Here is a 72,089-nt window from a genome sequence, read left to right on the forward strand (position 1 = left end):
ACAAAAGGAATTAGTTCCTCCCCGTCTATATCGCATGCAGAGTGACTCAGAACCAAGGTAACATGTTTTTAGAGATGGTTCTCGGTTTTGATGACTTAGGCGAACATGCCAGTCACTGTGTATCAGGTTTTGAATGCAGCCAAGATTGACCTTTATGATTGAAAATCATTTCTGTTAGAGAAAAACAAAGCACATCAAAGCGCAATCATTTTTCAAATTGTACACTCACTTCTAGAGATGTAGCGTCTTTGGCCTTGACTTGAAAGCTGTGGTGTTGAGTCTTTTAGGAGGTGGAAGGTAATGGCTGTAGACAGCAGAAATAAACGAGAACCTCAGGAATCCTTCTGGTTTGGCTGATGGAATCCAGTGGCAAGTACACTGTATATATCTGAAAATGAATAATAGCCTCATGAAAATGTAAGCAGAATTTCATAGTGTGTCCTCTCCTGATCCCCTGATTTTACCTGCTCTTAACCACAATGCCTGTGACCTTCTCTCTACCCCACCTTCACTCTGTCTTATATTGTCCTTAATCCTTAAGATACTGTGTACTGTGGTTTCTCTTTGGTTTTGACCAGATTTCCAGCTTTTGTATTGCTGGTGATTTCCTTTCTAAATTAGGAAATTGTGGGTTTTTTTTTTTTTTTTTTAAGAAAGAAAAAGAAAACAAAACCCCATTTCTCTCTCTCTCTTTAGTCAATTATAATAGCATTAGAAGGGCTATTCTAAACAGTCAAGTTTGAGAGTATATATTTCAGCGTAAATCTGCACATATAAGCCTTTATGCAACTTTTATTCTTAAAAAAGGCTCTTAAAGGATCTCAATATCCATAGTTAGTGGCTCACATGGAAAACTGTATTGGGATTGTCTGTTGTATTATCATGTTTTTGTATTTCCTAAAGTTTTCATCCTTCTAACATTCTCTAGAAACTAAACCATGCTCATTTACAGCTCTTACTATTTAAAAATAAATACCATTTACACCTAAAATAAAAGATTGTGTATAAATACCTTGAAGGAACAAAACTTTCATTCTTCTCAATTCTTTTCATTTAGCTATATGGAAAATATTCCACTTAGCTCATTCAGAAAATGTGCAAACTTGGCTTTGGGCACAAGACTGATTTTCTAAAATGAACGGGCCAGAGCTGCTTTCCATAGATTTCTTGCAATCAGTTGCATGTGGCTGGAAGTAAAACTAACAGGGATTTATAGCAATTGTCTGTCATCAGTCTATGCCATTTTCACCTGCATAATCCATCGCTTGTCCTGACAATGCCCAGGCTCCTAACCTACCTGAGATTATTTGATTCTCATGTGAGGAAATGCATACCATGTGCTAATGTTCCAAGAATGAAGCACTGGCCCCAGCCCCTGATGCTCCAACTTCTATAGCACCGAGGTAGAAAGTCACAGACATGTTGACTCATATCTCATTGGAAGGTGAGAAGTACTCCCCTGAGAATGTGTATCACGCAGACAGCATGAGACAGGAGGGATCCGCTAAAGCAGTGTTTTTCAACCTCAACACTACTGCCATTTTGGATGGGGTAACTCTGTCATTAGGGGGGCAGCTATCCTGTGCATTGCAGCATCCCTTGATTCTATCCACTAGAAGCCAGTAACATCTCCCCTCCCTAGATTGACAATCAAAGAGATCTCCCACCATTGCCAAATATCCTATAGGGAGCAAAATTTCCCCCAGATGAGAATCACTATACTCAGGAAAAAGTAAAATTAAGCTTTCACAATTGGCAGCATTGCATACTGAGTGCAAGAAGTGTATTCTTGCAATCTATAGGATGAAAGAGATTAAGATGGAATTAACGTTACCAACCCACAAACCTTAAAATAGGACTATTAATCTGGATTCATGGCGTAATCTATAGGATGAAAGAGATTAAGACAAATACTTATTAAACATACTTAAAAATAATGCACACACACAGCATACATTGACCCTTTTAGAAAACTTTTCATTGGGGGTGGGGAGAGGCAAAAATAAACCTTCACAGTTATGGTACTTCTGAAGCAACTGTGTTTGGAAGAAAAGTTAGAGTGTAGAGATTTTTTTCTACACCGGTGCTTATTTTGCCCACGTCATTGGTTTTAAATCTAACCTCCTGGTTATATAAAGTTATCGTAATTTTTCCTCCCCATGGCTAGCCTGTCAACTATTTGAAAATATGTGCTATGTTGTACTAAAGTCCCTTTCCAACTTTTTTCATCATACAAAATAGAACATAGTTTTAAGTTCCTCCATCTTTCCCATTTTTTTTTACCCTCATGGAGTTTCAGGCTGCTGTTATAACTCCTAAATTAGGATTCCCAGGATCAAAATGAGAACCTGAATCAAGTAGAAATGTTTTTGTCTTCAAGAAAGAGAAAATAAAGTAATGACTTAAAAGAAAGTTCCCACTGAACAAGAATTTCAGAGGTGGTTGACTGTTGGCATTTGTTGAGCTGCTCAAGGACCCAGGCTCTAGCTGACCATCTGCCTCACCCCTTTAATATGGCCCCAGCAAGAAGGGTGGAATGAGTGTTAGCATTAGCGATGTCTGCAACATGCAGAAGAAGAAGCGGATCACTGATAGAATTCTGGCAATGTGCTTCAAGAGTTTGGCTCCTTCCTTCGTGACTATATTACATGAACGACACCATTTTTAACTATAATATAGAAATGATTCTACGGCAATATGATTCCTTTGTCACCTACATATGCATCTCCCTGGCTTTAGGACCTTGAATCCTGGAACTGTGTGTTGCTATCATATTCCAATATTATTACAGACCATACTACATAAGTGATCAGTACATATGTTTTTAAAAATTATCAATGTGTACAAAATATGCTCTAAACCTAAGAGCAAACTTTTCTCTTGCAAATTGTTTATTAGAAAATTGTCATTTAGGGACACTTGGGTGGCTCAGTTGGTTAAGTGTCTGCCTTCAACTCAGGTAATGATCCCAGGGTCCAAGGATCAAACCCTCCCTGCTTAGTGGGGAGCCTGCTTCTCTGTCTCCCTCTGCTGTTCCCCCTGCTTCTGCTCTCTCTCTGTCAAATAAATAAATAAATAAAGAAATAAAGAAATACAATTTTTTAAAAAGAAAATCGTCATTTAGAACATATTTACTTTTCTTTCTGTTACATTGGAATTGCTTGTTTAGCTCTTGAAAGTCCACGAATTTTCTAGAAATTATACATAATATTTTGCGTGCATGTGCATTTATTAAGTGAACCACAGATTTAATCAGGTTCTTAAAGTGCTATTTGGTTCAAGAAATTTAAACTTCTTATACAATGTAGATTTGTCCAAAAAGAGGATAAATGGAAGATCAAAGGAAAAGTACTTTGAGAGGAGGATTATTTTCAGGAAAATAGGACAACCAGAATGGAGCCTTTATTGGAGATTTCGTTTCTTTCTATAATTCTAAAGTTAAAAAACAAACAAATAAACAAAGACACTTTCAGTAACAGGCCTGGATTTCTTTTTTTTTTTTCTGTTTTTTTTTTTTAATTTATTTTTTATTGGTGTTCAATTTACCAACATACAGAATAACCCCCAGTGCCCGTCACCCATTCACCCCCACCCCCCGCCCTCCTCCCCTTCTACCACCCCTAGTTCGTTTCCCAGAGTTAGCAGTCTTTACGTTCTGTCTCCCTTTCTGATATTTCCCACACATTTCTTCTCCCTTCCCTTATATTCCCTTTCACTATTATTTATATAAATAACAGGCCTGGATTTCATGTCAGATTATGTCACTGGGTTCACATATTGGAGACTAATCAATGCTAAAATTTAAAAAAAAAAGTTTTGGATATCTATCTTTATTGGATTATAGGAGCAAAATAATGGGTTCCAGAAACACTCTACTCTAATATTAAAATGGTTTTGTTCTTTCGGTGGGAGAAAGATGCAATATACAAGAGTCCTTTCTAAAAGCTCCTGGCCCATTTTCAGCAGTACACACCTTTTCAAATCTGTGTTGATGGATTTATATATTGATTCATGCATAATCAGACTGGCCGCCAGTAGGACCAATGGCAGAACTGGTAGGATTAGTAGCAAGGCCCATCACTTTAAAGGAATTGGAACTTGATCATTACATTAAATAGAGTTTTATTAGGTTTTGTATCTCTTAAATGATACATTATCTGAGCCCTCATCCTTTTAATGTAGAGTGGTTTTACTTGTTCGTGAAATGACTTGCAGGTGATTGAATAACTTATTATGCTATTGTATACATCTGGCTTAATATGTTTTGGAAAATAAGGATTTATTATGTATTCAACTCCACGTGGATGATAGATACCCAAACCTGTCTTTACAACATTAAGTTTGGGGCCTTCTTAAGTCAAGCACTTGTGGTCCACAAAATGGCAACAACTTTTTAGACATGTTGAAATGTTATTTTAGGGAGAGGCATGCAGAGTGGGAAAACAAAATCAAACAAAACAAAAAACAATAAATATCAACTCATCTTTCCCATCCAACCAGGGAAATTCCCCAGAGTCAGGGCTGGTACACCAAGTTAATTACAAGACTGTGTAACTGGGACGCCTGGGTGGCTCAATGGTTGAGTGCCTGCCTTTGGCTCAGGTCATGATTCTAGGGTCCTGGGATTGAATTCCACATGGGGCTCCCTGCAGGGAGCCTGCTTCTCCCTCTGCCTATATTTTTGCCTCTCTCTGTGTCTCTCATAAATAAATAAACAAACAAACAAATAAATAAAATCTTTAAAAAAAAGACTACGTAACTTATTGCCTGTAGTTTGCTTGTTTTATGCAAAAATAAATATAAAGCGTAATGATTTCCACTTAATTGTTAACTATTAGGCCTTTACAATTCTAAGCAGTGTTGTTTCTGAAATGAAAACGTCCATTTTTATGTGTGCAGAAATGACATGTTAGCAAGAAAAATTAACTTCAAAAGGTTGATTAACCAAACTACAAAAAACGGCATATTGCATAATACCAACTTTTGGAAGAATCAAGAAAAGATCTTTGAAGGTCACCAGTTCACACATGGTGAAATTTTCAATTAGTTGTGTTAAAACGGAATGTTCTGCGACTTCCAAGCCTCAGCCATGAAAGGCCCTGTAGATTCCATTTGGTTCTCCGGAAATACCTACTCTTGGAAAAGGCCTGAGATCACATAAAAAAGGAAGGGTGGGCTGACACGGACCTGACTATCCCTGCCAAGACCCAAGGCATGTGAGTGAGCCTACCTTGGTCACTCCAATCCAGCCACCACATGCATCTCACCAAATGACCCTAGTTGATCTGTGGGGCAGACACCTTGTTCAACTGGGCCCTGACTCAGAACTATGAAGTTCAATAAACCGTTGTCTAAGCCACTAAGTTTTGGATGGCTTGTGAATAGCAATATATAATCAAAACATCCTTGTTAAATTTTTAACTTACTTGATGAAGACCTCTCTTCATTTATGTATTGCAACAAAGGATTTGGTAGCCGCATTTTGGAAAACATTGTTGCAGGCAATGGATTTCCCCATCCATTGACTCCTACTCCTTTTCAGACTGTTTTTGCTTGTTCTTATCACTGTGATTCTCATTTCACACCAAGCTTTTAACTAATCCTGTCCTCAAGTCAAGGTGTATATATATGGATCTGTTGTCTAGCAGCCAAGTGACTCCATATCAAAATTAGCTTAAATGTGGAGTCTCATCCCATGCCTTGTGCCAGTTCTAGTAACTCAGGTTCGGTGTTTGTCTTGTGTTGCCTTCTTGTGCTGTAGCCCCAATAACTGGGTCTTACCCTTGCTCATTCTGCTTAAGGGTCTAACCTAATAGCCTTTATGATATTCCATTCTAGATTGGGATCCTTCCTTGTTTTGACCTACATTTTCATTTTCTGTAGGTATCATAAAAATTGCCACACATTTAGCAGCTTAAAATAACACCAGTTTCTCATCTCCCAGTTTTATAGATGTCAAGCCTCAGCATGGCTCTGGTGATTACCAGGTTGTAATCAAGGCATCACAAGGATGTACCCCTTTCTGGGGGCTCTGAAGATGAATCTGATTGCAAGCTTCTTCATGTTGTTGCTCAAATCCTGTGTCTTGCCATTGTAGAACTGAGGTCCCTGTGTCCTTGATGGCTGTCAGGTAGGGTTCGTTCTCAGCTTCTAGACTCTGCAATTCCTTGACTGGTTGATACCTTTCCCTATATTCAAAGCTAGCATTGACACATGGAATCTTTCGCATCCTTGAAACTTCTCTGACTTCCCCTTTTCCCTTTCTCTTCTGCTTTTAAGAATTCAAGTGATTATATCAGGCCCCCCAGTGAATCCAGATTAATAGTCCTATTTTAAGGTTTGTGGGTTGGTAACGTTATTCCATCTATAAAATACTTTCACATTAGTACCTGGGTTAGTGTTTGATTGAATAAACAAGGGATGGGAATTATGGAGGAATATCTTTAGTATTCTTCCTTCTACAACCTATCATATTAGGAATTAAAGATCTGTCTTGAAATCAAGGAGCTTAGTTTTTGCTACCACCCATCTACCCTGGCTTCCCTTCATCCCCGGCCTAACCTTGGCTTGCCTTTTGTCTATCAGGTCAGTGTAACTTGAATAAAATATTTCCATTACCATATTTTGCCCACTGACTTAGATTCCACTGAAAGTTTCCTGCATCCCCCAATGATGATAATTTGCCTGGATTGCCATCTATTCATTCATCCATTCTTCATTCATCCATTCAACAAATACTTATTGAATACTTATTATATGCCAGGCATCTGGTGATCTGGCAGTGAAAAGATCACAGACTTCTCTCAAAGCACGTACACATATACTCATATGTTTGTGTGTATAATAATACTGGGCATATGCAATGATTACATATTGCAATTTCAAGTGTTGATAAATGCCATGAGAAGAAATGAAGGAGGAATGGTCCTATTTGATTTACGGTGGTCAGAGATGGCCTCTCTAAGTGATAACATTTAAGCAGAGACTTGAAGGGAGAGAAGAAACAAGTATCTATCTGGGGTAGAATGTTCTAGGCAAAGGGTTCTGGTTGGGGGTCATGCTTGCTACAGTGAGGAATGGCAGCTGGAGTAGTGCACCAGGGTTGAGGGAACTGGGAGAGAAAGTCAGGTGGAAGGTAGGAACTGGATCCCTGGAGACTTTGAAGGCCATGCAAAGGATACTGCTTTTTTTTTTTTTCTAAAGAGTTTATTTATTCATAATAGACAGAGAGAGAGGGAGAGAGAGAGAGAGAGAGAGAGAGAGAGAGAGAGAGAGGCAGAGACACAGGCAGAGAGAGAAGCAGACTCCATCCAGGGAGCCTGACGCGGTACTCGATCCCCGGACTCCAGGATCACGCCCTGGGTCAAAGGCAGGCGCTGAACCGCTGAGCCACCCGGGGATCCCCAGGATACTGCTTTTTACTTTGGATAAGATAAGAAGGTGTTGGAGAATTTTTAGCAAAGAAGCTAACTGATCTGACTTAATGTTTTCTGTGATCAGTTTGGCTGAAGCAGGAAGCATCGGTAGGAGGCATTTGCTGTTGTTCAGGGTAGAAAAGTTTGGTGGCTTGGACTAGGGTGATAGCAGTGGATCAGCTGAGAAGGAGCTGTTGTTAGCATAACCTGGAGGGAAGGTACCTTCATTTCTTGCTCCCGCACACTAATATCCTGTCTGGCATGTCCACAGTGGTCACTGCTCCAGGAACCTCCTCAGAATCCCACCTGCACAGACGCTTGTGTTGAATCATCTGCCCAGTTTTACCCAGCTCTGAAGTCGGAGCTCCCATCTTGAAACTGCCTAAAACAATACAACTAAGATCCAAGGAGCAAAAGAAAACAAACACCTCTGAAGAGGCAAAGAGATAGTAAAGGGGCTTAAAAGTAAAGAAACCATCTAGCAACATTCTTTGCAATGCCTGGTGGGTATCAGACTTATCTGGAAGATGAGTAGGTTAGCAGCTCCCAACGCTTTTGTAGATGAAGAATTTGTTTAACCTAAAACTAGCTCAGCCACTGTTTTTGGAATGAGCCTACTTACAAGTGATTAAGAAATCTATTTTCTGCTCCCCAAGACTGAGAAGCTTTCACTAATAAGTAACCACAGCAAAAAGTTTGTAACTCCCGTTCAAGGCAAACCCTGATGAATGTTGAAAGAGGGAGACAAAATGCTGTGGGCATCTAGAAGTGAAAAGAGAAATCAGTATTACAGCAAAATTTATGAATTCATGTTAGATGAGGTCCTGGGGCTGCTTCGTATCTCTCTTCATGTCTAGGAAGAGCCCCGATGGTTGATCATTCAGAGATTTGATTCTCTTCACCTATATGAGGGACATGGTGGGGGGCAGAGAAAGAGAAGCTACACCTCTTTGCTTGTGTCTGCATTTGGACATGTAATCATTCATTCTGTGGGAAAACACGAGTTTAATTGAACAGCTAAACCAATGATACACCAAGAAAGACACCCACAGAATCTAGGAATTACAGATGATTTGAACTTTTCCAGTGTCTGTAGTGTCATTTCTAACCACTTTGGTCACTCCACTTCTAATCTCCAAGCTCCCCTCAGGACCATTTTTATGCCTTGACCTTGTCTGAACCAGCTCATTATTAGCCGTGAAGGAGTTTGCAAAGTTAAACACTGTTTTTTTTTTTTTTTAATTCTTCACAGCAATTTACTAGTTTTCTAAATCAAATTCTCTCTCCTCTCTCCTTAAACAACAGTTCTTTGTATACTCTGATCACTTGCTTCTGTTCTCACTGCTTGTCTGATTCTCATAGTTTCCTTGCTGTTTTCATTGGAATTTCAGGACTGCTCTTGCACTTACCCAGGGGGCACAACACACATTGGTACATCTAAACACTTCCTGCGTTTCTCCAATCTCACAAAATCCTCTAAATCCCCGCACAGTCTCTCTCTCAGACTCACAGTTGATGCAGGTTTAAGACTTTCAGTGCTTCAAGATGAGATGAGCACTGGGTGTTATATATACTATATGTTGGCAAACTGAATTTAAATAAAATTTAAAAAATTAAAAAAAAAAAGATTCTCAGTGCTTAAAGAAGCTGAAAATTGATAATAAATACCTAAAGTGCTTATCACAGTCCCTGACACTGGGTAACACCATTACCCATTAACAGTTACATTACAGGTTACAGGTGACCATTAACAGTTACAACAACATGATCATCATCTGTAATATTGGAATCTTAAGACCAATCTCACATGGGTCATGGGGAAAGCATGTAGGGGAAAGTTTGTGAGATGTTTAGCATAGGGCCTGACCCAAAGACATGTTCAACCGATCTTAGCAATATTATGATTGAGTTTCTACACCATCTTTTAAAAGTTTAGGTGTTTATAATTACTTGTTTAAAATCTCCATTATCTTACGAAGAAGGGAATTTCAAGCACAAGAATTCTGAAATATTATTTGATATGAGGAAGAAATTCAATGTTTGCAATGTACACTAAATAGTAATGATTTCAGGTTTATTTTTTTAAAGATTTATTTATTTATTTATTTATTTATTTATTTATTTATTTATTCATGATAGACAAGAGAGAGAGAGAGAGAGAGTCAGAGACACAGGCAGAGGGAGAAGCAGGCTCCATGCTGGGAGCCCGACGCAGGACTCGATCCTGGGACTCCAGGATCGTACCCTGGGCCAAAGGCAGGCGCCAAACCACTGAGCCACCCAGGGATCCCTGATTTCAGGTTTAGAAGGAATCAATGTGAAAAAAATAAATAAATAAAAACTAAAAAAAATAAAAATAAAAAAAGAAGGAATCAATGTCCTTAGAAGCCTTAATTCATTTGTTAGCAAATGAATAAGATTTTGCTAGTGAATGAATGTCATTTTTTTTGAATTTCCATGTGTGCATTAGTATTAACTCTTTGATTTTTCTATATAGCAGAAGTTTATCTTTAAAAAAGTACAAATGAAGCAGGTAGATTATGCTGCTTGCTGTTACCAGTTTAACACCAGAATTTCAACACTACATAGACTTTAGAGGATGACAGTCTGTTAAGATGAACTTAAAGCAATATTCCAAAGTCCCATAACTAACATAGAAGATGTATGAATGATCTATGGTGAGGAAGAAGAATGGCAGAAATTAGAGAGCCTGGGCTTTCTTAAGACCTGGCTTGGTCCTACTGTTGTTATGAGAAAACTAAAAATAAATGGACAATAGTTTCCAACTCTAAAACATATTATATGCAGTACATACTTTACCCTAGTTTACAATTAACATTTATTAAGCCCACTGAAACCACAAAGCCAATGTTTAATTTTACAGTTTAAAGTCACACACAGGGAAATGCTTTACAAAATAGGATATTGTTCCTCAATGAAAAATATTACAGTATAGGTCCCAAACGAGTCAGTTCACGTGGTTTACCTGAATAACAGAGCTGTCGTGGAATGCAGGCTACAAGACACAGTAATGCTTTCAATAGTTGATTCAGGTTCAAAATTTGCCAAAGCTGAAGAGACATTTTAAACAAGACCCGTCTTAGTTCTCCAAGATTTTTGGTTTTTTAACTGCATCACATTTACTGAAAAATGCTATCACTTCTGGAAAACTGAAGATAGTAAGCAGCTTACGTTTGACTGCTTATATACAACACCCTCAATATTTCACTCTACTCTGAAAGCATCTCTCAAGATTTAAAAATCTCAGTTATACCCACTTAACACTTATCATGTCTTTGCTCACAGACTCTAATACAGGACTCAAATATTTGTGCCACTGGTTTCATAAAATTCAATACATTTCTGCAATCTGTTCAGTTACCTGCAGTCTATCTATAAAGCATGTGCATGATTTCTTTTCCTACAACATAACTAAAATGTAAGCAGTATTTGTCAACTCCTACGTTTACGTCATGCCTGAGCGTGTAATGCAAACACCATCCAGAGACAATGTATGTTTCTTAATGAAAAGTCTAGTCTCACAAAGTCATACACAACATGATCTCCTATTCTAATTATGTTCGCAGTCTGGGCTGAAGTGCTTCTAATATGCTGTGACTGTCAAAGAAAAGACCAAGAAGTAGTAGCCAAGTATTCGCCATGGACATAAAATATTGTAATGCTAAAAACAGGCTAAATACACATACAAGTTTGTGTAAGGAAACAAACAAGTTCATTTGAAAGGCATGTTTGAAAGGAACATTGATGATTTAGTAAGTGATGAAACATGAGTCCTCTGAAAGTCCGTTCTAGCCTGATACCCTTCGAGTTCTGATGCCACCTTAAACATCCTTGATGTACCTATGGCTTATGTCACTGAGCCCTGATCAGACTGACCACTAGGAGCAATTTCCCAAACACTGAGTATCAAGTTGTGTCCTGCCTTCACCAAAACTTAAGAGTTCTCTTTTGCAAATTGAAAACTCATGTAGAATAAGATAGCAACTCAGAAATACCACATTTGACAGTTCTCACTGAAGATGTTAGCACCTTGATTAAAAATGACAATTGTTCATTGGATGTGCTAAAAGAAAACAAACAAACAAAAAGAATGCTGCTTTATTTACAAATCACAGTTTTCCTCACAGTGTTAGACTTTGGATCACTCTGATGTGGCCATGCCTTAAGATGGGATGGGCTGTTTGGTTTTTCATTGATCTCTGGCAGTCCACATGGGCCAGCTGGTGGAGCTCCAGGATAAGAACCACAGGTAGCCAACTTACTGCTAAAGTGCTACTATATTAGGAAGGTGCAATTAACTGGGTTAACTAATATGTACATTTCAATCTTAGTCTCTTTTAAAACCAACAACTTCTAACAACATATTCTTTTATTTTTTTCCCACAAAATCTGGATTGAGAATTATGGTATCATCACACTGGCATTTGGCAGATTGAATACTTTTGTGATCTGAACATCATGTATATTTCCATTTTTGTCTCACTAATGGAATGGGTTCTTATTTCAACATGTTCCCATATGTTGATGGACTAGAAGATAATTATGCAGTATAGATTGATGTGTTTCGTGATCATATAACTTGAGAAGTATTTCTCTAGTTGTTAGCGGGGAGACTATTGGGAAGATTGTTTTTTTTTTTTTTTTTTTTTTCCAGTGGATTAATTAGCTAAATTGTTCTAATTTTTTGGCAGTTTAAAACTACAGGTTGTTGGCAAGTGAGAAAAATGATAGAGAAAATATACGAGTTCATTTTTTTGTGTGTCTGATAGATCACCTTGACCTTGATTCTATGATAGCTTTGGATGACCATTTCTGTACTCATAGTTATTCATTTATCAAGCTTGAAATCTTAAAAAATATAAGGTATTTTATTGCCTTAAGCTTAATTATAAATAGATTAATAATATTCACCAATCCTCAGTCATAAACTATTAGCAAAATTTAGCCATTATTAAAATTCAATCTTATTTCACAAAAAAGTGAACTCTAAGCCATACACAAGTCCTAGACTTCATTGAATCTGCTTGCTGTGTTCACCTAAACCATTGAAATGACCTTTACTAAGGAAGGGGTCAATGGGGGAAACATCAGAACCAGAGATTGGTCTGGTCAATTGTATATCCAAGGGTGCTTTGCCTTATTGCTGTGACCAGACTGAAATCCTAGTCAGAGGCAAGCTGATGTGATCAAAGGTGTCCCTGCTTGTCCCAAGTCCTATTTTCACTCCATAAGATTCATTAGTAGTAGTACAAAGTCACACTCAATCAATGGAGACCCCATATTTGTGGAAACACCCATGACTACTAATATTTGAATCACTTAAATGCAATTTGTTTATTCTCACTATAGAATCCTACCAATACTAGAGACTAACTGATATTAATTTTTAAGGAGTGTTCTTAAAGCAGCAAATGACAATATTTGGTTTTATTAACATCAATGTCTATCATATATTGTGTGTACACAAACTTCATATAAAACATCAACAGCTCCTTGTCCGAGTTTATCAGTGAAGTGAATAGACCTGATTCTCAACTATTTCTTAGCTTCTATGGGAAGATTCCAGACTATTTATATATCAAGTTTAGAACTTAGACCTTAGTTGCTTTATTGTTTTTCTTATCTGTGACTTGAAAAAATTAGTATTAATGAAACCCAAAGACCTATTAATGTAACTACAAGTAGTGAACACTACTGGTCAAGACAGATTAAATTGAAAACTTTCTTAGAAAGGAAAACTATAATATCAGAATAAGGATATGTGAGGAATATATACATATATGCCTGTATCACGCAGAAAGCCTTCTGTAAAAAAATACAAAAGCAACCAGTGCTGTAATTATGTAAACTCACAAAGTGTACTTTATACACAAACATGAAGCATAAATTAAAAGTAGGACAACAGCAAAACATTTTAAATATAGAATTTGCACATATTTTTGTTAAATAAGAATAAATACTTTTATCACACAAATTCACATACCAGTCGCAAAAACAATAAATTACTTTTTTTTCAGTGCTGCAACTTTATTTTTGTTTGTGATTAATCCCTTAATTTTTAGTTTAATGGGATAAAACTGTTTCCACAGGAAGGCAAAGGAAGTTGAATTTACTGAATAGATTAAAACAACGCCCTTAAACCTTCAAACAACAAGGCAGGGCTTAATTTGGACTTTCCTATTCCAGAAGAAAGAAATGCTATTTTCTTCTGGGCTCCCTTTATTCAGTGAAACTTAATCTGGAGTGTTTAGTTCTGTGGGATTAGATTCTTACTAACCTGAGCATTTACAGACAAACCTTTTTTTTCCCCCCCCCAAGGAAGGAGCCTCAGCATCGTGAATTCCAGACTCTATTCACGATGCAAGTCTGAAAAGGTGACGTGCATTGTCCAACATCCAACTGGACTAAATTAGATTTTGTTATGGAGGATTTTCCCTTTATTCCCTACATCTACTGAACACTCCATTTCTCTGAATTTCAGTTTCCAGTCTCTATTATTTTTCTCAAGAGTTGAGATAGATATACATTCCTCAGTCAATCTACTGATATTTGTATGAAAACACTAAAGAAAACTCCTTAAAAGCATGGAATAGTGGTTTATTCCTTTTAAGCTCTCTAGGATTGTTTCAATGAGAAGTATAAAACTTCATTATTTTGGGGAAAAATAAATGATAAATCATACTAAAAAAAATCTATGAATACAGTATAGAGAAGCAGAATAGGAGACAAGCATTTGTGCCCTTCAGTTATTTCTTAATATTGCTGTGACTGTAACTATAAAAGATAAAAATAAACTTTGTCAGAATTATGTTAATTGATTAAAATTATTTCAAAAATTGGGAAAATGTAATGTCAGCCTCGCTATTAGTTCTCTTGGAATAGTCAAATAGTGTGATTTGACTTTTTTCTGACTGATTTGAAAAGCGTTGTTCCCTCTCCCTGGTATCTGGTGACCTCCATCAAATGTATGGAGGCCAAATGTTCTATATGGCCAAATGTTGGGCTTCACTTCTCTAATCAATAATTTATTAAGAGTAAATGACCATGTCTAAAGCAATGATAGTCTATGAAAAGCCAAAGGATGATCATTAGTTTTGTAAAACAATTATTTTGCTTTACCAAATAATTTCTTAAGGAAATATTTAAAACAGTGAGACATCTTCACCCCCTGAAATGAATGTGATATAGCTAGATCAATTACATAATTCTTTTATATTAAAAATATCTTCTAATAAAAATAAACTCTTGTGAGCTTAAGGGAACTCAAACAATGGTCCCTTAACATCTTTATATGCAAATCTTTAACAGTAGGCACATTTGGTATGGTTATTATAAAATTTTATAACAAACAATTGTCTTTGTAATATTTCATAAAGAAAAAGAAATCCCAATGAAACTGAACATCTTGGATTTTCTGAGCTATGGGGTGGAGAGGTGCAGTTTACTGTTTAAAAAAAAAAAAAGACTTTTATGCATATGATTGTAAAACTTTTCCATCTCTAACATCCAAACTTATAACCTACCAAGACAGACTACAGAAATAGAAGCAACAAACTTCTCAAAAATCATCACATTTCATCACCCAAACACTTACTGGTACAACCAAATGCTTTCCAATTGGGAAAAATCTTAAGTACAGTATCAGTATACTTGGATTTAAAAAGAAAATGCAAGAAATTATTGCCTGTACGGTGTGGAAACAGTCTTATTAGTATTAACCACTATTTTCTTTTTTTTGCATGAGCCACATTAATGATAACCACTTCTAGATGTGGCTAACTACAGAGTGATCTTTAATACTCCTATTATACTAAGTCAACAAGAAGTACAAAACATTGCAGGTCTTACAGAACCCTTGAACAAACATACAAGCGAAAACAAACACATTTTAAAGGCTTGCTGGTAAGAGGTATACCAGTGTTGAAGGTGTTGGATGTGAACAGAAAACTCTCTGCTGTGTGTTTTGAATGAATATTACACTATGTAAGATATCGGATGAAAGCTTCTGAACGGGAAAGTGGTGTGAAAGTATAAATCAAGACTATGGTGAAGTATGCCTTTTTTTTTTTCCTTTTAAATTCTAACACAAGGAAACTAGTTTTTAGGGTAGAAACTAGTTTTTAGACTCTTGAATACTCATAACATACACACACGCGAACACTACTTCTGCATCCTAATTATGCGTCAATTTGGCTGGGTGCCTGAAACTTCCAGGCAGTCAAAAGTTTAAGGAAATGGACCCGTGCATGTATTTAAATGACTAGATACACTGAGATCCTTTTTCTTTTTAGAATTTCTCAGAAGATGCTTGCTGTCAAAATGGTTTTTGACTAAAATTTGATCTCCTGTAGTCTGAAAGTATGCAAAATCTTATTAAAACAGCAGCAAGTTCTTAATTTCCAGTAAAACATCCACAGCTCTTTCTGGAAACTAGAAGGAGTTGAAATAGCTGCAGACCTACTTTGGTCAAACATTTTTTTATAGAAATATATATATGTATATATATGTGCATATATATATATACATATTTTTAATAGAACCAAGTGATATAAAGTGACATACCAAGGGAGAACGTATTTACAAACAGTAAAAATAAGCTACTGTGTATTGTGGATGATAATGATTATGATGCCTTCGAAGACATTCTATAAGAGGTAGGTGACAAGGGGGAGACCGTTGTTCTTCCATCTTCAAAAGTCCCCTGATTCTACATTTATCAGTGTTTTTTCATTCTTGTAGCCCAGGGTATGTTCAGAACTCCCAAATTTTTCTATATTCCAAGGTCACCACTGTCACATGAAATGGTGCACATCTTCGTTTGGTCACCGAGAGCAGATTCTGCCCATAATTAGACTCCTGTTGACAATGCCATTGAAGTGTGACTTTCTGTGCTTTAGGGAGACCTCTTGTTCACCACGATTGATCACCACCATTGGCCATGACTGCTCCGTGATGAAACATCTAGTTATCTCTGCATAAGATCACAACCACAGGCTAACATTTCTTCAGCAAACATTGCTTAAATGCGGAAGGCCTCTGAGAGAGAAGACATCCCTTTGCTAACTTGCGGTTTGCGTCCTGGCACTGCACCGTCCTGGTGTGCCAGCCCGTGTCACAGGTCCTAGAACATGCAAGCCATGGGCCTGTCACCCACTGCAGCTGTGGAGTGTGCGACCCCACTTTATTGCTGGCATGGCTGGTGACTGAGTTGACTTTTTGGGTGGACTTCTTGGGAACAAAAAAACTGTAACGGACATCTAATGCTTTCGTTGGATCTGTTGCAAGAATCTGCACTATTAGAATTTCCTTTGTGGCTGAGTAGCCCATGCCATGCAAGAAGTCATCCCTGTGGCTCCAGCCGCTGTAGTTCATGACTGTTCCGTTGATGTCGATGATGGTTTCTGAGGTGGAGATCATGTACTTCCCATTGATGAGGTACTCACCGTTTTTCTTCTTCAGGGCTAAGTAGGCAGTGAATCGAGTCTGGTCTTTGGCTTTGAACTGCCGGACTTTGATGTGGGTTGCCCCTTCGGGGATCCTCACCACGTCAGTGTAACCCTTACTGGAAGCAAGAAGGTCCACAGAGGAGAGAGGGGGAGAGAAAGAAAGAAAAAACACACACACACACACACACACAGAGAGAAAGAATAAATAAACTCTTAATACATGAAGAACCAAATAAAAGTTCTCTAAAAGTCCCCCCTTATCTTCATACAGTTTTAATGTAATTAAGAGATTAGTTTAAAATTGGCTTCAGATTTTGGGGCAAGATGGTGGAGGAGTAGGGTCCCCAAGTCACCTGTCCCCACCAACTTTCAAATCATCCTAAAGATAACTTTCAAATAGATAACTAGATAACTTTCAAATCATCCTAAAATTGGCTTCAAGAATTAGTTTTCTTGTAACAAAATAAAATTGTAATCAGACTATGATGTACGCATTTTTATTATGATGTTCAAAATTAGGATGATGTTAGCAATCCGCCTTTGTTTTAAAATCCGCCTTTGTTTCTGCCAACTTTGTTCAAAGATTTATAAAAACATTACACATCCTTATCAAATCCTATCATTCTGGCACAAAATAAGATATATGTAAAGACAAACTAAAATCTGCCCTCAATCTCATTAGAAAGCTTTAAATTCATGTGTCTCCAAACTGTTTGCATATTAAAATCACATGGAGGTCTTTCAAAAATCTAAATCCCCAGACCCAAGATCAATTAAATCCCATCTGTCAGGATGGGGCAGTGGCAGCAGGACTTTGGGAATTGTTCCAAATGTGCAGAGTAGTTGGGAAACCACGGATTTAACTGTTGAACTAGAGACGGATTAGAAGCTCTGCTTCTATTTCCTCTAGAACTCTGGATTTCTTGAGCAGAACACAAATGAAATATAAAATTCTGTAAGTGGGTAACCATAGTCTACCAGTATCATCAAAAGAAAAAAAATAAGAATCTTTAATGCCATAGTAAATTTCCTTGGGTACTTCATGTCCATAAACATGATAGATTGAGTGAGGCTATATGATGGGCCAAATCATCATATGACAAATAAAGTCAGTCTCTAATAACTCATTATCTGCTCAGGAAAATGGGCAAAGGCATCAATATTTCCCATATGCAGAGCTTTTGAAAATGCTAGGACAGAAATATTAATTAAGCACCAGGGGGCTTACCAAGAAGGAGTCATTTGAGAAAATCTTTGTCTCCATAAGTAATTTTATAATAAGGCCTCTATATGTTTTGTTTTAAATATATTGTCTGTGAAGTTTGATGTGTGTGAAATTTAGTCATCTGCTGCTAAACTCTTATCCAGGTTTAGAGGTGATGGGGCAACTGATTCATACTCTGAAAATCCAAGTATATTTTCCCTGCCCAGCCATTCCCTCCTTCCCAGGGAAGCCCGCTGTCCATTGGGCATCTGACGGACAGGGACTGCCACACAGGTTTCATAGCTTCCTACTGTGTTGGGAGACAGAAGACACACTACTGATAATGGCTTATCCATCCAACGTGACTCATTATTTTCGTTTTGTAATACATTTTAGATTAGAATTTGTTACAGAACTTTTTTTTAAGTATCTAATGCCAAGAGATCATATGCAAACAAAACCAGTAGGGATGTTGGAGAGAATATCTCATCTTATATAGAAAGCATATAAAGTGGAGGTGTTTTAAAGTATTTGAACAAGTGCACTCCAGAGCTGGTGGCAAGTGCTAGGCTCAAAAGCCATGGCTTCTTACTCCTAGTTTCCTCTTTTCACAATATCATCATGCATGAAAGTCCTTACGTCTGCCAGCCATACTTTCTACCAGTTATATGAAAATACATTCTGGTTATATTCAGAGTTTAAATGATACCTGTCAGGGTGTAAAGAAAATAAAGAATGAAGGGTAAGGGAATCAGGCAGGAGAGTTTTTTCTTCTTCTTTTTTTTAAATCCTTATTCCTTAGAGTCTGTCTCAGATTTATGAGGATTGGTTGGTATTTTCAGCTTCACAAGGCAATGGTTAGTAGGAGGACTGGTGTCTTGATTTCTTATTGCCTCAGTAAAAGATGATTCTCTTATTCTCCTGGTACTGAGCAATAGAAAGACTGAGTTGCTATTTACTGAGACGAAAGACATTGAGAAGGGTGAATTAAGGTTAGAGTCATATTTGTGAGGAGGTTTGAGCTTGATGAAATATTTTAATATGCATGTATGCATGATCTCAATGGATCCTCACAGCAATATTAACTAACAAGATAATTGCTATTAATTCCATTCTGCTCTCAAGAATTAATAGAAAAAAAAATAAAGAAAAAGAGAAAAATGAAGTGACTCTTGGGACAGCACACAGTCTTTGTAAATTACTGAGCCAGAGCTTGACTACAAAGATTTCGGTCCCAAGTTCAATGTCCTTTTTTATACATCACACTAGGCCAAGGTAATTTATTTGGATAAACAGATCATTTGTACCACATAATGTAATCTTGGCCAAATCGATTTGCAAGCTGTCAGGCTGCCCACTACTTGTCGCTATCATGAATTTCTTCATCTTTCCATGTGACAACAAATGTGTGGATGTTGGTTGCCAATCCAAAAAACAAAATGCCAAGTTTAGTATTTAAAAAAGTGGCTAATTTCATGTAAAAAGAATACATAGCATGTGGTACATAAGGTATTTCCTTTTGATTCCTGAATTTCTTCCTCTTCCTTCCTTCCTTCTTTCTTTTTTTTTTTTTTTTTTTTTTTTTATCTTATGACCTAAGATATAACCTTCGCTTTGGAATTCATCAACCATGCAAAATTAGATAAGCTTTAAACTTTCAGAGTCCCAGTTCCTCATTTGTAAAACAAAAAGGTAAACTTCATCATGTGTAAGGTGTATTGTACCTTTGCAATATAAAAATGCAGTATATGATTGACACGCAGGGTATTTTACAAAGATGGCTCAATACAATTGGATGAATAATTACTAAGTCACTAGCGAATAGGATTAGTAATGCGTATTTAAACTCAGAATAAAAAAAAGAATAAAAAAAATAAACTCAGAATAAACTCTTCAGCCATGCCATTTTTAAAATTTTATCAAAGATAATTTCCAGTTTTCCACAATAACATGGCATGAGATTGTTTTAATGAATCCTTATTGTTAATTTGGTTTGCATATTACCCTCCAGATACAGATGATACACCACACACACCAGGAATACAAGTGCACTGGACCAATACCACTTAGCATCAAGAGTGGTTTGGTGAAGAAGAAAAACAATCCTGCATTCCAGCAGACTTTTTAGCCAGCTCCCTCATCCTAGCTGATAACATAATATTTAATGCCTGGAGCGCCTGGGCGGCTCAGTCAGTTAAGCGACCCAGTCTTGGTTTTGGCTCAGGTCATGATCTCATGGGTCATGGGGTTGACCCCCATGTAGAGTCCTGGACCAGTGGGGGGAGTCTGCTTGAAGCTTCTTTCCTTCTGCCCTTCCTACTCTTACACGTGTGCCTGCTTTTGCTTTACCTAAAATAAATAAATAAATCTTAAAAATTTTTAATTCCAGAAATTGGTACTTTCTAAACTTACATATTTAAAATGAAAGCATAATCAAGGATCATAGAGGAAGCAGACATTACCGTATATGTTTCTTTACAGAGTAGATCTAAACCAGGAGAGTTCACTACAAAATGATATTGTTGTCTCCATCACTGCAATTAACTTCCATTTTGCAATGAGAGAGGTCTTTTCAAGAAAACATACAGCCTAATGAAAATTTGTTTGTAAAACAAAATAATTATGATGGAAACTGGCCATCCTTCCCTAAAACTATGTTCAGAAATAAGAGGTCTGCAAGAGACTGCTAGCGGGGATGTCCCAGAGTTTTTCTTTGCAGGTTCGCACTCTGCAAGATCTTGACCTCAGAGCCACTGTCATTTATCTGCTTCCAGAGGCCCCAGGAGTTGGCACTCTGCAACCAGAACTTTTTCATCTCCTCTTCCATCTCCTTGGTTCTCACATGTATAATGTGTTACAAGAGCCATGCTAGACCTCCCCCCACAAATAGCTTGTGAGGTAACACAGGTCCCCCTTTTTCAGGTTTTCGAGTCTAAAGCACATAAGGGCAACTATTCAATCCCCTTACCTTTTTTTATTGAAAGTGCCAACCACCTTCGTGCAGCTGGAGTTGTCTCCCCCACACACTGCACACTTGTCATACTGCAGCTTCGAACCAATGATGCCATCACAGCCAGTTCGTACACACTTCCCCCGGACACAGACAGAGTTACTGTACGGTCTGCACTCTGTCCCATCCGTCACCTGAATAACAAGGATCATGTCAGCGTCAGGAAATACTTGTGCACAGGTCCCTGGTTCCCAAGGCAAAATAGCAAGTTCTGATTTGAGTTTTGCGTTTCACTGGGATAGCGCATCAAAAAATAACCAACCAACCAAACGCCACAGGGCCCCAGAGTACCTCACTGACAAATCCTTGATGTATCGGCAGAAAGAAGATCTGGAATAAATCTGGGTTATGCCCTTTCTCTCTGGAGCTTAATTCTAAAATATGCTTGGAGACCCAAGGTACTCATCTCCCTTTCTGCATGTAGAGCACGATCCCACGGTACATGGTCTTGCCTTTCTACGTCGACAACGATAATCATTTGGCTTAGCCTGTGCAACTTGTCACTTGTGTGGACAGCAGAAAATGAGCAAGCTCAAGATCGCTGAGATCCTTCCTTGTGGCATACTTGATATTATAGTAATATGCTGGAAAATCTAAACTGGTGTGCAAAGCCTTGTTACGGTTGAAAAACATTCCCTATCTCGTGCTGAATTCTCAAATGCTGAAATAGAGACACAGTAGTGTAGGAAGAGTCTGGGAAAGTCGGGAAAGTACTGGGAGACACTGAATATATTTTGAGCAAAGGAATCAGTATATATCTAAAAAGCTAGTTATAAAATAGTACATAATATGGACTTTGCGGTTTTATATATGCATGTGAGCATATATAAAGAACATATGTAGTCTCATGTAAATAAACAGAAGTACTTCATATTTGTGTATATATAACTCTTTCCACATGTGTGTGAGTATGCAACTGTGTAAATTGAAGTAGGGAATACTGCAAAAGGCTCACAGCTCCCCAGATGGTGGCATTTCCAGGTGATATTTTTCCTCTTATTCTTTGTCATGTTTTTTAAAGGAAAATGTATTATCTTGCAATAAAAAGATAAAACACTTTTTAAATTACTTGAGTTGGGCATTAATTTATTTTCAGTAATTTTTCATACAAACCTGAAGGCCAATTTCAGAGGTGATTTTTTAAATGCAGCACCTGTTTACAAATTAGATAAACAGTATTTTAAGTTGCTGCAGAACACTGATTGTGAGAAATAACTGTTAGTAACTTAGAAAATGTTCACCTGTGACAAATAAGGGATAATTTTACTTGCGTATATTATAACGTGTATAACTACAGGGACATTGATTCATATTAAGAGTGCAAGACGTTGAAAGGTCTGGGTCAGAGATGATGATCTTGAAACCTCTCAAATCACCAAAGGAATTCTTAATTAAATGATAGAAAAGTAGAAAGCTTTCTTGCTTTCAGTTCCCTGTACAAACTTACCTAGGAAATTCTAGTTGTTTTCAAGACTATTTGGAAGTTAAGATCACATCTCACTTTCCTTTTTTTTTTTTTTTTTTTAAGATTTTATTTATTCATTCATGAGAGACACAGAGAGAGAGAGAGGCAGAGACACAGGCAGACAGGCAGAGGGAGAAGCAGGCTCCATGCAGGGAGCCCGACCTGGGACTTGATCCCGGGACTCCAGGATCACACCCTGGGCTAAAGGCAGCGCTAAACTGCTAGCCACCGGGCTGCCCAACACATCTCACTTTCCTTGACGGAGAGTTTTCAAAAATACCTTTTCACACGTTTTACTTATTCTGTTTACAGAATAATTTTTGTTCTTTATATAGGGTTTGGAAATATAGAGATGAAAATAAAGGGGCATCTGGGTGCCTCAGTGAGTTAAGCATCTCCCTTCGGCTCGGGTTATGATCTCAGGGTCCTGAGATCAAGCCCCCATCGGGCTCCCTGCTCAGCGGGGAGTCTGCTTCTCTCTCTCTCTCCCTCTGCTTCTCCCCTAGCTGGTGCTCTTTCTTTCTCTCTCTCAAATGAATAAATAAAATCTTAAAAATACAATAAAATAAAATAAATCCCTCCAAAATCTAGTTACCTCCCAAATAATAACTGTTTGTATTTGGTATCTCTAGGCTTTATTCTACCAAATAATTTCCAGCAGAGACGTCTACTGTTTTTGGATAGTTAGTGTGCAGTTACCTTTGGAGAAAACACCACGTAGTAACCAGTGCCCTTAGCTCTGCAGGTCAGTTTGCACACATCTCCCAGCAGGACGCCTGCATATTTGGGAACCCATTCCACAAATGTCTTGACTCCTTTTGCGTCAGACTGATACCCATTTTTGGCCTCACACTGCTCGTGACGAAAAGATTTACCTAAAAAACAAACATGTCACGTTATCCCTTTGTCTATTCTGAAACTTAGATATAGTCTTTGTGCATTTAAGTAATTTTAATGAAAAGATGCAAACTCGTTGGATTTTATCCATACACGGGAGTTGAAAGCAACGATTATTTTCTTCCTAACTCTCTAAACACTTAGTTGTTTGTAATAATAGCTTTAAAAAAAATCACTCATGTATTTGTTATTGATTTGCACACTGGTGGAACCGTGAAGTGCAAGATTAATAGGTTATTTCCTCCAGCCTCCTTCATTTATTACTGCTAGAATACAAATTACATGTGGCACACGGTGGTTGCTGACACTTGGGAGCAGCGTACCGTTAGGTGGGCAGGGCGTGACGTTGCAGGAGCGGTAGATGGCCCTCTTCCCTGTGCAGTAGCGACCATTGTTTCTGGGTGCGGGGTTATTGCAGTGGCGATAGGCAAACTGTACTCCTCCCCCACATGAGCGGGAACACTGGCCCCAGGACCCCCAGGATCCCCAGTTGCCATGACTTGATGTCTAAAATGGAAAATGGAAGATATTTTAACTCAGAAAGGAGAAAAATATTCAAAATGTACATTTGGAAATGACTTGCATTCAATGCCATGGTGGAAACCCCATCATAGGTATAAACTTTCGCTGCATTGAACATGGCCACAGATCTTGGACATTCTGGAATTACAGTGCAATTCCAATCCTAAGCGAGTCACCTGTTCTGCTCCCTGCCACTCCCTGGCACTAGGATCTGAATGTCTCACTGGCAGTACTGAGCACAGCAAGAATCACTCCTGGTTTCTCTGGGCCTTCTGATCCCGTACGTTTCTGTTAATAACCACCTGAACCATAGCTAAGTTCTTGGCAGCTCTGATCCTGCATCTTTAACAAAATATATGATGATAAAGATTTTGCATGATGCCTGGCATAGTTGGTTGTATTTACACTTGTCTCCCTCTTTAGCACTGAAGTTCTGCATCCCTTTGTTGACATCACACATCCCACCTGAGCCAGACCCTCCGTCACATGCATAAATGTATCTGACCTGAATTTGGCTTAATGTCTCATTAGACTGGAGTCCTCTGTAGAGAGGGAATGTGACAGATACTGAAGTGCACCCACACCCTATGCACCACATCATGGGCATTCACACCACGTGTGCCCACACCACGGGCATTCACACCACGGGCATTCACACCACGTGCACCCACATTGCACACATTCACACTACATGTGCCCACACCATGGGCATGCACACCACGTGTGCCCACACCACGGGTATTCACACCATGTACACCTACACCACGTGCACCCACACCATGGACATCCATACCACATGTGCCCACACCACGGGCATTCACATGGCAGGGACTAAGGAGCCCTGTTACGACACTCTAGGCCTATCACTCTGGAAACCTTATAGCAGGAAGCTGAGCAGCCCCAAAAGGAAGAATATCATAAACTCCTTGGCTGAAGGACCAGGTGAAGAACTTCTCCTGGCTGCTGTCAGGGTAATCTGAGAACGCATGGTCGTGTGAGCGTCTTGGAAGACGGAGGCATCGTGCATATGTCAGTGCTCTCCTTGGACCTTGGAAAATCAGAGGAGAGCAAGCAAATGCTTTGCTTGGGCCTCTCAAGGAAAACTATTTTAACTAGGAAATCAAGGCTTCTGGTGATAGTAGCCACACATGTCACAGGAATGTACTTCAGATCCTGCCTCTCCAGGCATTGCGTGACAAGAAAATCACTTACTGAATAATATTTTTTCTTGGTTTTGTCCACACACTTGCCCTGCAGGCAGATCCTCCCCTTCCCACATGGTGTCCCTTCCACGGCTGGCAGCTTCTTGGTCAGACACACCATCTGGCCCTGGCGCACCACGGCACACCACAGGCGAGCGCAGACGTCCATCCCGGGGCACACGGAGTACTCGGGCCCAAATGTCAGGTTGCACTGCTGGGTGGCGTCGTACGTCTGTCCCGGGAGCTCTTCGGGTCCCAGAATCTGCTTGCGTGGCAGGTCCAGCAGACAGTTACCTGAAAGAATAACCGAGATGGGCCACGGCTCTGTGTAGAGGTGTCAAAAAACTAAAATCATGGATCTGAAGATGCAGCCCGCCAGCTGGCGTGGGAGCATCGTGCACCCACAGATCTGCAGGCCGACGCCCTGGAGAGGGGAGCCCAAGGGGACAGACACGGGTGCCTCTGCATTCACCAACCCCCTCTCCAGGCTCGTCAATGGGCTGTGTGCTCTGGGGCACCTGTCAGGATGGCAGTGCATGATCAAATACAATTATTTTGTAATAACTACTTGTGAAAATAGCCATTATGCTGAGGGTCTAGGAGAAATTGGGGTGGACCTAGAGGAAATAATAGAATAGACATAACAACAACAACAACAACAAGAGCTGTAGTAGTACCTAAGCATTTACAACTCTAGGAAACAGAGTTTATATATGTACTCTATTTATACTCTTTTCTCCTTTCAGCTTTTCTCTTCCTTATGTGCCCACCCAAGTCCCTGCTCCATTAATTTCATAAATAATAACAAGGCGAGACCTCATTCATTCTTGCACTCAACAAGCATGTGGTCAGCACTTATAATGTTCTAGCAAACATACTAGATATTGGGAAAACACAAAAATGACTCAGATTCATCCTCCCCCGGGGTCTCCCAATACAGTGGAGAAAATAGAAGAAGTATTTCTTCTAGACTTACATGGATTTTAATAAAGACTTCAAGACTTCTTTAATAAAGACTTTAATAAAGTCCTTAAAAGACTTTCTTTTATTCTTCAAACAGAATAAAAGCGCAGAGGGCAAAGAAAAGACATAATCTTTGATAATTTAGGATGAAGCCCATCTTTTAATTCTTCTTTGTTATTTGTTTAGGTCTATTCTTTAATGCAACTAGTAGTTGTTGGGTGCTCAAAGTGTTTTGCACAAATACGTTGGTGTTCTCCTTATCTAGTAATATGGGGGATGTAAAGGTTGGGGGTCAATAGAAGTGGGTACACTCGTGGACAATGCAAATTCAAAAGCTGATACATGCCTTCCCTCCCCTCAAAAGCTTCCCTAATCCCCACCCAGTTTAACACCATGAATTTTCTCTGGGCCCATGGGAGCATGCACATCACCTACCAGCTTCTGCATATTTTGGTTTACTTGGGATTTTGGGATTTGCTAGACAATTATTAATAGTACTAAAAATAACAAATATTTGTTACATATTTACACCGTTCTACTTCATTAAATATATTCACTTATTTAATCATCATAAGAACCCTACGAAACAGCTTCTAATATTTTCCTTATTTTACACATAAGGAAACTGAGAAATGAAAAAATAAGTCACTGAGCCAAAGTCACATAGCTAATAGAGGTTTATGCTCAGAGCCTGCCTTCCTCGTCATAGACATCATACACCATCTCGCCTCTGCTCAGCACGTGGATAGATTCCTTGTTTTATTGCTGACTGGGCAAGCATGTGGGGAGATATTTTAAATAGTGGATATCATGCCTTATGGTAGAAACACCTGGTCCAAAGTCTAATTCTGGCAAAACACTAAGCGGCTGAGTGTTTTTGACCAAATTAGTTAACCTCTCCCTAACTGATTTTCAAGCTCTGTGAAATGTTTCTCTTCTCATTGTCATACTCTAAGGGTAAAAATCACTGAGAGATAAAGGGTGACTAGAAAAATACAAAACAATGACAGTTGATACTATGCTCAACATATTTAAGGATTTTAGATATTTTCGAGTTGTTCTTTTTTACTTAACAAAAGAAAATCACATTTCAATCTGCCTTTCCGCCCAGATATGGAAGAGTCAGCATGTTCTAAGTATACTACAAATGTTTTTACAACTACATTCAAGTTTCTTCAAAGTGAATACCTTAGAATTTGTCAATCTGTGATGGGCGCATTATATGAAAATGAATACAGAGCAGAGTTCCTATTTAATTTCTGAGCCAGAACGTTTGAAGAGGTAAAGCTTCTGAAGGCAAGCCAGAGAAAGCATTAAAAATAAGTATCCAGCCAAAGAGAACTTTGGGAGAAAAACATCGAGTTAAAAGAAAAACATCAGCGTCAAGTCAATAGGAAAGAATGACAGTAAACCCTCACTAAGCTTTGTTTAGAAAATGGTAAGGTTAGGCAATGATAACTCCAAGAGAAGCGTTATCTTCACTGCTACATAAAAAAAGAAGATTGTATAAGCCAGGGAATGCCTGACACATTGCTGATGTTACAAGACTGTCAACAAATCTCTGAGACAGCAAGAATGCTTTCCAATTCTTCAAAAGTGCTGTTTTAAGAAACTTTTATTTTACTAAAAAGCACAGAACCATCAGACTGCGTAACGCAGGATTAGCTGGGAAGTCTTTAACACGTGTGGGCACATGTGGCATGAGTCCACCTCGTTCCTCCTGAGCCAAAATAACTCACCACCTCTTCGTGGACTTGGAGTCACTGACATCTTTCTACCTCACTGGGACATGATGAGCAGAAAGAAGCGTATAATTCAATTTGAAATCAACCTAGAACAAGGAGACTCCAAGATGTGACATCTCTTTTAAAAAGCTTAATACCAAAGTGTAGGTTTTGTTCTGTTTTTCGTTGATTTGAGTATAGCTGACACATGATGTTACATTAGTTTCAGGTCCAAAATGTAAGTTTTAAAAATGAGTAACACATTTGCTTTGCTATTAAAAATGCCAGATCTCAGCTCTATATTTTTCCCTCAGAGATCACCTGGGGATGACTTCATACTTATAATCAAATGATTTATTTCAGAATTGCCATTAATTTATTTTTCCAATGTTCTTACCAGATTTGTTGCTGCATTAGTTCCTGTTTACCCTGAGATATACCCTCTATCAATTGTATCTATATGTTAAGTTATGTCCTTTTGCAATAAAATAGGTACAGACACCTCTACCAAATGGAATGCTTTCCAACATTGTGCTGCGGAACAATAAAAAAAAAAAATCAATCTAGAATCTTGATTCTGAATCTCACGACATAAAACATTCAAAATCTAAGTAATAGAGAACTGGATTTACACTGTCCTTTTTTTTTAATGTTACAGTTTGGGGGAAGATTGAAAGAGGAAATCTGTCAATCTTTCAGTATCGTTTGTATTGAGCTCTAAAGGCAGCCAATCTACCTGCTGACTTTTCCTAATCTGCTTGGCTTTTATTCTCAACCACTTCTTTCTATCTACTCGACATATTTTTCACTTTATCCTAGTCTGAGATCCTATCTGGGCTTTGCTGCCAATATTTTGCCTGTTTGTCCTTTTCCGCACACTGCCAACCTGTTTTTTCTTTCCCCCACTGCTTCCTTCTTTTCTTTTGTTTTAACATTTCCTATGTATAATAATGGGTAGTTTCCAAAAGAAAGACAACAGAAATGTGTCCGTATTGCATATTTGTTTTTACCATCCATGTTCAGTTAAATGCTTGAAGGTAAAAAAATTAAAAAGCAAAAGGCAGTGACTTGTGACAAACAAAAGAAAGAAAGTGGTAATCTCTGCTGGCCACAGAGTATGCTAATGGTGATGGAAGTTATGCCATGCCCCCCCGGGAAACGGAGCAGAAAAATTGTTGGCTTTTTTTGTATCTGATGCCAGCACTGTTTGTCCTTTATTTTAATGATTAATGAAAATTATCAGACCCAAGTTAGTCCTTCTCTATTCTTTTTCATATTGTCTTATCTGTTTCTAACACTATGATTACTTCAGTCCTTTCCAATACATAAGCATGAAACTAGGCATTGGCCTAAATATCCATGGTGTATCAGAGATCAATTGATATTCTTTTTTTTTTTTTTTATCAATTGATATTCTTAATGAAACTCGTCCATTGCAAACTCTCCCCTCTTACTTCCAGGCATATCTCCCTGGCCTGGCAACTCAAAGTTCTTTAACGTCTTCATTTGAATGCCTAACATAAAAGAGAAACCGATGCATTATGGACCAGCTGACAGAGAAAACTTAAGGACATGGAAATGTACAGATCATGGTTGCTGACCAAAAGCAATCCCAAGGGTCTCTTTGTGAAACTGTCACAAGCTCTAAGTGCCCTGCTGAGCAAAGGTAATGCCAAGGAAATTAGATGAAAAAGTCTCCTTTTTAAAAACACAGGTCACCATGTTCTTAAAATATGTCTTATTGGCAGATTCTTTCAAAGAACATGTTTATTGTGTAAATCAAGATATGATCATGATGGACTTTGAATTTTAGGAGTACTACTTTACATACTGAATGTTAAGGTCTTATTTATTACCAGCCTATAGTCTACACCGACAAAGGATTCAGAGAACTGGTTTTCTAACACCATTTTATCTCCAAAGTCCTATGTTTAGTAGACGGCTATAAACTTAGCTCTTTAAACATACCGCATGTTAATATTTCAAAATTGTCTCTAGATTTGCCTTAGCAGTTGGTGCCAAAGGGGTTCTTGAGCTGTGCCTGTTTGGGAGGTGGCCTTTCTCATCACCTGGCACCGGGGACTTAGGGATACAGTGGACACGGCTATCTTTCTTGGCTTCAAGGTTATTAGCATTTGAGAAAGGAAATTCAATAACCTGCTTTCACTGCACAATTTCCCCTGCCGGGGCTTATCTTCAATTCTGGGGCTCACAGACCTTGCCAGCTTGCCTAAAGCTAACTTGTACAAACACTGCAGAATGTCTACAAGTATCTTGGCAAGGCTGGTGGTGGGGTGTTCCCCTGAGACATGGCTTCTCCTTTTCTGAATCACAAATCTGCAGGCATAGTTATTTTAGAGTGTGCACGTTGACTTTTCAACCATAACTGAATTGCTACATAGTGCTTGGAACTAAATCATCAGGAAGCACTCAGTATTAACGAATTTAAATTTGGCAGTGGGAGAGCACTACGAATGTCCAGCTACTTATGGTTAATAGTTTTAAAAACAAATCAAATGATTTGAATTTAGTTGTGCTTTAAGACCTCATTTTTTCTAGCACTGCTGGAGGCGAGAGGGAGACAGATGAGCTATTATCCATAAATGGATTTTCCAGATAAGGAACTCTTTAGGTCCCATCTAAGAATTGCATACATTTTGTGAGAGCATATCCCTAAAAATATCAATGGCTTTTCTCCCTTATATTAGTATCACAATTTCTTGATAATTGCAAATCACTTCTTTCTGAGTATTGATGCGGAAATACAGAGGTACCTTAAGGGATTATGGTGGTGTGATACCGGTTTTTGACCTTTGGGAAAAAGGTGCCAGGCCTCTGAGCTTTTAATGATTTAGGGCTACATTTTACAGCATTTCTGGTTTCTCTATTACTGTAAAATGATATCCCTTCTTGTTCTCAGTCTACCTGTCTAAAGTACCCCTGCCCCAGCCCTCTGCCATGACTATTTCATTGCTTAAAATTGCTATGGCCTCGAAAATTAATACTGAAAAACTGTAGAACCATTTCTATTAACTCTGAATGAATGGGCTCTGGATGGAAATCCAAGTGATATCCTATGAGCGAAGTAAAAGGGCTTTACCATATGGTTTCTTGGTATCAGTCAAGTCTTCTAAGAAAGATGTGTTTGTTTGTTTGTTTGTTTTCCTTTCCTCTAGGACTTTGATGTTCTCTCTGGTTCTCTCCTAAACTCTGAAATTGAAACGTCAGAGCCTCGACCATCTCAAAATCATCTTACTAATTCCCATCACACTTTTACTTAAACTGAGTTATGTCAGTTTTTTGGTGGCAGTGTAAAAGTTACTAAATTGTTTGAATTCACATTTAAATGACAGTGCTTAGAGCATCCCCCTGCTTCAGTATCTGTGTGTGCTGTTTTGAAATGAGCATAACTGAGCTTTGCCACTGTACTATTGCCTTCTTTGGCTCTCTATATTCTAAAATGACTTTATTCATTATAGGCTACTGATAAAATTGGTGTGTGTATGTGTGTGTGTGTGTGTTTTGGTTATAATACAAGACTGTCTAACCAACATATTCAAAAGTGAGAGAGTCGAAGCTTGATGAAATGAGTTAATTAATGAGTAGACTATGAGACTGTGCTGTTCCAAGAATTTCGCTAATTTCCTCAATTTATTTAACATATCCATGGGAAATTCAGATAAGATTTTACCTAGCGCCAGTGAATAAAAGTGAATAAAATCTACATCTACTAACTGTATGTTCTTGGTTGTTATCTGCCATCAGGATCACTGGGATGGACACAGCGAGACGTATAAAATATGTAGATTTGTTGCAAAAGCGTTAAAAATCTAAATGTGGACTCTTTTAAATACTGAAGTCATGTTAAGAAATGAAGACAATACTGAAAGCATATTTACTGCACAAAAAGTAAGATCATGAATTCCACAAACATGAAATAAATGAATCACTCCAAAATTATGGCAATAGGAACAAACTTCTGCACAGCATTGTAATTAGCTGACCTAATACTTGCACAGGAAAAAAAAATTGGTCCCATTTTAGCCATAAGTATTTGCTGCCTTAGCAACTAAATCCATTCATTTAGGGATTCAACGTTTAGCTCAAACTTTTGGAATGTGTAATGTGTGATTCTGAAACAAAATATTAATGTTATTTCATTTTCAGAAAACCTGACAAAAACGCAGCAAAAGCAATATTAAGAGTGGATACTAGGGTTCCACCCAAGAGGGACTTTGTTAGATATTGACTTGATCAATGCGGATAGGCAGATAATTAGGTAAACATTCATTGCAGGACTTTATCAGCATTAAATCAGCACTGTAAACTTAGCTATGCAGAAAATCACCACTTATTATTAGTCTAAAGGGAAAGCCTAATACACTGATTCTTAGTATTTTTTTTCTAAATCTTTGAGCTACTGGGATGTCCTTTCAATGAGCAGAGAACAGTTTGTATTGAGGGAAATTTTAAACCAGGCTAAGCTTGGATTGTTCTCAGGAATAAGATGTTTTATTTTAAAAAGTTTAAAGTAGCTAAAACACCACCACTAACGTGGCAAAACTGTTAGTGAACAGATTTTGCTTGTGAGAGACCAAAATCTGTGAGGCAGAATTTGTTTTTTTTTGTCTGAAAAGAGTTGAATACATCAATTATTTTGACATTACATAGCCAAAGTTCACGATGGCTAGCGCACTAAGATATTATGAAATATCAGGCCATAAACTTTGTGGAACTAGGAAAAACTACTACCACAGGACTCTTTTTGGCTAACTCTAAACTATACGTCATGAGATAACTTTATGGACGATTATTATGATAAAAAATTTCTGTCATATTCAGTTCAACCACCAGTTTTGGAAGAGAGACACATTTTAAGAGGAAAAAAAAAAGGAACGAGAATATGTCCATTTCTATAGTATGAGAAACTTGAACTACATGGTTTCTGTATTTGAACTACTTCAACTCTAACGCATCTATCCTCCTATGCTTCTAGTCGTTTCAAGTCATAGGGATGATAGGAAATTAGCAACATCTTGTTTTGAAGATTACTTAAGGGCCAGAATTTATTATTTCTAGAAACTGTGACTTCTTTGGTATCTTTACATAATTTACAAAACTAATCCTAGATTTATAGAATTTAATAAAGTAGGTTATGCTCTTGGACTCTATCTAGTGGATAAAGCCAAAGATTTTTTCTTGAAGTGCTTAAAGTGTTTCCCCACTATTCAGATTGATTTTCTCTTTCTGTTCTGCTGTTTTCACTCTACTTCCTGGAGAATCTGCTGTCAGGATGAAGCCAGATCCTTCCAGTGAACGCAAATCTAAAGAGCTTCCTTTCCTTGTTTTCCGTTGCCTGTAAAGAGGATCCAACAGAATTGTCACCTACGTTTTAACCACACCCCTATAATAGGCATGTAACAAATAATTCTGAGAGTCATATATTAATAGCAGGGAAACAAGATGTCTGCCAACATTCTCACAGGAAGCTAGTGGTGAAAGACGGAATAAAAGCCAGGCTTTCAGGGCACTGGCTAGGACATTCTGTGTGGTCTCCCACACTGCTTCTCTTTTGAACTTTTCAATTCCAAAGCAAAAAATACCATAGCTATAATGCCACCAAGGACGTTGGCATCATACACCAACAGACACTCCCTCTCTGCTCCTTTTCTGACCCTATCTAAACAACCATCGTCTCAGAGGGCATGGTGGGTTTCATGAGGATGTCATAAAGTAACACTGGTAAGAATCCCCTCTAAGTTTTGTTCTTGAGCCCATGTTGTCTTAAATGACACATACCATGGCCATCATCCAGGAATTCTGTGATGGTGGCTGAAGTACACTTGGACCAGGGCTTGGACGCATCGATGCTGGTCAGGATAGAAGACATTAAGCGTTTATCTTCTGTGGAACCAAAGTTCTCTTCACAGAATTTGGAATCATCATGGGAGAGGCCAAGTAGATGTCCTAAGGCAGAGAAGAGAAGGTGTGCAATAATGAATGATTCTGCATTTCTACATTTCTGTGACAATTACACTAGCACTGGGTTTCCCAGCTCCCTCCCAAATGTACATGAGTTCATTTTAACTGCCTTCTCATGCACAGACTGGGCCCCCCAGGGAAATTAAAGCTGTATGTAGTCAGAACAGTCACTTTCGGTGAACATTTAGGGGAAAACTGAAAAAATTACACTGAGGAGTGGACGTTCCCATAATCCATCTGGATCACACATGCTCAATGACATGGAGAAACAGGCCTTATTTAGAATCCAGAATTTGCAAGGCAACTGTGGAATTATGTCATAGCCCTCACTGCATATTATTTTGATTACTTGTCTAATTTTCCGCCTTTTCTGATCAACCATGAGCCCCATGAGATCAGAGTGCATCTCCTCCATCCACTGTGGAAATGTCTGCATTTAACTCAATGTTCTGCAAGTTGCAAACACTTAATAGATGGTTTTTGAATATCAGTGACTTCTATTTCCTTGGCCGAATTAATAGGTAGCTATCCAAAACATGACCAGGGGAGAAAAGAAAGAGAAGTGAAATTATGAACTTGCAGACCTCAGGCAAAGGTACACTTGCTTTCACCCTTTCAATTATTTATTTAGAAAGTTCTGCATGTTTACTCTTCCCATAAGTAAATGGCATATTGAAGACATGTCTAAAATACCAAGATGCCCATCATGGAATGTTAGAGCTTGAAGAGAAAACAAATGCTAGAAAGATAAGTATTGTTCAAGCTGCTCAGTGAGATGGGTATCTGCAATCCCACATTGCATTGCATGGCTAGTCTACCAAGCTAGGTATCCCAACCATATTCTTATAATCAAAAGTTTTTTATTATATAAGATTAATTTTCACATAGTCTAAGGATAAAATGACATTTTCCAGTAAATAATGGAAATAATTAAATAATTAAATAATTTATTTAATGCTGCTTAAAAAAAAATAGGACGTTAGTTGGTAGAGATTCGAAGCAGCAGACAAGTAGACCCTTGTCGCTTGCTTGGGGTCTTTCTTTCTTTCTTTCTTTCTTTCTTTCTTTCTTTCTTTCTTTCTTTCTTTCTTTCTTTCTTCTTTCTTTTTTCTGTAAAGCTTTATAGAGTCATACACAAAGTATTAAAAAGGGTGTATAAAATACTACAGAAAAGTGATTAATGCATTTTCTTTGGGTTCCTGTATGCCAGAGGCAGGGACTTTGGCCATTCTGCCAAAAAATAAAAAATAAAAAAGTCCAGTATGCAACAGTAAAACCCAACAGAGATGAAATCTTTCATGCCACATTCCAACTACTTTTGGCCAACTTGTTAAATCACCAACACCTCATAACAAAATTGTCCACCGAGCAGCTGCTTGCTGTTGTGGCTGAAATTAAGTGGCTAGGGCTCAGTGACCTTCCAAAGCTCCACATTTTTATGGTATTTATGCAGTTATTTACTTCCATAGCATTTGCCAGCCTAGCAAGTTTTCTGTGGGAAACCCTCCTGCCCTCACGTTTTATTTGCTCAGTAGCGTGAATGTGCATCAGAGTCTGTGAAGTATGTCCCAAATAACATACAAAAAACCGGCAGGAGTTCATCCAATTTTGGGGTGGTATGTTGATTTTTTTCATGCCACCTGCAACTCAGAGAAAACAGAGCCTTTCATCATGCCCCGGTCAAAATGGCTTAAAGTTACCAAGCACCTCTAACACTCGTTGAGAGGGCACTCTGCGCTTCTTGAACTTTTCCATCATAGAATCTTTATCAGCTAACATTGTGGGATTTGTGTGGAAATTTCACACTTAAGTTTTTTTCCCCTGGCATAGAAGAGAGAGAGGGGAAGTGGCCTGAGGTGACCTCTGCCACATAACATTTATTTGAATCCAGGTTTTTATGTCTTAGAAAAACATGTGATTTTGCATTCTATGCCACATAACATTTATTTGAATCCAGGTTTTTATGTTTTAGAAAAGCATGTGATTTTGCATTCTATTTCATAAGATATCCACACTTATTTAATGAAGCAACAGTCTTTTCCTCCAAATGTATCTAAACAAATGGCACTTTCCAGATGAATTTTTTTTATAGCATCCAAGTGATTCTCACTTCATTTGGAGAGTAAATTTCAGATTTCTGATTTAAAATACAGGCTGTGTAGCAAACACCAAATTGGCTTTGAGAAACCTGTCAGAGTACCTCATTTTTTTTCTTTCATACAGAATGGTGAGGCATCTAATTTTTTAAAAAAGATTTCAATTATATAAGCAAAGCCGTTTATTTAAAAATATTTTGGTATCGTTTTATGAATCTTTTGGCATGTGGCTTGGCATAATATTGTGAATTTCATGCTTCCTAAATTTACTAATTTATCAACGTGACTTAATTGCTGCCAAAGATACGTATAAGGAATTTTCGTATGGCAACCAGAAAAGATTGCCATTCTGGGCATGAACAAATCTTAGTTCTACTTCAGTAGGAGCTAAATGAAGATGTGAGTTTTGTGAGATCTGCAAAAGTGAGTCAGGAATGGACTGCTTGAGGGTCAACTGAGAGACAGATTCTTTGGAGGAATGTTTTGTCCTCCATGAAGAAAGTCTGTCAGCTGGCTGGGAGAGGCATGCTCTCTCAAGGACAACAGGAGTCATGGTCAATGTGAAGAACATTTAAGCACCCACAGAAACAGCAGCTGGTTCCAGTAGCTGGAACCAGGGCACAGTGAGAGAGACCCATGTGACTTCCCTTCAGGAGCTGGACAGGAATTAAAATGGAAGATCAATGTGAGAGATGTTTGGATGCTCTTCAGGAGAGACGTGACAGTCATACTAAGGCCTGTGAACAGCAAAAGATGTGGTTATTTTCAAATGTGATCCCCCAACCACTATGCTAAGACACCTAATGTCAGTCTGACATTAGCCCATATCTTTGAGCCCTGAAATGGCAAGATACATATAAAAACACATGCTCTTTTTTTTTTTTAACACATGCTCTTTTAAAAGGATGCTCACATCAGAGAAAACACACCATGATACTAAAAGCTCATTACCAGAAGAATCCAGAATCTAGGAAATTTAAAATATGCTGTAGCTGACAATATAATTCATTTCGAGTTGGTGTTTTGGAAGGTTTAATCAGAATTTATCGTGATGTCACTGATCTCCTAGAACATCTGCCTTTTCCAGGGAGAGTTTGTTCATCAATCACCCACAGAGAAGTTTAAAATTACAGATGTGGATTGGAGGCTAAGCATTTCTCCAATAAGCAGCCTCTGGCAGGATTAGCACAGCTGGGATTTACACAAATGTGTCCCAGAGAAGAAGACAGCACATGAACAATAAAGAATCATTGGAAGAAATGCTTGCAAGCCCTAAACTAATTTTTGTTTTATTGAGATATATCTCACAATGAGTTTTTAGTGCAGTACAGAGCAGAATTGATTGAGGGGTGAAGTCCTTGGAGGGGGGCAGGGTGAAAGAATCAAGAAACCCACAGAGAAAGGCAATTCAGATATTTCTTTCTCAAGTCAATGTAGAAAAGCAGAGTGAAGAGGAGTCATGGCAGTTTTGAAGGTGAGAATTTTTTTAAGATTTTATTTATTTATTTATTTATGAGAGACACAGAAAGAGCTAGAGGCAGAGACACAGGCAGAGGGAGAAGGAGGCTCCATGCAGGGAGCCTGATGCGGGACTCGATCCCAGGACTCCAGGATCACGCCCTGGGCCGAAGGCAGGTGCCAAACCGCCAAGCCACCCAGGGATCCCCGAAGGTAAGAGTTTTGAAGAAGCTAAACCAAGTTCTGGCAGGGAAACCCCTACTGAGAAGAGACAATGCAGATACTAGATTTAAGGCGACAATTCACTGTCAAGAGTTTTAAGTAGAGGCCACAAAGTCTCACTTTAAGGAAGAATTAGTATTTGTATTTGGAGGTATTAGTATTTGTATTTTGTAGACAAGCAAACAATTGAAGAACAGTTTGTTTGCTTTCGCCAAGTAATCTTGTTGACGATGCTATCTTTCTTAGTCAATCTTTAATTCTTGATTGATGGAATTGGAAACCTCTCCCCTCAAATCCTGAGGCAATTAAGGAACAAACACACTTGAGTAGTGGGTGCACTTGTTAATGGCATTGGTATTTATATATGAAATAGGAAAATAAAAGGTATTATAGGAGTGAGAGGGAAGCCCAAAGAATAATGCAACTGTGTAATCCAATGTTTTCGCATGTGATGCAGACCTCAGAACTGTATCTTTGCGTTTTGGAATCATTATTAAAATTCAACATGTAAACTGCAAATGATTTTGGAGAAAATACTAATCTATTCTTAATAGATACTAAACCCTATCACAAATACAACAGTCTTGCTAATGGGTGCCCACGACACAGTGTGACATCAGGAAGGGGTTTATTTGGATTACCTTAAGGAAGTGAATTTCACAGTAAATTATGTCAAAGCAAAGTCTATAGGGTAAGAGTCTGAATTACACTGTTATCTCAGAATTAGCAAATAATCAGTCACTCAGTAATTTCTCAAGTATGATCGAGAAGTTTGTCTTTTTAAAGGCAAATGGGTGACATTTAATTAGGTAAATTTTATCTCTGATATTCACAATATAGACTTAAAAAGTATCTTGCCTCCTGAAATTCACAGATGAATCTGATGTTAGAAAATCTGAGATCCTGTACATCGGGTGAAGACAGGTTACTATAAAGGAAAATGTTGGTCCAACTTCTTATTCAGCTCACGTATCACTGTACAACTAAGGCTGACTTATCACATTAACCTCAGGAAGAAAATTTGCTTGTTTTTCTAAACTTTGGTCTGAAAATTAAACAGAATTTCAAACTCTTGTCTCTTGACCCCAGATTGACCAATGGACAAGGGGACACAGCACCACATCCTAAAAGAAATGTCACAAGAAGCTCCGTAATGTGTTTATTTAAGAAAACCCTGCTCAGATGAAGCATCTGTTTCTTAATGAGGTCATGTTTTTATTTTACCTAATTTTCCAGCTGGGATTATTGAGGTGTAAGAAGGTCTTGCCAGGGGTTGAAGAGTGAGCCAATAGCTCACATGGGATCAGAATCCAGAATCCTTGGAGAGAACCAGGAGCTCCAACAATTGGATCATAATGTCTATTCAAATGCACATCCTTATGTAGAAGGCATAAAGTTCTTAAACTCCCACTTCGAAACATTAAACATAAATGGTAAATGTTGTATCCATTCTATAATTTGGGAGGAAGAAAACTGAATGTTTTTACCTATAACTAGCTACACATCCATATCCTTTTGAATCAAATTTTCAGGATTATCTCCTGGAAAATGAACACGAACAAACCATTACAGGATAGCAACAGGGACGCCAGGGTTGATGCATGCTCAGTGGTTGAGTGTCTGCCTTAGTTAGGCTCAGGTTGTGATCCCAGGGTCCTGGAATCGAGTCCTGTCTCAGGCTTCCTGCAGGAAGCCTGTTTCTCCCTCTGCTATGTCTCTGCCTCTCTCTGTAAGTCTCTCATGAATAAATCCATAAAATCTTAAAAAAAAAAAAAAAAAGGATAGCAATACAATCTTGGGCTTTAGAGCCAGGGGAACTGGGTTCAAATCTTACTCTAGCAGTTTACTAGTTGTTGACCTCAGACAGGTTTAGAAATTTCTTAAAAGATTTATACCTCTGCGTGACAGTTTCTTCCTCTCTTGGGTGACTCACTCAGAGTACTGACCCCTGGGATTTTGTGAGGATTAAATGATATAAGAGATGCGAAGTGCTTAGAAAATCTGTTTGACAAATATCAAAGGCCCAGGGACTGTAAGCTAACTTCACTCTTCTCACCATTATCCTGGCTTTGTTATGCTTTTACTTACAGGTACTCTAATCTCAAGTAGCTTTATTAAATTTTGATACTACTAGACCCCCTCGATTTGGGAGAGAAGGGGGGAAATTTGCTAATCGTTAGAAGGAAAGAAACCATGCATGACATTCATGATAGATTTCTTTTTTATATGACCTTCAACTTGAATTTCCACACATGTGGCAGGCAATCTCTAGGCCTTCTGGAGAGAAATGGAAATTCGGATAGGATGAAAAAAAATACAGAAGTGATACTAAACACTAAATCTCTTAGCGCTGCTGGACGTATAGTAAAGGCCCATTCCCACCTTTCATCTGGGGGCCAAGAAAGACATAGTGTGGCATTGCTCCAGGCTAGATAGAGGAAAAAAAAAAAAAAAAGCCCAGTTCATGTTGATTAAAGCTATAGGTTTGGGGGTAAATACCAAGTTTAATCCTCGTTTCCTTTCACTTCACATCTCAAAGTCAGTCCTGACATCTGACTCTGGGCATCGGCTTCGGTCCATGGTGTTTCTCGGGCCTCCGCAGCTTTTCAAAACACAGCCGTGTTTAATCTAATCATCCATGGGAGCCCAGTCCCACACAGATCAGCACAACCAGAGACCTCCTCTAACCACAGCAAAACACAGGCTGCCATGCTGTTGCCTCTCAGCCACTTCCTTAGCCTCTAGCTGAATACTTGGCTTTGATTTTTTTTTTTTTTTGAAGATGTTATTTATTTATTTGAGAGAGAGCACTCTCATGCACAAGCGAGAGGGTGGGGTTGGGGGCAGAGGGAGAGGGACACGCAGACTCCCCACTGAGAGGGGAGCCCCACGCAGGGCTCGATCCCAGGACCCTGAGATTCTGACCCCAGCCGAAGGCAGACGCTTAACCGACTGAGCCACCCAGGCACTCCTGGCTTTGGCTTTTTAAATCGCCTGACTTTAGCTTAGGAAGCCGTTTGGAGTCTTTCATGGTGGAGAGATTCACTTAGCACATTTTACGATTAACTACTATAAAGCCGAGCTTCAGCAAGTTTGCAAATTATGGCTTTCATTAGTCTAAATAAAATCAGATTGTTCCCCCTAGCATATTAGAAGCTGGCCCAACATCAATAAAATTATTATTTTGAAGAGCCATGTGTGCAGCAGGTGAAATCTTTTATTATTACAAGCCAATCATAAAAGTTTGACAAGTTAAAAAATATAAACTCAAAATGCAAACTTACATTCATTTGAAAGCTTTCTACAGTTCACACTTGGATTGTAAAATGGCCATAACCAGATTTTTGCCTCCACTCAAGGCATAGGGATGGGGACTGTGTTCTCGATAGTGTAAAGCAACTTTTTAGAATGTCCTAATGATTTGGTTAATGTTTACACATACAGAACAGCAAGGGGGAAGACAAATTATTACTGCCTGTGTACAGTCAATACTTACCAAATCCATTGTCCAAAAGCCAATATTGGCATCAGTTGACTAGAGACCTCCCAAGTCTAGCTCTTTTTATTTTTATAATTTTTAAAGAAACAGTTAGCAGGAAAAGAGAAGTGTTCATAGACATGTGGTCCAGGAAAAGAGTCACCATTCAGAAATGTTCACTGACATTCCGGTTTTTTTTCATGATGGACAGAGAAGGTGTAACATAGGTACTTCAGACTTGCCTCTATCTTACATGTTAATTTTCAAGTTAGGAAAATTTTTTTAGATGGGGGAATAAAGATCAAAGGAAATTTTGATTCAAATACAACTTTGAGGGATGCCTGGGTGGCTCAGCAGTTGAGCATCTGCCTTTGGCTCAGGGCCTGATCCCAGATTCCTGGGATCGAGTCCCACATCGGGCTCCTTGCATGAAGCCTGCTTCTCCTCCCTTTGCCTGGGTCTCTGCCTCTCTTTCTGTGTCTCTCATGAATAAATAAATAAAATCTAAAAAAAAAAAAAAAAAAAAACAACAACAAATACAACTTTGAATTTTAAACCACTATGTGCTGAGAGAAGCAGTGGCAGGGCCCTGCATGAGAGACTTTAAGTCATTAGTGAAAGCATTACTCTTCATCAAATATATCCTCTTATTCTGGATAGAAGAAATAAAGTAGAAAAATAATGGAACAGCCTGGGAATTTTCTCCATGCTTTCCATTTTGAGCATAGTCACATATTTACACCATGTACATGAAGCAGACTGCCTGTTTGGGAATGGGCTCAAGCAGATTCAAAGCACTCTAGCAAAACTGAGGTCACTTCCCAACCTGGAAAGTGGTAAGTGCCTAATAAAAGGGACAGGAGGAAATTACGTGAGAAGAAAGGAGTGGAATTAGAATCCAGAGCATGGTTAGCTCAGACCCATGGTTTCATGCAACAATCTAAAAATAAAACACTGGAAGCAGATCAGTGAGCAGTATTATTACCAAAAATCACACTGGCTACAGAGGCACAGTGTCTGTAATCACAGACAGATGATTAGGAAATATTTTGGGAGGTTATTGTCTCTAATTTCTTTAAGGCTCATAGTTTGTAACACATGCTCACAATATTTAGGCAAAAAGTGAAATTAGAGAATTATAAAGCAATTAGAAAATAAAGCGAATGAAAGCCAGATCCGCTTATGAAAGGGAAATTAACCCCAAATCTTAAATATCTCTGATTTGGCTATAGGTAATGCAGAAAGACAAATTAAGTAGGCAGTGTTTGACTGAAGAATGGATCCTAGAGAATTCTAAAGAAGGAAATAAGAGCTGGCCCAACCAAGAAATTAAAGGGAACCCAGGGCATAGTCATGGATCAAAGATTCAGGCTGGATTTTTCACAGAGAAGCCTACATTTTCTCCTGCACTGTTCCCTTGTAAAATTGTCCAATACTGTTAAGAAAAGTTCTTACTGTACATATATGGCTTAAATAAGACATTCGTTCTCACCAGCACCTGTCTTCCTACCTTTCAGACTGTAAGGTCTGCCTATGTCAATCCTTGGTTTAGGAATTCCAGAGGGCTGGGAAAGGTGATAGTGGAAGGTACTTCATGGCAGCCCAGTTGCCTTGAGAGTGAGTGCAAAGAAGGTGCATTTACTGCCACGATGGTATTCTTACAGAGAAACTTCCCAAATGCTATCAATGTGTGAGCACAGATCACTGCAGGTTAAAGGAAGAAGTAGCCCTTCCCTCAAGAAATCTATAATCCCTTCTGCAGAAGATCAGGATTTAGGGTTTGTAATCTTACGGATGCTTGATGCCACAATTCAACTATGTTGTTTACCCAGTCTGAAACAGACTCGCCTCTGCCTACCCAGGGATTTAGAACCTTTCTTTTGGAACTTTCATGACTCTGAACAATTGCTGGTGTACTTTTGAAACCATCTCTGCTTAATTACAATCCTCCTGATATTTGGGCTAATTCTTCTTAGCCTCCACTGCACATTCTGAATGTTGCCTTGGGCAGCTCTTGTGTTTCTCCCACTTACTCACTCATGTACCTACATAGATATGTAATAAATAGTGACTAAGGACCTATACTGAGCTGTATTATTTTATCAGCTAATAGGTACGAATGAGAGATAGCTGAAAACATATTCGCAGGCCAGGAGTTCAGATGGCATATGTGTTTTAAGATTTTTTTTTTATTTACTTATTCATAGAGACACACACACAGAAAGAGAGAGAGAGAGGCAGAGACACAGGCAGAGGGAGAAGCAGGCTCCATGCGGGGAGCCCGACATGGGACTCGATCCCGGGTCTCCAGGATCACAGCCTGGGCTGCAGGCGGCACTAAACTGCTGTGCCACGGGGGCTGCCCTAGCATATGTGTTTTAAAAAGCTTTTCAGGTATGCTAAGTCTTTTAGAGCAGCAGAAGAGAGAGTCATGTGTCATTATCAGTCCCCTTCTAGTCAAGAGACAGAGATTCGATGTCTGAATCTCTTGCATGAGACAAAGAGGAGACCGTGGAAGCAGGAATGGGACTCCATCTTCAAGCTAAAGAAGTCCAACTAATAACGTGTTAAGTTAAATTATATCAGTTGGATGGTTATTCATGCTAAGGCTTTATGTTTGTGTGGTTTTTTTTTTTTTTCCTTAGATGGTAAGAAGAGTGTCAGTTAAGAAAATTAAGGTTGTGATTAATACTTAAGAATTGAAATTTAACTACCGATTGCTATTTCACTGCTGCAATATACAGCCTTACACAATTACATCTTTGAAGTTATTTTAACTTTCCAAAGAAAATATAGCAGCTAGAAATCTACCCCTTGTGAAACGGTCTCTGCCTACTACTAGGAATGTGAAAAAAGCAGCTTTCGTTTCTATTTAAAAGTTATGATTTTAGGTTAAAAACTGAATCCACTTAATAAAAATGCAGCAAAAAAGCATCAGACCATATTTTGCTCCAAAAAGGATGATGCTAAAAGGTGATACATACATTTAAAATGAAATAAGCTAGTTAACTAAAAAGCAAAAACAGAAGTGTGAGTGTAAATAACAGCTGGTATCTATGACCTACCTAATTTGTCCCTGAAATAACTCCATGAAATCAGCACCATTTCTCCTAAATTTCAGATATGAAAACAAGCTTTGAGAGTTTAAATAATAAGACCCACGTGACACAGTAGAAAGTACTCTAGCAAGCAGTGAGCCCAGATGTGTCTGATTCTAATGTCTAATTCTAAGTACTAAAGTGTGCATATGCCTAGGAGCCTGGCTCATCGCTTGAGAAGTACATTTATTAACTGGTGGGATATATTTCAACCAGGAATTCAGTGCTAAATCTCTAATTTTAAGATTTAGGTGTGTTTCCTTCGGCTCGCAAATCGGGTGACATTTGACATTTGAACCCTGTTGCCTGCAGGTCTTGGTTTCGCTATCTTTGCTATTAAAAAAGGAGAAAGGATTATTTGCCATAAGCTATTGTTTACCTGTGACAGGAGCTCGTATCACTCACAATGGAATAAACATGACAAATTTCTGTGCAAACTGATTCGCCTTGGATGAGTCAGTAGAGCCCTGAGTAACTTTTAAGAGGGACATCCCTGCATTCCATAATCAACTGTGACAAATTCCATCTAAGAGTCATTGCTGGATGCTTAAAAAGACAGGAGCAGTAGCAATTTTCTTTTAAACTTCTAAATGACACTGTCAGAAAGGAAACATCTACCGTGTGCCTGACTTTGCCTTCCTCCCCCCCAACTAGTTAACCCTAAAAGTGCAAATATAAACAAATTTAATCCCCAACAGTCCATCTGAACCTGGAGAAATCTGGAATTAATTGCCAAGTATTTGGGTTCCCGTTGCAGCTGTTACGAGTGTTTGATTTGGCGAGGGAAGGGAAACGGCGCTGCATACCAATTTCGTGAGCCACGGTGAAAGCTGCATGGAGGCCATCATCTTCAATCACAGCACAGCTGCGCTCCGGAGAACATATGGTCCCGACGTCTGCCATTCCCAGGGTGTCACATGAATGATGCCCACATAAATCCTGCCCAGGAGAAAGAAAGAAATCGTTAAAATCAATTCACATCCAGAAGGAGCCACCTTGTAGAGCCACTTGCTCACTCCAAACAGCAAGGGTGGGATATGTCTATGGTAGCACCTGTTCAGCTCTTGAAATGCACCAAAGACAAACTAATGGCATCGGTTCTTCTACACTTCTCTGGGCCCCGGAGGCACAGAAGATGTCCTATGATTTTGGCTTGTCCCTTAAAACAGCAGCCACAGCTTTCCGAAAGCGGTACCGCATATGTGCAGGCACATATGTCAGGGATCACTTTCACATCTAGTCAGGCTTACTGAAGCCCTAATATCCTGGCCTAAATTCATGCTAAATTTATCAGAAGCCTGGCCTAATAATTTATTTTCCATCACAGGAGCAAACTGCAACCACTTATTAGTGACAAAATATTAGTGTATCAGTAATTGGAATGGGAAACTCCGTTGTAATCCAAAAGCGTAATTCCTTGAAAGATCATCTCTTAATTTCCAAATAGAGCTGTAATTTCATAGGTTGTGTCTTCAAAAATGTATGCACTTTAACTCCTAGCATTTTATGCAGATTGAAGATGTAGACCTCATGCAGATTTCTTCATCTGATCAACGCGCAGAAAATATATGTAATATGTTGTGTTTATGTAAGTGAGTGTATGCATTTTTTTTCTGGTGAGAAGTTGTATGGCTCTTAAGAGATTCTCAACGAAAAACATGATCACACATTCTTAAAACGATCATTAAAAAATGATTGATTTGGATGAAGGAGAGATCACAAGACGATTTTAAGTTATGAATTATAAAGAGAAGATATAACCCAGATTTTCTGACATGATAGATTTGTGATGATAAGCTTTCCCCTATACGCTACTTGAGTATTAAAAGGCACTAAAACTTCTTGCACTTGACTACTGTTTTCAATGACAATTAATTATCATTGTGTTCGTTTACATCCAAAAAAGCAAGACAGTATCTTAGTAAGCCATAAGTAAATAATTATAGAAGGAAAGGATTTTTTAAAAAAAACATCAATTATTGGATACCTGGGTGGCTCATTCAGTTAAGCATCTGCCCTCAGCTCAGGTCGTGATCCCAAGGTCCTGAGATTGAACCCCATGTCAGGCTCCCTGCTCAGAGGGGTGTTGGCCCCTCCCTCCCTCTCTCTGTCTCTCTCCTCACTTGTTCTCGCTCTCTCAAATAAATAAATAAATTCTTTAAAAAAATCAAGTTATTATGAAAGATGACAATTTACCGGTTGTGATGATAGCTACCATCTTTGTGTCCCCAATGACCACAATGTCTGGCTTAGGCTACAAACTCAAAGAATTGAGGTAAATTGTACTTAATTGATTTACTTAATCGAGGTAAATTGTAACACAGTTAGATGCAATACAGACCTCGCGCATCTTCAATATGCCAAATGCTAGCAAGATCTCAACAGATTCCTGGAAGTCAGCACAAGATGTTATGACTACATAACCAATGTCACCTAGTCAATGTCAACTCTTCTAATTCTTCCCTGTGTTGCTGCAAAAAAATCCACCCAACGCAAAATATATTAAAAGAGATAACCCTATGATCTTCTCTCTAGTACATTTTCAGGTCCTTATTGTATTCCATATATTATGAGATCCCAGCTGTGATGAATTACATTGCTGCCACCATGTTATTACAGCTTCAGACAGTGGAAATCTCGGCCAAGTAGCCTTGGTGAATCAAGTCACCAAACCAGCAATAGCCTCCCCAAGTTTCCTGTGTATCCTCATATGTCATCCCGTGGGATCTCAAATTACAGCTGTTGAGAACAAATTAGTAGTTTTTAAAATTGAAATTGGAACACACTTTTGCATAATAATCAGTCTTTGAGATAATAATATAGTACAATACATTTTTAATCCAGCTTTTCTCCAATCATTTCAGTAACGTTAAGACGAAAGACTCAGTTGTCATTGCTAGACACCATAGGTTATTTCTGCACACATTTTTTAAAAAGAAGATTTATGTTTATTTTCACAATTTGGGGTTTGTTATCCTCAAATAATAAAATGCAAGAATTGTTTCCCTTCTTACTCCATATGTCATTAATAAGCTCAGATGAAGAGCCACAGTGAATGGAAATGACCCTCCTGTTCTGAATAGCGTTTAAACTGGATTCTTACTTAATATCTCTCTGTTTGCTGGTAGCAATTGCTCATTAGAGGCTATCAATTCTCCTTGTTATCCTTGAATTGCATTAAATGCATTTGGCCCTTTGCCATAGAAATGTGTGCATGTGACAAAATTATGAACAGAAGCAGTTGTTATTTTTTTAACCACACTGATTAAACCCCTTGACGACATGGCCATACTCTATATATTTTTGTAACTGTAATTATGTAAACTGGCAACCTCTCAATTCCATTCACACAATTTCAAACCTTAGCAACACCGTTATTGTTGAATCCTCAAGATTTACAGTGCATGTCTGTATTTCTTTGTGATCCAATGTTCATTTCAATGTATTAAGTCTTGTGCATCAAATTATTAAGAATACAGGCTATCACACTCATATCTATTTGCTGGTGGAGATTTATAACAACATTTACAGGTGCAAGCCTTATTTGAAGTTTGTAGGTTTTTTTTTTTGTTTTGTTTTGTTTTGTTTTGTTTTTTAATTCAGAACAGGAGTAAGGATACTATAGGGGCAATGGCATCTGTCTATCTAATCTATCTATTATCCATCCATCCATCCATCCAACCATCCAACCATCTTATGGGTTTGGAGGTAGGGAGACTAAAAAAGTGTGCATTACATATGCTACCTACATAAAAGGTAATTAAATTACAAGTGCTAAATAAAATAAATAAAATAAAATAAATTACAAGTGCTGACAAAACTTCTTCTGCTTGGTCAATTTAAAATCTGAAAGTAAGTTATATCTTCTTATGTCAAAGATGGTTCTTTTCATGCAAGATCAAAATCTTATCACTATGGTGTAGGATAGCAATGCAAAGGAAGATTTAGTAATGGGAGGATTGCAAAAGTATGCAGAGACTTAACAGGTGGGCTTGTGGTGTTGGCCAGGAGATATGGCTGGGACATTGTATCTAACTCAAAAATAGAGCTGAGACAGTCAACAAGACTTGACAAGGAGGTCATTGACATGAGACCATTCATCAAGTGTGGCCATTTAGAGGATTACGAATATGTCAATATCTGATTTGTCATGGAATTTAGAAGGAGTAGTAGCACCCACATCTATTCGTGTGGATGGAGTAGGAGGCAGGGAACAACAACATCTACTTGAGAAGTAGATGCCCAGAAGATAGTACAATTTAGCAAATCCCGGTGGTGAGCACTGGGTGGGGAAAATGAACCAAGCAGACATAAGAATATGCAAAGTGAAATGAGTAATGGGAGCTGTAGGATTTCTCGCTTTGACTGGGAGGTTGGTCTTTCAAGCAGCATAAATATGCTGAGGGAAGGAGCCAAAAGAAACACAAGGTGAGAAGAGCAAAAATCATCACAGTTGCAGCAATGGCAGTTCAAATTAACCAAGAATACCTTGTATGGTGGAATGTGAAATTAAATAACAGCAACTTCTGTTTCTATTGGCATCACCACCTCATAAGGGCAAGCATGGAGCTCAAGAGAAGGGCACAGAAGGAGGTTAAACTAGCCTTCGATGTCTGTCTCTCTTCCCAATTTTTATGAAGAGGGATTAGCGATAGAAGAATTATTTTGTTGTGGTACATATTTTAATCATATGTATTATACAAACATGCACTTACATACCATACTTCATATTTATCCTATGCATTCAATTCTTGAGGTGTCATCTGCCTTTCTGGCTACCTTTATAGCAATCCCCAATAATAGAGCTCTTGATTTAGATCCCAAGAGAAACTGTATTAATCATGCCTGTTAGTCTGACCATTATAATTGCCCATGTTATACAATCCCTATCTGTGCTTCTGGATAAAACTAGGTAATATCAAACATACAGAGTCCAGCTGATTTAGGGACCAAGGGATCCAGGTTCGTTTATTCCTAAAACAATGACTGTGCGCCCACAATCTGCTGATGCTATACTAAGTGCTGACACTGTGAAAAATAAATAAGATCTGACCTTGACCTTAAGAAACATCATGATCTAGTGAGCAAAACAGATATGCCAAGAGGGAAGCAGATTACGACATGCTATTTTGCACAGATTTTTGAGGGAATGCAGAAGAGGAACGGACAAAGTCTCCTTGAGTGAATCAATAAAAGGGTCTCCAAGGAGGTAACTAGATATTGAGGGATGATTAGAAGTCTGATGGTCTTACAGGAATGGTGTCCTAACTAGGAAAGCCTGGCCAATACATCACGGAATGGTAAAAGGCAAGTTCTATTTTGGGGAAAGACAGGAAATTTGCCATGACTGGAGAATATAGGATTTGTTGTGTGGAAGGCAATCAGGGGAAGCTGGAAAGACCATCTGGGTCCCGAGTTCCAAGATGGGACATTTTGTCTGTAAACATAAAAAAGGGGAAGAGGAAGGCAGCAAGTTAAGGATTGAGTGGGGAGGAGATGCTTGAAAGAGTCATTTTGGTGATCAGGAATGGAAGCTAATCAGACACAGTAAATACAAAGCAGATCACTTTTTAATTCTAATGCTATTAGTGAGAGTCATTACATAAGTTGTTTATATGCTTTGAGACAAAGTTGCCTCATCATTAACATAAGGAATTTGGACCAGGTGATCTCTACATCTTTCCAACTATACCTGTGATGGTATTAAATGAAAACACTCCAATTTATAGGTGGAAAAAACTAAAGCTCGGGGCGGTAAGTATCCAAAGTTGCAAACTTCAGACTGGTGAAGTCAAAATTCAAACCTATATCTAAACACCCCAATTCTTGAATCACCTTCACCATGGTACTGGTAAATCATCACATGTGTTTTTCTGGACACCACTGTTGTCTTTTATATTTATAATCTGTGCCTGGTCAAGTAAATTCCTTTCCTGAGACAAACACTATGGCATGATCTTTATCTTTACAGTGTGTTTGGTAAAACTCGGTAATTTAGAAGCATACTGAATTTACAAAATGCCCTGAGAAATATATTCCAGAAAAGAAGGAAATGGAAGTACTGGATAAGAAACCTGGACATCTTTTTCTTGCACCTCTCTCTCTCTCTCTCTCTCTCCTGATGCATCTGACTGGCCACTGTAAGTCATGGATTCCATCAGCCAGATGTCTCAGGTAACGGGCTACTCCTCATTTCCTTCCATTATTCCTTCCTGCCTGCATCATCATCCAAGGCTCTAACCAGTCCCTTTGTCTCCCATAACTCTCCTGCCTGTATGCTGTAGTCAATTACCTTCTAGAGCCCAGATCTGATTAGCCTGCACAATGCATTCAATCTTGCCCAATGCAAACCAGGCTTCCTGTCAGCCTTCCTCTGCACTGTTATGTCCCCTCTTGTCCACTATTTGTGTATCTTATCAATACTTTGTTACCAAACCTTAGCCCATTCCTTCTGCTGGAAAGGCTTAATTAATTCACCTCCACTTCATTTTAAAATTTCTTGATTTGAACTCTACTTCTCAATTTCTAGTTCAGTGTTTAAATTTTGAACATCTCAAGTCTCCTCCAGGTTACTGAAATAGCCTGCAAAGGCTATCCCCCGGGGTTGAGTTCAATTACTCATGTTGGAAGGCTCATTCCAGAATACGCTTCTGGTCACTACTGTTTTCTTTCCACAGATTCCCGCTGGATTTATATTTTAAACTCTTAAGTGAGGTGCTTTGGCCTAACCTGTGTCTTCCTACCAAAACTCAAATTCATATGCTGAAGCCTTAATTCCCAATGTGACTATATTTAGAGGCAGGGCCCTTAAGAAGGTAATTAAGGTTAAATGAGATCATAAGGGTGGGGTCCTGATCCAATAGGATTAGCCTCCTTAGAAGAAAAGAACTTGAGATCTCTCTCTCTCTCTCTCTCTCACACATGACATACAGTTTCTTCTATGAGCTAGTTGTTAACATCTTCTCTAGACTATATTCTGTTACCCTTCTGCCCTCATATTGTCGATAATATCACTTCTAACCACCTACATTTCACATGGTGCCCCTGGGCCACTGCACAGGATAGCTGGGCAAGTCTGCAATGCCTATCTCCTCCTCATGGATGTGGCTAACTTCTAGACCTTCTTCCAAATTGAGCTCAGATGGTTTAGGCAACCTTCTAATGTACTTGCGTGATATCTAATGATCACACGTATCATAAAAATCATGCTATACAAGAATTATCCATTTCCTTACCTGTTTCCTGGAACAGATTCTTAGGAAAGGGGTCACATCTCAAATTTCTGAATCCCTCTCTGCTTATTAGAAACATATTGATTGAATAAATTAGTTACAGTATTTTGTTAAGAGAGTACTAGACAGGACTATTATGTCTCTGCCATTTGTCAGTTATTACTCTTAGGAAACTACCTCTTTTCATGAATGTCTTTGTCCAATTACAATGATAGTATGGTTGCATATTATCGAAAGGATTAATTGTAAAATGGTTTATGATTATGGGTTGTACATAAGAAATGCTCAGTAAGACCTGCCTGAATCCAAATAAATCTATCCATGCTTTGAGTGCTGATTCAATTGTACATCTGTAGTGAAACCTATATAAAGTTCCATAGGCAGAATTGATTACTCTTCCAGTCTCTTTTCAGAGACTTTGTTTCTAACTCGGCCACAACATTTACTCAAGTTTTCCTAACGGTAGAGGTATTTATGTCTGCATCTGCTTTCTTTCTCCTGGTGATAAGCCCAGGTGGGCAGGGAGAAGGTATATTCCATCTTGCTGCCTTCAGCTGCACAAATGAGTGCCTCCCACATAGAAGGTGTTCAGAATGAGAGAGAGAATGACATAGTCCTGAGTGTTGTGCTGTGTTGTCTCTAATCGACATTAGATTTTTTTCAGAATATCCTTCACTTTATTTATTTATTTATCCATTGAGATATAATCGACTTGTTATATTAGTTTTAGGTGTACAACACGATTTGATATATGTCTATGTTGTGAAATGATCACCACAATAAGTCTAGTTAATATCCATCACTATGCATAGTTAGAATTTCTTTTCTTGTGATGAGAACCTTTAAGATCTATTCTCTTAGCAATTTGCAATTTACATTGTTTTTAAAATGTCAACTAGAGCTGTTTAATCTGTTCCCAGTCTTCCCATTTCTGAGTTATTTAGATTTTTATTGATTGGGATTAATCTATAGGCTAGGAATCCTGGCTAAGAGTTCACTTCAGACTTTAAAAGGGATTTGAACTCAAATATGCAATGGGATTAGTCAATCCAGTCAGCAAGCAAATAAGAGACAGTACTTGCTGCTGCTTCCTCCTAGCTTCTGGTTTCCCCTCAGGGCTCCCTATTGTCACAACCTAACAAGGGACTGGCTGGTAGAGGAGGAATGCTCTCTGTGGGGTCCTTCCCCAGCACTGCAAGGCAAAACATAAAAGAGAGGTGTTAGCCGAGAGACGATTGCCAATTAACTGGCACAATCATAGTTAATGTAGGTGAATGGGCCTTGTATGTTACAGAGTCTGTAGCTGGTTCATTTTTAATCCAGTACTTTTGATCCATGTGAAGTTTGGGATGAGGGGGGGTTAAACAACCTCCAATTTTGTCATCCGGCAGGTAAGGATATGGTTTCTAAAAAAAGGCTCCATGGTCTCCAAAGTGGGTTTAAGAGTTTGTCTTTAAAGAACCTATTTTAAAATAAAAGAGGAAGCCAGGGACAAGGAAAGGATTCTGGAAAGCAAAATTAAATCCTGGGGAGATCAGATTTCTACTGTTTGATGGCAGAAGTGGTGTGAATTCCAGCATGAGTGCTATTCCAGAATGAAAACGGCTCCTATGCCAGAAAATTGACTGGTGCTAAGTTTCTCTAATTAGAGTACCGGGGTACTGTAAAGTGTGTCAGTTTGATAAAAGAATTACTAGCACTCCCAGACGCAACGTTCAAGGTGGCCTAGGCTAGTAAACAGGGGTGGAAAACATATCCTCACACATTTGCTTCATGCCCGAAAAACAAGCAATTTAAGAGAAGACATCTGGACACAAAATTTGAACAGTGCTCAGAGCCCATCAAAACATGGATTTGATGGCTTGGCGTCTGGCTGCTAAGCAACGTTACTTCTTACATTCAAAACAGAGTTGTAAAAGTAGGACCCTGGTGCCAACTCAGGGTATTTCTCATTGAAAAAAAAAAAAAAATGTAGCCATGAACGTTTTTCTTAGGTCTTAAGATATCTGATTTCTCTGGTAGAAGAGCTCAGATGATTTCTGCTCTAGTCCTCTTATTTTCCACATTCTGAAGTATTAGATGGAGCTTAACTTGACATTTTGAAGCACTCTTAATGGATGCCACTAAGGGTTTTGTAATAATTTTCTCAGCCCCCTAATCAACAACATTCTTTTACATTGAGTATATATATTCACAATACACATGCTTTTTCAAATATTTGGTTCCCCTCAAGTTAGATGTATATACCAGAGGACCAACCGCAAGCTAAATGAGATTTGCTTTACCAAAAGTATGCTTCTGCTTGGCAGGGAGGCCAGGGAGGGCCCGTGTAAAATATTTTCCATGTGCAGACTAGTTTGGAAAATGTATGTTATTATAATACTTATTAACATTAAGATAGGCTAATTTCTTTCTTCCTTGCTTTTATCTACTTAAAATGTACTGATATGTTTCAGAGCTTGGAAAATAGGAATTGTTAGCTACCCAGATAAAACAAACACCCAGAAAAAGCGGTAGATCATTCAGAACCACTGACTAGCTTTTCCTTTTTTTCTGGGAAGCAGTTAGGAAAATGATGGGGCAGGAGGTAGGGAGGAATGGGGTCTTCTATTAATTTGTGTTGGTCTTAAAAGTTATGGAATGTGCATTTGTATTCAAAAATGTGCATCTGTATTCAAAAATGAAAGTGAACTATTAAAATGACCTACTCTTTGGAGTAGTGTGCCTACAAAAGTATTTTTTTCCTCTGTCTTTAGAGAACTTCCTTCCACAAACTCTCTGAAGCCTTCTTCTTGGCAGCTTCTTGTGATGAAGCAAAGCAAGAAATCCAGACGTGGAAAACTGCTTACCAAAAAAAAAAAAAAAAAAAAAAAAAAAAAGACTTGGAAACCAAATAAGACAGGGCTAGTTTTACAGGAGAACTTCACTTCATATGGAAGGCTACAAAATGAATGCCCTTCCGTTTCAAAGATTAATGTAGCGCGGAGAAATTAAAGGATGGTTTTTAGATCACTTAATGAGAAGAAAGATTTTCCATTGTGCATAGCATCCTGTGCTGCCAGGTTCTTCCTAAACGGTTGCCCTCTGGCACCTTTGTTTACATGTGGTTTTCATTTATGTCTACCCCACGGACCACAAGTGTTTCTCCATTCCAAATTTATCAACACTCTTCCTTTATACCAGGGGTGTCTTAGTAAAAACAGGGAATTAGGTAGTAGAGCTGCAGGATTCTGAAGCTTTCTGCAAGCCATCAGTGCATTTGCTATCCTAGCTCTGGTTGCTCCGATTCGTACCATGCTTTTGCATGATATTTCAAAATTTCAAATCCTTCAGCTACCCTGGATGGATCCCAAACATTTAAAGAATGAGGTTTAGAAGGGAGTTCTTACCAGGCATCTGAGAGGCATGACTTCAAGCTGCCAATCAGAGGCGAGTCACGAGGTGGGTTTCAGAGCTCTGAACAAGCCAGACTGACAAACCAGCCCAGACTCTGGGTCTGAGTACGCTCAACGTGGTGAGGGAATGACTGGGCAGACAGATACCGTGTTCTTCCCAGAACCTCTGGGCCTGTGAAGATCAGTTTCTTTCCCTTCCTGTAACCATCTTTCTTAAAAGAGGGAAATCCTGGGCAAACATTCCTTCCTCATGTCTTGACTCTTTGCCCAGATCTTTCCACACTGGGGCTTCAGAAACATATTCCTCTGAAACCCAAACACGCAATCTGGTTGTGACCCTTCGCTGGCAGTTCCGGAGGGACAGGCACTGCTTGGGTGACTGGAAGACTAGGCAAAGGAGTTGCAAAGGCACCTGACCAGGTTAGGTTTCTGTATCCTCCCTGCCCTCCTGAACTCCGTCCTTCTCTGGAAACCGAGATTGATTCCACAAGGTGAACATGTAAGAACTCCATTAAGGAGCCAGATCGGAAAAATCTTTGGATTTTTTTCCTTTGGAAAGTCCTTCCTCAACTTCTGTCACAGAATTGGCTCAAGTAAGAAGGTATGGATCCTTGACAAAGGAAGGGCGTGGATAAAAAGTGACATTCGTCTCAAATGTCAAGAAGAAAGATTCCCCATTCCGAAGACACACTTGCTTTCCCCCTCTTCCCATTTAGCTACGCACATTTCCCCCAAGCATTCTAGCCCCCTTCTTATCCTATTTATGCATCCAGGACTCCAGGTCTCAGTATCCTGCCTGATGGATAGAAACTCAAGGAAGGTCTAGTCATTTGGGGCCAGGAACTGACTACAGGAGCTGCGCTGAGGGCTGGCTGGGTTTCCCCGCAACGAGCAGTTAAATCCCTGGTGACAGCAGGTGTGTGGGAGCAGCAAGGCCTTCAGGGGGCCCGAACCTCGACCTACCTGCCTCCCTCCACCAGCGCTGCTCGCTCGCTCGCCCGGGCCGCCCCGCAGGCTGCACTTACCTCTCTCGTAAACAGGATGGCCGCGTCGTAGTGCTCCTCGTGGTCATCCCCCAGCTGGTTGTGCTGATGCTGCCACTTGCAAAAGTTCTTGAGAGTGGTGGCCGCGTTCTTGCTCACCTCCAGGCTCTTGTCCTTGTCACCCAGCACCACCACCTTCACCACGGCCAGGCGGATGTGGTTCTCGATGCTGGCGTGGCTGTACAGCCTGTTGGCGATGGAGGCCAGGGTCAGCAGGTAATGCTGCAGGCCCCGGCCATACATCCGCGCCATGGACGCGTCTGCCACCAGGAGAAGCTCCACCTGGCGGGCCCGGGAGATGGAGCGGCGCCGCCGCCGCCACCACGTCTGGGGTCCCCGGCCCCCATCCGGGGAGGCCGCCGGCGGGGCCGGGAACGGCGGGGCCGGCGACCAGCGTGGGTCCGGGCTGCTGTGCGCGGGGGGGCGCTCGCGAGGCCCCGGCGGGGACGCGGGAGTCTCGCAGCTGGTGCGCGGCGGCAGGGCCTCGAAGCTGAAGCCCTCGCGGGTGTAGACGTGCAGGATGCGCGGGGACCCGTCCCCGTACACTCGCTCGGCCTCGGCCCCGGCCCCGGCCCCGGCCCACGGCCCGCGCAGCAGCGGCTTCAGGGTGTAGCGCGCGTGCCTCACGGCGAAGAAGCCGTCGAGCCCACCGCAGAGGTCCAAGACGGCCAGCGAGCGGGGGCTGCCGTCCACCGTGCCGCGGTAGAAGCAGTGGTCCCGGTGGCGCCGGGGCGCACCCGGGCCGCGTCCTGCAGGCGCAGAGCCAGCGGCGCCCACCGAGCCATCTCGCTCCAGGTCCAGGAGGAACCTCCGGCCGCCCGCGTAGACGAGGTAGCCCACCTTGCCGCCGCCCGCGTAGATCTGGTCGACGTTCTGCACCAGCCCGCTGCTCCTGCGCTGCGGCGCCAGGGGGTGCGGGTGGCCCGGAGGCTCGGCCGGCTCCCGCGCCTCCTCCCCCTGCCGCCGGCGGGGCTGGGCGGCCGCTGCTGCAGCCCAAGGCTGCCCGGCTTTATCCTGGGCAGGTGCCGCGGCGGGGCCGGCCGCGACCGGGGGCAGGCGGAGCGCGCCCAGCAGCAGGGACGCCCACCCGAGCAGCATAGTGCGCTGCCCGCGGGGAGGGGCCGCGCCACGGGGACTTGATGGGTATCTGTTACTCGCTCTGGAAGTCACCGGGGCGGGAGGTGGGGGCGCGCACACACACACACACACGCACACACACACACGCACTGGCTTGCAAGGTCGAGTCAAGTGTCGGAAGGACGGGGACCCGGCGGCAGCGCCAGCCTGTCCCGGGCCTCAGTGCCAGCGTGCGAACTTTTCTTTGTTGCTTTGCAAAATGTTGGGATTGGTGCTCCGAGAAGAGGGGGGGGAAAATTTAAGACAAGAAAAGCCGGGCTCTGGGGGCTTCCGCAAGTATGAGGAAGGTGGTGGTGGTGGTGGTGGTGGTGGTGGGGGTCAGGGGGTGGGGGACAAGAACAACAACCAATCCAACCCCAAATGCAGCCGCTAGCGCCGCACGAAGAAAAAAGTAAGGCTGGTGCCGCGCACCCGGCGGGCAACTGGTGCGCGCTGCCTCCCGCCCCCTGCTGCTCTGCACCCGCCGGCAGCGGGGGTCCAAGCTCCGGAGCCCGCTCCCTTTCTTATTTTGTGGGTTTCCTTGACTCTACGAGCACCAGGAGGAGGAAAGGAAAGAGAGGGGGGAAAGCCATAAAAATTAAAGGAAAAAACGCAAGAGGCGGCCTGCGGGGAGCCAGTGGAGCGGCGCGTCCGGGTCCCTTCGGATGCAGCGTCTTCCTGCCGCCGTCATCCCCAGTCGGCCGCTGCGAGCGCCGAGAGCAGCGCGAGCGCTGTGAAGATGCGAGGAGGTGGAACAATGAATTTATAGCGGCATGCCATCCTGCAATGGCAATTTCAACAATTCGTCACTGCAAGCTGCCTCTTAAAGGGAGAGCTTCCCCCACCCCTCCCACCCTTCCCGGTCCGCGCCTAATCAGACGGGGGAGGGCGGGCGAGGGGGGTGATCGAGGAAAGGGAGACCGGGAAGGACCCGGCGAGGTGGAAGGAGGGACGAGGGGAGGGAGCAAGGGCGACTGGGGGGGGGGGGGGAGGGAGTATTGGGGTAAGAAAAACAGATTTCCTTGGCCTCATTTAAAGCCACAGTGGCTCCGGGGTTGTCTGATTATTTCACAACCAATCGGGGTTGGCTAACCCCGGCTTACCTCATCTCCCGAAAGGGGGTGTTTTGGTGCTTTTTTTTTTTTTTTTTTTTTTTTTAAGTTACTGAGACATTTCTAGCCTCTCCTTGCCTCCTTCTCGCCCGCTTTCCTTTCCCTCGGTAGGAAGTTCCTGCCCCAAGTTCTCCGGTCCCCGCGCGCCCGTGCGCTCCCGGGGCGCGCGGACCTGGCGACTCCGCGCACCGGCCCAGGGCTTCGGGCTTCCCGTGCGCCCCCCTCGGCCCGCGCTCTTCTCGCCTCCTCCCGCCTCCTCCCGCCGCCCGGGGGCCGGGTGTCCGCGGTGCTCACGCCCTGGCCTTCGCGTCGGGACGCTCTTTGGGTTCGGGCTCCGGGGACTGACTTCCCGCAGCCACCAGCAGGGGGGCCGGGCCGGGCCGGGAGAGCGCGCGGTGCCCCCGCAGGGCGCCCCCGCCCCGGGCCCTCCGCGCCTCTGTGCGCGAGCCCCCGGCTGCCCCGGCCCCGCGCGCCGTTCACCGGTGCCCGCAAGGCGCCCTTTGCTCCTGGGTCATTGGAACTTCCTCCGCTTTGCTTTAAGAAGGCAGGGCGAGAAAGAGTTAATAACTGTGGCAGAAAACTGAGCTTTTTCTTTTTTTCTTTGTCATAAAATTAAAAAAAAAAATTGTGCCCACACTTTCTCTTCTTCCTCCTGTTTAAATGGGAATTAGATACCCAGATGTGTATTGATCTGTCCTAAAACCGCTCATCGCTCCAGGCCCTGACCTACCATCAATATTCTCAGAAATCCTTATTAGGAGAAAAAAAAAAAAAAAGGAAAGAAAAGACTGGGGCAGAGCGGGGTGCAGGTGGGTGCTTATTAGTAGGTGAGTGGCATGGTCACTGAGACTAGATTTTTCCTTTGTTTCCTCTAATTATGAACTCTAACAGGAAGGAAGGAAGGACAATCCCAGGACGTCCTAGCCAGCGATCTGGGAATGGTTAGAAGGTCTACGACTGAAGAGCAGCAGCACCTGCCACCCTCCTTCATTCTTCCCGCTAATTAGTGAATATTCAGTATGATTAGCACAGTCTTGTCTTCCTTACCTTTAATTTACAGAGATGAGGAGGAGAGCAGGGGTGCTTCTGTGGAACCCAGGCTGCAGGTGGTTCCCCCAGATCTGATCACTTTTTCAGGGAGAAGACCAGAGGGTCCTGGGGTGACTGGAGGTTCTGGGAGTGGGAGTGGTGGTGAAGGGCAGGTGGGAATCTCAGACCTGCCGCAGTGATGCGCCTTGGCCAGTGCCTAGAGCACCCTCTGGAGTCAGGCATCTGGGAGGCAGAGTGAAGCATATCCTGAGGATTAGTTCCCCCCCGCCCCCCGTGTGTGTGTATAAATGATTGTTGGGGACCGCTGGCCAACCAACAGCCCCTAGTGGATTCCGACCTACCTCCAGACTTGGTAGGAAATTGCTATTGCTTAAGGCCATTTCCCCCCCCCCCCCCCGCCTTTTTTCCCCACAACCCTTCAGTCTCTCTGTGGTCAATAGCCCAAAGCCAATCCTACCAGCTGGATGTTGTGAGGAACCAGAGATATTCAGGATCAGGATGTAAAGGGGAACCCAGATTCCAGCAGTCTTCTCTGTCCCTCCAACAGCCTTCAAGCCTCGAGGTCCTGATGTCTATGGAGAGCAAACAACTTCTTCTTCTTCTTCTTCTTCTTCTTCTTCTTCTTCTTCTTCTTCTTCTTCTTCTTCTTCTTCTTCTTCTTCTTCTTCTTCTTCTTCTTCCTCCTCCTCCTCCTCCTCCTCCTCTTCTTCTTCTTCTTCTTCTTCTTCACACCAACTTCACTGAAAAGTAGTCCAATTTTTGGCACTAAACACCATCTCTAAAACAACTTTGATTTAGTAATTTTAACCATGTCATCATCGTTAATCTCAATGGATCATTTTGAGAGATAAGCATTTTGGATGACAGTCGCTTACATTCATTAACTATCCTTACTTGCATTCACAGACAGGAGCGGTCTTATTTAGCATTTATGGGAATTCCAGCTGAATTTTCTTCTTTGTGAAAGTTTTTCTCTTTCAAAAAAAACTGTATTTCTCAGTAAATCACACCCCTGAGTTTTATGCCTTTAAATGTAATTACATAGTGACATTTGTACTCAGATTATTCAAATGTTTAGAAATATGTTGGAGACCGGGACAGAAGCAGATAAAGCTCCAAACATGAATATCAAGTACTAAATATTTATTAGAACACATATTCGCAAAGAAAAGTGCTAATACAGCATATAAATATAACGAGTAAATTCTTACATATTGAGAAAATTTCTTCTTGGGTATAATTTTTGTTTTTCTGTGAAAGTAACTTGGCTACTTTAGGAAGTTCATTTGGTAATACTTTTCAAATATTACCCTAGTGGATTAAGATGAAGTGCTATGTTCCAGAACAATGAATGTCTTGTCAGTCCAAGGAAGTAATTTGCACTGGATGAGAGTAGTCCAAAGTTTTATTTTCTTTTTACAGTAGAAAGCTAAAATATATTAGCAATCCTGTTAGGTGGACTCATTGCTACTTCAGTCTTTCATTATTCTAAAAAAAAAAAAAATCACCTTTATTTGTGCATTTTTCATGAGAACTTTTTACTGCATTTATGGAGGATGTGATCACACCTGATATATAATTTTACATTTTCCAAAAGGAAGTGAGACTTCCTATGCCAGACCGTTACAGTGGGAAGTTACCTTGGAGATCATGTAAGGCAACTTCCTCCATCTACTAATGAGAAGATGGGAATAGAGACCACAGTGATTAGCAGTGGATAAAAAGTCCACTAGTGGCCAGCTCTCCTAAATCCTAAAGACTTTACTCCCTCAATGATTGGTGTTCAATCTATAATACCTCTTAAAATCTATCCAGTTTAACAAATATCCGTTGAGGGCTGGCTGCCAAGTGCTGCGTGAAGTTCTCTGGAGGTGTATAAACCTGGATAACTCATGATTAATGTTCAGAGAAGCTCACAGTTCAGAGATGGAATCAATCATACCAGAAGATACTTGGAGTCCAAGCTGGAAAATTCAAATAGGAAGGAGAAAAAAGCAAGAGAGGAACTCCTGCAGGTGCTCTGAGCTATGTATTTCCAGGACGGCTTCAGTCTATAGGATTTGTGTATCCCCTTAAGTAGTATTTTCTCAAATTTCCATTCGCTAAAGTGTCATTTCCTCCCCCTCCCCCATCCATGATTTTACTGGTAAGGGTGAGGAAATAACTGATAATAAAATATTCCCCTCTAGCCAAACACCTGCTCCTTACCTCCCATGGAGGGGAATCACAGCCTCTCTACTCTGTGCACTAATTTTCCTTTCCTGCATCAAGATCCCTACCCCTGGCATTGCTGGATTTTGAGCTTCCTTAGTATCATTTCCCCTGTGACCTGATGGCAGATGCGGGGAACAGAAACCTCCTCCCTCCCCCCCCCCCCCCCCCCCCTCCTGCCCCCCAGGCTGCATAAGGCCCTTTCTGAATGCTTTAAAGACTCTGGGCCAGCCCTTTCCTCAGGTGCCACTCAGCTTTGCAAGTTCTAGTTCTCAAAGATTTGCTTCAAAATGAGGATAGGGGCACCTGGGTCGTTCAGGCGGTTAAGTGTCTGCCTTTGGCTCGAGTCATGACCCCAGGGTCCTGGGATTGAGCCCCTCTCTGGAACTCCCTGATCAGTAGGGGGTCTGCTTCTTCCCCTCACTCTACCTTTTACCTTTCCCCACCTGTGCTCACTCGAGCCCTCTCTCCAATAAAGAAGTAAAATCTCAAACAAACAACTAGAGGTTATTTTAGTCACCTCATACAGTACAATTATGCAGCTCTTGTCCTTTGGTGATGGGTTTATTTCTCCTAGTCGAACGTTCTCCAGGTTCATCCATGTTGTCGTCTATAAAACAGTCAAACTCCTAGAAGTGGAGAGTAGAGTGATGGTTGCCAGGGCCCGGGGAGAGGGGGAAATGGGGAGTTGCTATTCAAAGAGTACAGAGTTTTAGTTCTCCCAGACAAATAAGTTCTAGAGAGCTTCTATATGCAGTTAACAATACTCGATTGTACACTTAAAAATGTATTGAGGGTACCCTCCATGTTAAATGTTCTTACCACAAAACCAAACCAAAGAGTGCGCTTTGGGAATATGGAAAGGAGTGTATTTACCATGCTAGCTTTGATATGAATCCTCAATTTTTAGAGGAGAAACTACCTGATTAGACCTCCTCTCCTTTTCCAGCCCTTTACTTCCTTCTCCAAATCCCCTTCTATCCCACAGTGGTTTATCAGGCATCTGGACACGCTAATACACATGTGCAATCTCACACACATTGGTCATACAACACACATCAGCATGTGTGTGCATGCACGCACACTCACCCCTAACTCAGTTTCCCGTCTAGGCTGCACTAACCTGTGCATAGGAAGCCCTGAGCAGAGCAGGAATAAGAGAGGAGATTATACCAACTTCTCTTTGCCCTTTGCAAAGAAAACTTTCCGGAGACAGGCATAATAGAGTTTTTTGTTTTGTTTTGTTTTCTGTTTCTTTTGCGAAATTTACTGCAATTCCTGATAAAACTATTGTGTCTGCTATCTGCCAAGGATATTGTATTATAGAACACTCTCTCTTGTGATGGATAGCATACACTGCAGAGGCAGTTTTATGAAAAAAAAATTTTTGGAAAGATAGATTTTTATTTTTCTTATACACAGAAATTTTATACTGTATAAAAGTCTTCAAATGAATAATGTATATGTGTATTATTTAAGACATACAGGTGCTATCTGTAAAGTAAAACCGACAAGTCAGTTTTTATGCTGACCAGCTGTGAAATGTTGTTTTAGCTTTTCTCACACAATTATGCGCATATTACTTGGCTTTTATGAGTTACCCAAGTTCTTTTTTTTTTGCTCTTTATTTTCCGGAAATCATCTCAAAATCAAACCTTACTGGAAACACATGGAAAATCAGGAATTTCCAGCCTAAAGTAATTTGAAACACTTGAGGTTTTTATTTTTTCTTCATGATGGCAAAGTTAAGCAAAGATTTCAAATTCCTTAATGAGTAGTAATTGCAGTAGGTAGGACCTGTTGTTTCATAGCAACAGTTAATTGTTTGCTTTTTTAAGTTAAGGTTTCATGGTAACAACACCTTCCTCAAGCTCTGGAATATCAGTCTTCCTGGACACTATTCAGTCTCTCCATGTTAAATGCATTTGCCTTATTCTGGTCAGTAAAGTAAGACACTGACCTTAGGCTAAACAAAGTTGATAAATAAATACCAATTGGTTACTGCCTAACTTCCCCCACCCCCTTCCTTGGGGCAGGCAGGAAATAGAAACAGGAACTGAGTAATCATAAGCTCACCTCCCACCCATGATGCTGGGGTCACTGCAAGTTGCCTTGGTGGTTTAAGAAAGATACCCAGTATCATTTTGTAATGACTGTCTCTGGACTAATATTTATATCTCTAACACATACCTTTCCTAGTAAGGCACTAACAGATGGAAGAGCAGATGATCCTCTATCAAGATAGGGGTTCAGATAAAGGCATTGAAGTTTTTACTTACCTTCTTTTACTTTGGAGGTGCTTCTCCTCCTATACCCCTCTCTTGTCCCCAGAATCATTTTGGAAGCACTAAGCAAGAGTGCCACCATTACTTACTGCCTGAATGGAGATGTGATCCTAAGTTCCAGGGAGGACTCTTCTTCCATGTCCATCACCATCAATCCTCCTCCTTTAAAAAAAAAAAAAAAAAAAAAAAAAATCCTCCTCCTTTTCTCTTTGCAGCCAGCCAGACTTGAGACTGTGGGAAACTTCCTTTTACTAGTAGCTGGAACACCCCAGAGTCCCAACATGATTGCTACATCTGATCTTTGAAAGAATCAGGAAGCCAGCAGGAAGAGACAGAGAAGTAGAGTTTGATTGATTTATAGTTCAGGGAACTAATCTTTGGCCACATTTTCCTGCATTCTTCCCAAAAGCCAGACTCTTGCTTTTGCTGCTTTTTTTTTTTTTTTTTTTTTCATTTTTTTCATTTCTGGATCCTCTCTCGATCCATCAACACCCTTTACAGTCCAGGTATATGGTAAAACCAAAATTCCCCTTTTCCTTCAGGCAAGTGGGACATCAAATTTTTGGAGAACAGATCTGGGTAGGAAAGGATAAAGTTGTCACTCATAAGACTCATATCTATGGGCAGCCCAGGTGGCTCAGTGGTTTAGCGCCGTCTTTGGTCCGGGGCCTGATCCTGGAGACCTGGGATCAGGTTCCGCGATGGGCTCCCTGTATGAAGCCTGCTTCTCTCTCTGCCTGTGTCTCTGCCTCTCTCTCTCTCTCTCATAAATAAAATCTTAAAAGAAAAAAAAGACTTCTATCTGTGTTCAAAGTCATCCCATAGAAGGAGTCATCACTGATGTAGGAAAGATACTTGGGTTCAAAGCCGACAGCCAAGAAAGAATTCTTGAGATGTTTTTGGTGCCAAAAGGTGGTTTTATTAAAGCACGGGGACAGGACCCGTGGGCAGCAAGAGTTTCACTGGGCTCATGGCCCATTATATACTTTCAAGTTAGGAGGGGGTTAAGGATAGGGTAAGTCTCTGAGAAATTTTGGAAGCAATGTTTCTAGGACTTGAAGGGGGCTAGCTATTGTTGGGGGAAAGGTCATTATTACTGTCTAATAAAACCTAAGTTATGAAGCCCTCCAGATGTATATTGGTGGGTCATATGCTTGGGAGATGATTGCCAATATATATCTCGGGGTGGGTAAAGATAAAGGAGGTTTCCAAAGGAATTTTTATATATTAAAATAGACTTACAGGATCCTAGGGGTTGGGCTAAGATTGCCTTTTGCCCTTAGCAAAGTATTAACATGGAGGCAGTTGAGTCCCTAGAGGAAGGTCACTCTGCCTGTTTCAAGGATTTGTCAATGGGCTGTGAATGGTAAGGAAATTTAATTTTTCTTTCTCCTTTGTTTCCCACATCACTCAACAGATTTGCCCACAAAAGTTATCAGCTCTTCCATGGTCCATGACAGTTAAGGCCAGGTGTTTTAGGTGACTCTGTTGAAGGGTACCTGAAAGCGTTCTTTTGCCTCACAACTTTAGAATTAATTACCAGTAGTTGGATGTGGAGCACTAAACACATATTTACAAGTAATTAAATAATTTCTAGCATGGTTTTCTGCATTTTAGATTGTCACTTATTTCTGCCAAAGTATTAATCGCATTGTCATTATTTCATTTTAGCATGTAAAGTGGCTTTCTTTGAGAAAAGTTGGAGGAAAATAGTGCAGATTAAAACTAAATAAGGTGGAGGTATTCACAGAAGGAAACTGTCAGATATGGCACAGAGGAAGCCTCTCACATATATTCCACAGGTAAATCCTATAGAACTTTCAGAAAATTTACAAAGAACTTTAAAAAATTGCTAGCGGATTAAATAGCAGAGGATCTCTCTAGCCGCTCTGTTAGCTTCTAGCCAGTTTACCCTCCAAGAAATGCACAACAATGTCTTGAGACTACAGGGTGTTTTTGGTTCTGTCTTTCCCTCTCCCCATTCGATTGTAAAGTTTGTTTTGCCTTTGATCACTGACAAGTCTCATGGTTGGGTCCCTCCTGCACAAGTAAACTTTTGGCATGCTGAAGGTAGCTCAGTATCTCAGAATTATTCTTGGCTTCCTCCCTTCCTTCTTTCTTTCTTTTTTTTTTTTTAAATTATTTATTTATTTATTTATTTATTTATTTATTTATTTATTTATTTATTTATGACACACAGAGAGAGAGAAAGGTAGAGACACAGGCAGAGAGAGAAGCAAGCTCCATGCAGGAAGCCTGATGCGGGACTCGATCCAGGGACTCCAGGATCACACCCTGGGCCAAAGGCAGGTGCCAAACTGCTGAGCCACCCAGGGATCCTCCCTTCAGTCTTTTCATACTCTTTCCCTTTCCCTCACCCTTCCTCTTTTCTTCTTCTTCTGATTCTTCTTCTTCATCTAATAATTCTTTTCCTTCTTCTTCTTCTTCTTCTTCTTCTTCTTATTATTATTATTATTATTTATTTATTTAAGAGAGAGACAGTGTGTGTGTAGTGGGTATTGAGGGAGGGAAGGGCAGAGAGGGGGAGAGAATCTCAAGCAGTCCCTGTGCTGAGCCAGAAGCCCAATGTGGAGTATAATCCCATGACCCTAAGATCATGACCTGAGCTGAAACCAAGAGTCCAGTGCTTAACCAGCTGAACCACCCAGGTGCCCCCCTCCGTCTATTTCTTTGTGTCTGTCTTCTCCACTGGAATGCATGCTCCGTGAACACAGGAACCTTGCTTGTCTCTATCAATGTTATAACTCCAGTTTCTAGCTCAGTAACTGGCAGTTGGAGGCTTGAATAGATACGTGTTAACTATACAAAACATGTATGTTAATTATTTTTGAAGTATGTGTGCATGTGTTTATTGAAATTTGTCTGCCACCCTTCTTAATCATCCTTCCTGTGATAATAAAGGCACACCTTTTCAGAGAAACCCAATCCACATGTTTGAATAATGATGATCTTCTTGTCCCCTTCCCACAGCTCTGGGCACTTGATAACAAACCTGGCAATTCAGAGTACCTCACACACATGGCCATCATGGTTGGTTTCCAGAAAGAGCTCTGCCCTTTGGAGTCGCACTGGTGACATCTGCCCTGGTGATTAACTAAATGTACTTTTTTTCCATGATTAGAAGATATAGGGGCCCTGTATTAAAAAGAGAAATCTAATTGGTATAATAAACACCCATAAATTCTCAATGGTTTCTCACAATTGAAGTTTATTCAGTTTATTCTAATTGCTGCAATAAACACTCTCAGGTCCTCAGTGGTTTTACCCAATTGAATTTTAATTTTTAATCATTATATTTCATTGTGGGTTGATGGAGTGCTGCTCCATGCAATCATTCAGGAATTCAAGCTTCTCTCATCCTAAGACCCTATCCAGGCCTCCACCCATTGCCTCTGAAGCCGACTTAGAAATGGCAGGAAGAGAGAGTAAGAAGGCAGCCCCTTTTATCTGCTTCTGCCTATAAGTTGATACTTCAATTCTGCTTACAGTCCATTGGCAGAACTAGCCATATAATCCAACCCAGATGTCAGGTGATGGTTGGAGCTGGGAAATAGAAACAGGCATGACCCCAAGAAGAAGAAAGGGGGAAAACCCATCTAGGCAGAGATGCCACCACATGGGAAAAGACTAAGAAGGAAGCCAAGCAGTGGAAAGAGGGAAAAGAGAGAGAAAAGAGAGAGAAGATAATACCTTTAGAGGCCTTGAATCCAGCAATGTCATTAAAATCTTTGTTTTTGTGTAAGCTACTTTATTTAGGATTTCTGTCACCTAAAGCGGAATCTGACTTTACACACTGCTCTTTTGTCCTCTTCTATCCAGTCATTAACTCGATGCTTTGTATACAGTACACAGTCTAAATACTTTTGCATTGAAAATGATAAGAATGTATATTCAGTATTATGACTCTGATGTTAGCTCTCAGGCTTATCCCATTATTCTGAAAATCATAGTCTCGGGTAACTAAGAAGTGTGTGACATTTGTTCTATCAGTGCTTTTTCTGTTATTCGGTTCTGTGTTACTCACCTGTGCATGTCTCATGCTGGTCTGCATCAAAATTGCCAACACCTTTTCTCTCGTGGATACACTAACACAGAATTTTCACATTTATGATTAAAATGGAGACTTTAATTATGTTTCTGTTATTTTAGGTCTCTTTAATCCTGTTCGTTACCGCAAATGTTTGTAAAATCTTGCAGCATAATGTTAACCTAACACCTCTCTGAATGTGTGCTCTGAAGAGATGTTTGGCTCACCTGCCTTTTCTCCATGCCTGACCCTGCAGTGTAGATAGACGCTAATTGTGTGGCTCTTAGAAGTCAGAGCAAACCACCAGCTTTCTACATTATGACAAAGTTCTTCTGTCAAAAGGTGAGGAAAATTTACTTTTGCTAACTTTCTGTACACTTCTCAAAATAAGATAAGAAAAGAAGAGAAACACAGCAACAAGCCAAATGCCCACTCTCATATCCCAGCCCAGGCACTGTTCTGTGATCCTGGGGAAGTTATTTAGACTTCTGTACACCTATTTCCTCATTGCAAAAATATGACTATTGTAACACATACCTCAACAAGCTTTTATGAAGAGTGAGAGTTTAAATAGGTGTGAAGTGCCTGGTGCATAGCAAATAAACAATATTATTACAATTAGTATTGTTACTATTAGTAGTTGTGGGTCTTAACTCTTTTGTATCCATTTAAATTTTGGCTCAAAGAGTGTATCTCTGATTTTGCCCTGATGGGAGGTTTTGGAAGAGAATCATGAAAGCCATGAAGAATAAAGATATTTAAGACATTCCAGCTGCCAAATTTGAAGAAAAGCCTGATGCAGAAAAGTGGAAACTCCAAAAGGGTTTAGAGAGATGCATCTTCTCTTGCTTATTAACTCCCCTGTTTGTGTGAACGGTAAAGAGGAGTCTAAAACAACCAATGCATCTTTCTTATTCATGTCCTTTGGTGTTTATACTCCTTACAACATTAAAGTTGTTTATGTGATTGTCTTTTTATCCCTCCTGACACATGCCATACTGCCATCACAGGGTATAAGGACAGCTACCCTTATCCATATGTGCCTCCAACACCTCAGCAACATCAGATCTGTACTTAACTAATTTCAACTAAATCAATCCCGCAGGATTTAAATGAGGAGAGACAAAGCAAATAAAAAAAAAAAATATATATATATATATATATATATATATATATATATATATATATATATTGGATCTTGGCCCCAGTTGAAGGAAAAGAAAAAGAATTATAGTTTATGAAAATAAGCATGACTCTAACTCAATTTAATAGAAACTTCTGCATTCTAGATCCCTATATCCAGAAGAGAATTCAGGTAGGAACAATATGGCAGGACTTGAGGGAAGACTCATTGACGCTTGTCTTTCCCACCACATAATGTAACTTATCAGATCCTTAGGATTAGTGGATATGCTATTCACGCTTCCAATCACTGGGTGGCTCTCTGAAAAATTGATGTATATGGTACACAGCAATTCATAATTTGAAATGTGGTCAGCCTATGCAGTTGTCTGGCATTTCTGGTTCTGGGTTTTGTTTATTTTGTGTTGAATACTCATTCTCACGTATGAGTAACAAACAGCTAACGTAAAGAGATTGAGCAAAAACTAAAACCACAACTCTTTGTTTCTTCCAAAGAAACCATCCAAAACCCCACAAAGTGACCTTATCTGGAAATAGGGTTGTTGCAGATATAATTAATTAAGATGTGGTCATACTGGAGTTAGGCGAGGCCTTCAATCCAATGATTGGTGTCCTAAAAACTCAGATACAGATGGACAGACACACACACACACACACACACACACACACACAGGGAAGATGGCCATGTGGACGTGATACAGAGGCTAGAGGGACACAGCAGCTTCAAGCCAAGGAAGGCCAATGATTGCTGGCAACCCCTAGAAGCCAGGAAGAGGCAAGGAAGGATTCTCCTCTAGTGCCTCCAGAGAGAGTGTGGCCTTGCTTGACACTTTTATTTTGGACTTCTAGCTTCCAGGGTGTGAGAAAATAAGTTTCTGTTGCTTTAAATGAAAACCAACCAAACAAACCTACAAGGTTTTGTTCAAAGGAGGCTGTTATTGGTGGTGGTAGGAGTGACAAGGACATAAATAAGCATCTGCTTTCAGACAGAAGAAAATGGAAACACTTGAAAGGAGAATCCAGTGGTGGCTCAGATCTACCATGTGAACAGTTCCACTTATGCTGCCTGGAGGTATAAGAAAAGGAGGCAGATGGAACAGAACCTCCAGGTGGTTAGCGCAATGCAGAGTTTACTCACCAACGACAAAGATATTTGAAAAAAGTCGCAAGACGGTGAAGTGTGTTGTTACACACAAAAAGTGCAGCACAGTGAATCGCTGATAAAGTGATGTTGAAGGGAAAGGAGAGAGTGCAAACTTTTCTACAAAGCTACAGGTGTGGGGAAGGCAAGACACAGGCAATTAGATTAAGCATGCCTGGAGTAAATATGTTGGTTTGAAGTTTCCAAAATCCTTGTATTTTTTGCCATATGTGAAGTCAACCAATGCATTATTTGACTCATTGCCCCGCAAATGTTTTGAAGAGAAGCTTGTAAGAAGAAATAATATGTTCAATAAGGAAAATACCTTCCCAAATACTCATCCACGAGATGGGTAAGAAAACATGGGAATTTAAAGAGGCCAAGGATAAACTGACTCATCTACTTTTGTGGCAATGTAGCGTATTTTGGGATTAAGACTCACTTGTTTTCCTGTTCCGTCATTTCCCAACCTTAAGGGACTTGAATAAGAACTCCTTGAATGTTTATTGACATTCCATTAAAAAGAGTGTAAGGCATGGCCAAATTCTTTTATTTTTTTCCTTCAAAAATGTCCACAAGGACTTTGTGCTAAGGTAGTATTTTAAAATGTGTGGGTTCTCAATGTCTTTTTGATAGGATAGAGTAGGATGCTTTCTCTTTCTTGATTTTTCTGCTGAAACAGGGAAAATAAACTTCCACCCTCTATATAGCAGTGAATCTCAGATATTTTCAAGCCTGCTATCCCTTTAAAAATTACTGAGAACCTCCAAAAATTTGGTTTATGAGCAGTCCTCAATATTTGGTTATATCTGCTAATAGTTATGATGATAGAAATGAGACCTTAAAAATAAATATCTGTTGATTCACTTACTAATAACAGCAGCCAGCCTATTCAGTGCTAGTTTAGGTAATATATTGTTTTTGAAAAATAACTGTATTCTCCAAAATGAAAAATGTTTAGTAAAGTGAGTGTGAGTGGTATTGTTTTGTATTTTTGCAAATCTCTCTGTAGAAGATATTTGGATTCTCATATCTGCTTCTATATTCAATCACTATAGCATCACATGTTATGTACCTTCGGGAAAACTCCAGTGTAATTTCTTCATGTTATTATAAAAATAATTTTCATCTTGGGGATCTTCCAAAAGGGCTTGAAAAAGACTGCTCTAGGCACTTGATACTTGAAACCAGGGTCTTCCTGACTTGGGAGCTTTTAGAAATGCAGAATCTCAGGCCTTGCCTCAGACCCATTGGATCTGCATTTTCAGAAGCTCTGCACATATGTCACCCATTCATTAAATTAAGAAATGTGCTGCTTTAAGATATAAATGGAAGGACACTCTTGTTTCATGTACATCTCTTGCTAACTTCTCCCCAGAGAAAAAGAGAGAATCAGCTAATAGGTAAATGAAAAAGTAAACTGGTTTGACCAATCTGGATTGGTCAGATTTCCCAGTTGGGAATAATTAACATGGTGAAGACCATTAAACACAGATGAACTTTTTAATTTTTTTAATTTTTATTTTTTGAGGGGCAGAGTTCTCTGTGCTCAAAGTTGAGTAGAGTAAGATTGGTAAATATCTTGTTTGTAATTTTTCCTAAAATAGGTCCAAAAGACTAAACAAGGAAGTCAGAAGGAAGGAGAATCTAGTTCAAGCCATGTTCCAATTATGCTGTGCCAATTATATGATTGATTGATTGATTTGAGAGAGAGAGAGAGAGAGAGAATGAAAGATCATGAGCAGGAGGGGTAGAGGGAGAGAGAATCGAAAGCACATCTCGTGCTGAGCGTGAAGCCCAATGCAGGACTTGATCTCATGACATTGAGATCATGACCTGAGCCAAAGTCAAGAGTCGAATGCTTAACCAACTGAGCCACCCAAGGGCCCTGTGTGCCAATTATATTTTAATCCTTAACAGGCTCTATGGCCTATTTCTCAGCTTGCTCAGAAAGAGATGGTTGTGGTAATTCATAACCTTCTTATGTCTCTAAACCCAGCAGATGCTGAGTCTTCTGTACAAAGCTTAGTCCAGTATGTGTGTCCAGTATTTACACTGCTGCTATTGGAGATGAAGTGATAGTCCAGAACTTAATATTTACCGAATTATG

At 40.1% G+C, this 72,089-nt stretch overlaps 1 protein-coding gene across 1 annotated transcript; it reads right to left on the reverse strand.

The window, feature by feature from the left end:
• Window positions 1-10,235: 10,235 nt before the first annotated feature.
• Window positions 10,236-57,789, reverse strand: ADAMTS5 (ADAM metallopeptidase with thrombospondin type 1 motif 5). Its single transcript, XM_038581284.1, has 8 exons — window positions 55,856-57,789; window positions 45,010-45,142; window positions 33,669-33,836; window positions 25,193-25,476; window positions 23,782-23,965; window positions 23,261-23,436; window positions 21,055-21,230; window positions 10,236-16,998 (listed from the first exon to the last, which is right to left on the reverse strand). Exons 1-8 carry the CDS (start codon window positions 56,969-56,971, stop codon window positions 16,431-16,433), a joined length of 2,805 nt encoding a protein of 934 aa, XP_038437212.1. The 5' UTR covers window positions 56,972-57,789; the 3' UTR covers window positions 10,236-16,430.
• Between the last annotated feature and the right edge of the window lie 14,300 nt (window positions 57,790-72,089).

This window comes from Canis lupus, chromosome 31 (genome assembly GCF_011100685.1).
Source record: "Canis lupus familiaris isolate Mischka breed German Shepherd chromosome 31, alternate assembly UU_Cfam_GSD_1.0, whole genome shotgun sequence".
In the NCBI taxonomy this organism is placed as follows: Eukaryota; Metazoa; Chordata; class Mammalia; order Carnivora; family Canidae; genus Canis; species Canis lupus.

Coding starts and splice junctions, on each gene's coding strand:
- ADAMTS5 (XM_038581284.1), bottom strand. CDS start 56,971: ATGCTGCTCGGGTGGGCGTCCCTGCTGCTGGGCGCGCTCCGCCTGCCC. Junction 33,837..45,009: donor CACCGTGGCTCACGAAATTG/GTATGCAGCGCC, acceptor TCTCTGCCTTAG/GACATCTACTTGGCCTCTCC. Junction 23,437..23,781: donor CACGCCCTGCCCACCTAACG/GTACGCTGCTCC, acceptor TTTGTTTTTTAG/GTAAATCTTTTCGTCACGAG.